This window comes from Lytechinus variegatus, chromosome 11 (genome assembly GCF_018143015.1).
Source record: "Lytechinus variegatus isolate NC3 chromosome 11, Lvar_3.0, whole genome shotgun sequence".
NCBI classification, from domain to species: Eukaryota; Metazoa; Echinodermata; class Echinoidea; order Temnopleuroida; family Toxopneustidae; genus Lytechinus; species Lytechinus variegatus.
This window is the reverse complement of record NC_054750.1, coordinates 11,526,101-11,587,048: the sequence shown is the minus strand read 5'-3', so window position 1 is coordinate 11,587,048 and position 60,948 is coordinate 11,526,101. Positions and strand designations below refer to the sequence as shown.

The window sequence follows — 60,948 nt, the reverse complement described above, 5'->3', positions numbered from 1 at the left end:
ATGTATCATGATATCATGGTTTACCGAAGACTTAAAAAGATCTAAATTAAGGTCATTTGTTCCGGCGACAATTGTTCCGCTACAAATTTCACACAATAATGGAGCGACCAACTCAACCCACCTAATCTAAACCCTATTCCCCCTATTCGGACCCTAGGCAACCCTAACCCTAAAATCTTGGACGAAATAAAGCTAGCCTCGGAGCAATTGTCGCAGGAGCAAATGTCGTGTCAATTAAAACTGCCCTGACTTTCAAGTACATGATGCTTTGACGATTTTGAAATTAATGGATCGCCTCCAGTTAAAACTCTTCTTGGAGTATTTCGGAGGAACGTCATACCAATTAATACCAAGTATACCCAAAGATACCGTACCCGTGGTAATTTTCGGAAGTTTCACCACTGATCTCTCCCTATTAGAGGAGAGATCAGTCCACTGATCTCTCCCTTAGTGGAGAGATCAGTGGATCAGTCTCACCTATCGCGGAATGTAATGTTTTAAACGAGAGATGGCGCCCTTCAACAAAACAAAGTGACGGAGCTACCGGTAGGAAAAAATTATTTCTTCCGAAGCAGGCAGGAGAAAAGGGTTTAATTTGATGAAAAATCATCATAATTAGGCCTAACGCCATGAGATACAGCGACCAAGAACTTCTTACTCTTGCTTGTTCACCACCAGACGTCGAAGGGAGGCTCTGGTACAGACAACAACGGCGTCGTCGAGAAAGTAAGTCGGTCCAGAAGAATTATCTCCCCCTTTTTGGCCTTTTTTGGCTTTGGTCCCACGTATCGGTATTCATGGTGTATTTTGTGTTATTTTTTTAACAAAAAAATATAGTCTTATTGATAATATTTCAGTGTAAGGGGGGGGGGGGCTTATTAATATTAAATAGAAGAAGAAGGAGAGAGTGAGAGAAGAGAAGGGTGGCAAGTCAAGGGCTAGACAGCTGGCAGCCGTCTGTTTCTAGGAGGTTTTTTTTTTACATTTTTTTTTATTTCTCCTTGACCTTGATTTTGAACACAAACTTAGCCTGGGGCGTTTTGGGGACTGAAAGTCATATACTGTACGTATGGTCACTCCCCACAAACGCCTGGATTTGCTTTACATGCCTTTCCGTGCCTTTCCGTAGCGGACAGGATTACCCGTGTTGAACCTAGACCTAAATCACCAATTTTAGTTTTAGTTTTTCGCCCAAATTTATGTACATGGGCAAGTTTTATGTTTACTCCCATTTTAAGAATTCTTTAGTATTTTTCATTAGCTAATAATTATAACAAGTGGAATGCCTCTGTCCCCAAAACGCCCCAGGCTACACAGACTCACAGACAGCTCGCGATTGTGCAGCCGCTATTAGGGGATTAACAATAAAAAAAAACAACCAACGGGGCCTTTTAATTTTTTGTCTTAATTTCATAAAAACACTTAAAAAAGAACTGGCCTTAAATTAAATTACTTTAATTATTGAATGCACCAAAATGGAAAAAAAAACTTAAAACATTTAATTGAAGAAAAAAAAAACGGTGACTTACTTCGGCTCTCTCCCAACTCCCACTTCCCTGGTTTATCCTATCTTAATACAGATACGTATGGCCATTGAGTCCCTGTACAGATCAAGTTGTGAGTGTGAGTGGAGCCAACTGAGTTCAGTGGAACAACCAATAAAGCAGAGACCGAAGCTGTTGGTCTAGACAAGGGCTAATACGACTGTAGACCTGCTCTTGAAGGCTAGACTGATATTGATAAATCTGCTGTTTCGGAGGAGTTTTTAAACATTTTCCTTTTTTTTTGTCTTCCTACAAAGGATGATGGCCTTCGCACTCGTAATGGTGGAGCTCCACCAGCACCTTAACTACAGCGTCTATGGAGAAAAGGTTGCGCTGGCCATGCTGCCTCATCCTTCTCAATTAAAATTTACTCCTAAATTTTGCGTTTTGAGGGGGGGGGGACTAAAAGGAAGAAACAATAACAATGAATTTATATTAAAATCATTCAGCTTACCACCTTTCCAAAAAATATGCTGGAAAATACTGATTTTTTATGACAAACAGATGAGAATCAACCATTTTCTTCTTCGCCGTCGGCTACAGCTGAGCATGCGGACACTCCAGCAGATTGGCTGGCACGTTCGTACGCTCAGCTGTAGCTGTGGTGACGGTAAAAGTAAGATTTCAATTATTTTGACAAAGCAAATTGGAATGGTCATATTACATTTTGACAAGGTTATAATTTACCATCCGCCAGCAGGAGAGTGTTTTTCCAGACATAGTTTACTGGAGGCAAAACACTTGAGCTGGACTCAAGAGAGATGGGTGACAATGTGGCCTTGAGGAGCAGGAGATTGTAACCTGTCACGTTTACAGCATGTAGATGCCAGAAGTGACTTAATCACTGAACAGATATATATGTGTATTAAATGCATTAATTTTATTTCTTAACTGATAATGTCCCTTGTATCTTTGTCAAATCCAGGTTACAGGGAAAGATTGTTCCGACTGAAGTCAAACTTCCTCTTCTACTTCAGAATTCATGAAACAAGCAGAACACTTGATGTAAGATTCTTGAACTTTATCACAGTTTGCCAAGGAATTAAAACAACAGAAAATGTGAAACACTATTCTCTCTGCATGAAAATTATGGAAGAAATGGTCAATAAAAATTCACAGAAATAATTTTTTTCTTATATAAATTCTACTTTGAATTGGTCAAGTTAGGTCATATTTCTTAAAAATGGTGGGAGATAATTCCATAGACAATGCTAATGCAGCCTTTTGAAAGCCCAATGTCCATTAGTCTTGTTAGAGAATTGAAATGGAATATTTCTTGATCTAGAACAATGATTTCACTTAGAATTTGGAAAAGTTTTTGAAGCACATTTCTACAAAGTTGCAATCCTCAAATCAGAAAGAGCACACATCGCTACTAGATCATATTCAGCATTCCCAAACTGTCCATGAGCATGCCTAAAGAAAACATTTGTATTTCATCTTGTTATATGGGGCATCTGTGCATGTAAAAAATTCAGAAAGGGGTTAAAAACTGATAGCCATGGGGAAAAAATCATGATTTTATCTTTATGTTCCTACCCAGTTATATATCTCTTCTGAGATCATTGTTCTAAACTTCCAGCTTTAGATAGAATGAATGTTTACAGTGATCGACAACACCAAAACTGAAATTGATGTATTTAAGTTTTAAAATGAAGATAGACTCGTCCCATTTTTGTGTTGCGAACATTGTGTCATTTTGAATGTGGAAATCCCCATTAAAAGCTCCATGAATTGTTGGCTTGCTGTTATGATTTAATGTCTTCTTCGAAATATATTCCAGCCACTTGGAGCTTTGCTGTTAGAACGATGTACTATAAGAGAGGAGCCTATGGACCATGGCCGCTATGTCTTCTCATTAGGTGAGTGAAGTTGCTGTACCTGTCCAATGCCACTCTATTTTGAATACAAGTCGCTCATAAAAACATGTTAATCAAAATTAATTTTTTTATGTTCTTTTTTATTATGTATGTCTTTTTTTCACTTTATATAATTCATTGTTTTTTTCAATAAAAACTGTTGTCAACACTTTTTCAGTCAAATAAATAACATGAAATCTATTGATTTTAATCAGTATAGATAAAAATGATACCTTTTTGAATTTTACAGAATATGTATTGGATTTGTACATGAAATCATGTTTTTGAACAATTCTGGATCTGACATGCCCTTACAAAATGTTACGAAACTTTATAACTGCGTAACCCAGTGTCGCAGATTGGGTCTTAAAAAAAATCTGCGAGACTTGAAGAAAAATTGTCATGAAACTTCGCAGCACGATCTTTTCGCATTTACATTTATCGTCAAAGATATCTATCATGTTGGGGCTGTTTTTGCCCACTGCCCCCCCCCTCGGGCTTGATTAATTACATGTATAAGTTACATGTAGCTTTCAATTCGTGTTCACTCATTTGCAGGATCAATTTGATTTTTTACACAGTAATTAGTCAATGAGTTTAGAAATACTCCTGTCAAATTATCATTTCAATAAAAAGTTGTGTTATTTTGAGTAAAGAGTGGGTCGGTCTGTATTTGTTTTGTTTATTATCACAAATAAGAACTACAAAACGAAACAAGCATTCCACCTCAAGCCCAGATTTATTTTCTAAGGTAATTTGAATGATAAAATTGTGAAAAATAATAAAAATAAAAATTCAATATAGAAACCAAAGGAACCGTTATTGTTATGATCATTGGAAAATTCTAATGTTTGAGAAGAGAATGAACCATGGGACTCTAAAACACTGTCTGTTTTGTGCGATGGTCATTCATGTGATGAATGCTAGATAGATTTTACTATTTTCATCTTTGACCTTCTTTGTTTTCAGTAACTGAATAGAAACCAGCAATTATTGAGGTATAGATTTAATATATTATTGTTATTTTCTTTTATGAAAACAGTTTATTTTTTTATAGAAATTATACTAAAATACCATAAGTATTAGAAAATTGTTCTGTTGGTACACGTATGATGTTATTGACATGATGTCTGAATTAGTGAGGTGGCAATGATTAGGTATTTATCCAGTGTTTGAGTGAATATCCTATCTCATTGCATTGCCAATTTGCAGAGTACCAGGAGGAGAGAGATCACAAACATTACTTCGCCGTTTCATCATCAGGCGAATACAGAAGATGGATCGATGCCATCAAAACATCAAGGTACATCCAAACAATGATTCCTAGTTATACATGGTCTATAGAATATTTTCAATGGATTGTAATTCATGCTACAGGTACCAGCATGACAATGTTGGTGGCTGTAGGATATTTATATCATATTGAATACCAGAAATATTCCAAGAGTTTGGGCCAATATTTTGGCCCTAATAGTGGAATATTTCTGGTATTCCATGAAATAAAGCAGTCAAATATATTATTATCATCTATCATAGCCACCCACCCCCTCCAAAAAAAAAGAGGGAGAAATTTGATAGGACGAGCCATGTCTTCACTTCCTACATACATGAATGGCATCATCACTTCAAAAGATCAAACTTGGTCATTGACATGCGACTTATATGTACTGTATGTCATTATTATGTCATTGAGTGTCATTGTGCTCTATGCTGCCTATCCCATTGCTTTCGTTGGTGTATTCGTTGTATATTTCACATATTCGCGCATGTGCAATAGACTGTTGAATACGCTCTCATATTCAACATCAAATTTTGTTCAGGAGCCTATGGAATAATCGATGGATTTAGGTCCTTGTAGGCTGCTTGTGGGGATATGCTCTGGTATTGAACGGGCAATCGATGAGGACCAAAATATTTTTTTTTAATGTATCGCAAAAGCACTCTACATAGATGATAATGTATGAAATCATCACTAGATTCAATGTGATAAGATGACATAGGCCTGTATTCGGAATTAGGGTTTGAATTAAATTCTGGTTTAAAGTTGTGGTCTAATTGCATGATGGATAGCCATTTATGGCACAAATCTTTATTAATACATGTTCAATTCATGAACGAATTTGACCTTTAAATCATTCCTAAGTGTCTAGGAATGATAATAAAGTTGTAAACATAAATATGGTATGTAATCATTTTTATTTTTTTGCTTCTCATAATTTTAGCACAGAGTTTAAGACTGTTGTACATGTATAAGTTAAACTTAACTTCAGAATTAGTGCCATAATGGTCATGAATCTGACAAACCTTGTAAGTATTCACTATAGATTTGAATCTTTTTCCAAGTCTATAAAGAAAACAAAATCTGCTTAGCATGAACAGAGCAACATCTTCATCAATCAGCACTACGAACAGAACAATGCAAAGGGACAGCTACATATGGAATCAAGAAAATTTCAAGAAAAATTTGCTAGATTTTTCAGGATTTTGCATGAATTATGCAAATTTGATTATCATTATGCATATTAGACAAGCTAAGTAGGAAGTGTACAACTGTTGATAAATAGAATGTAATTACATGTTATGAATTGTGATTATTAATGAGCTTTCATCTCCCCTTCCAGTTATGAGAGGCTGAAATCAACATTCTTGCTCCTTCAAAGAGAAATAGTTAGAGTAAAGGATGTGGTGAGTGAAAAAAGCTTAGTTCTAGTCTTTTCTGGGCCCCATCTTACAAAGAGTTATGATTGATCTGATCAAGAATATGGAAATTCATCAATGTCATAATTTTTTCGTCAGGAAATTTGCTCAATGTCCTTTGGAAACAAAGCGAAGCATACTGACTTGTCAAGAAAACAGTGTATGTATAAATATATATATCATATCTAGAATATATTTTGAACAAACATGTATTTAAGATTTTAACGTCGCTGGCTTTCCATAGTTGTGGTTGATTCGATCAATCGTAACTCTTTGAAAGACAGGGCCGTGAAATTGTATTTTACCAAGAAAATTATCAAATTGATTCTTATTCCTTGGCTGTGAAGGTATAAACCCTTGCTTTCAAACCCCTTCACTTGTTCACCAACACTGGAGTATGTCATGATTTCTTGCTAAAACATAAACAAGATATATCATTATCTTCTTGGCTTTATAAATTTCCCTCATAGACTGTTTTGAGAATCTAAAATTAAGGTTTGCTTCAACTAGTGGTGTATTCAAATGAATGAATGAAGGGCAATACGCAACAAAAATTGTTACCAGACTAACAAAACAAAAATAATGAATCAACTTAATTTTAGCCTGGATCATACTGAGGAGAGTATTATCAAAAATTGTATGAAAAAATAGGCCCAATTTAAAAAAAAACTTTGATATATAGAATAAGTGTTCATTGCTAATATTAGATGATTCTGACCATAAATTTAGTGTGGTTGGCACATATTTTTTTCATAAGAACATCCTTTTGCTATAAGTGATTTCCGTAGAATTATTCATATGCTTAAAGAGTCATAATCCGTGCCATTATAAACTTCATGTTTTTCATTTCACTCAAAGTGTATTGTCTGTTAAATGTTAAACAGTTCTTGTAGCAAACTACCTGTATTTATTTTTTATATCCATCTTAATGTTAACTCCAAACATAAGCATAAAATGTTATACATGTTTGAAAAAACTTATTGAAAGAACTTTCTTTTTATATTTTACACACTTTATCCTGAATAGATATTACATCACTAAAGAGAATTAAAGAAATTACACTTTCTTGAATGGGAGAATTGTTTTGGGTTCACATACCATTTTTACCCAAGTGTGCCCCCCCCCTTTTGAAAGTGAGGACCTTTTTTTTTTTGCTTGTCAAATTTTCATCAGGAAAATCCAAGCTGGATCCGCCACTGATTCAGGTCATTTCTTCATCCCAGAAGCTATCATGTTGTGCATTGTTATGCTGATTTCTCTCCGTTACCTACTCTTAAATAATCTATAGAGTCCTTTCTCCAAGCATTGCTACAATCACCAGACCTATTTTGTGGAAATTATGGAATAACCAAAATTTACTAGTTACTTTGCCTAAATGTTTTTTGCATTACCTCCCCCTTCCCCCCCCCACCCTAACAGAAAAAGCATAAGGATGCTTCTCCAAAGCCAGTCAGACGTGCCCCACCCCGACCATCCCATCCTCCTGCTGGTAGATCACATGTTAAACTAACCAAGGAAACAACAGGTAACTATTTCTCATAAGTAGGCCTCGGACTTTGATCATGGTGGTATGTCGGTGACATGACATTTGCTCCTGCGACATTTGCTCCTGCGACATTTGCTCTGGTCTTAAACTCCTAGAGGGTATACGATTGAATTAGGATTGTAATATAGTTTTTGGTTCAGAATAATGAAAAGATATGAATTCGCGTTTATTTAGTTTGGAGATTAGGGATTTTTGGTTGGTTTTACGTTCAGATTTTCCATTGGAGAAATTGTTGCCAGAGAAAGTCTTTGAACGGGTGTGTCGTAAATGCTGTTGGTGTTGCTCAGTACTAGTACTTGACATTTCATTTACTTAAACAAAAAGAATGAATACATGCATAATAGACAGAACTTTGCCATCCATTGGTAATTGCCATGGTAATGCTGATCAACAGCCAATCAAAATCAAGGATTCCATGCAAGTTACCATTTCATGGCAAAGTTCCCATAATGGGGGTGACTCGTATGCAACAGGGCCCTGTTCGGCTATTAAGGCGAAATACAACTTACGGATGTACGAGAATTTTTGTTCACACGTTGTGCATATTCTGGTCTGAAATAATGTGATGAATTTTGGCAGGTGTTCCATTGATGGAAGGTCTATTTATCAGGATGCTACCATAGATCACTATAAGAAAGTTATGCCATCCTAAAATTTCACTTATTTTCACAAAAAGTGTTATGCATATCTTGGCTTCTATGCAAATGAATGAGCCAGTTATGTCATGCACTTACTTTTTATTTCATATTTTATTGTACGTAATGTCAGATATATCAATTGTTATAACTTGGTGATTAAAATGCTCTTCATCACTGATTCCTGAATAATGATGACATAACGTTTACCAAGAAAAGTCAATTCAGGATGGTGTTTTGTAAAGCTGTTCACAAGTTAAGACTTTAAGAATGACCGGTGAACCTTTCTTACGTGCTAAACCATCGCCAATGAGCATTTTGGTGTATAATATTTACCAAAAGAAAGGTTCATCAGTCATTCTCAAGGCCGCTCTTAACTTTAGATCAGCTTTATTAAAAAATCACCAGGGTCCTGTAACACAAAGGTTAGCAATCAATTGTACGCTTGATTGTTACCGATGATTGTACATTGTAATCAATGCAATCAATTTTTAAAAAATGTTCTGCAATCACTGCTAAAGTTTGTGTTATTGGAGGAAAAGGTGATATATTTGAATTTTGGATAATAAAATACAAAAAAATACAGAGAATATAATGTTTTGAAATTGTCTTGATAAAGACATTCAATAATTCAATCTAATATCTTGTTTCTTTATCTAGAAATACCCCAAGTGAAGAAAGAAATGGAAGTTGGAGGGGCCCTAGTGGATATTACTTGACACAAAAAGAGGATTGGACCTCACTATGAATGACTACTATGAATATCATTATGTTAAACAAATATTGCCACAAGATATAGAATATTTAAAGGCCTACTATACTGTAATGTATTATGCATGATGGAAAATTCATGCAAGTTTTTTACCATCAGACTCGGAGTAAGATTCTGATATTTTCTTCCTTTTTTTTGTGCATGTTCTTGTCATAACTGAAAGAGGTTGGGCCGTGAAACTTGTGTATAAAGACCACATAAGGGTTACAAGAAAAGTGAGCTTTATGAGTAGATGATCTTTATTGACATACTTATTTGGCTGCCCTAGAATATTATTCCAGATTGAAATATGCAGAGTTTGACTCCAGTCGTGCGACTTGGACTCGGGTCACGGCTCACGTCGCTAATTTGCTAACTTGCGGCTTGACTTGCTAACTGCCCAAATAAATGACCTGGGACAAATTTTATTGTGGAATTCTATTCAAGGGGAACCAAACTAGTGTTTTTGTATACAGGTGTTTGATAAAAACAGGTTTCAACTCTCTGCTGACACCACACACCTTTTTATGCATGAGATTTATTATTTTAAGTTTACTTTAAGTTTAGATACATGCAAAAACATTTGTAATGTGATGATTTTTCAGACTGATGTCACAAGATAGAATGTGGGGAAAGGTGCTATACACTCACTACACGATCCAATACGTGCAGTTTGGGAAGAATTCGCATCCTTTATTAAATTTGTTGGAAGTTAATGATTTTATATGATGTTCGGAATAATGCCAGGAATACTGAAATTATAATTCTGCTCTGCTGCAAGCCTTGTGGTCGGAGTAAACTCCAAATCAGCTTCAAGTCACTGCCAATGATGACTTCATTACAATTTGGAAGAGAATTTGTTTCTATTCCTATAGGGAGGCTCGAAATGGACTGGAATTTCAATTTGAATACTAGTATTCTGAAGTGTAATCTTTTAAGATTTCATAAGTTGGCATGTTCACGTCAAGTGGGACATGTATTACAGTGTCTTTGAAAATTGCATTGCAACAGATCATGTAGTGTGCGCTGGGTTAAGATGCATTGTGCCTCTCAAATATTAATATGATGGTGCTATTTGTGTTTCAAAGTTTCAAATTATCCATTGTTTTGTATGTGATGAATAGAGGATTAGCAGTAAAAAGATGGATTCACGATTCCTGCGTAAGAAACACAGCTCTGATGTTATGTAAGGTGCCTGTATGTGTTTGTTCTAACTGACCTTCATGCCAATGGTTGACAGGACAAAAGGCGTCACCTCCAACTCAAAGCAGTAATTTTGTGGAAAAGTGATGACAATTTTCTACCGTGCAATATATATGTATTGCCTTGATACAATACCATTGCAAGACACATTTTGAGTAATGAATAGACTTGCTTGGTAGAAATACGTCAGGGTTGGCAATTTCCAGGTATTTTGGCCCAGGTGGGAAATGCTGGGAAAAACTCGTAAATGCATGAAATTGACAACAATAAACTCTTTATACCATCTCTCAAAACTCACATATTTCAGCAGATGTGTAATAATTAGCTTAATTGGGTGAGCCTGCACCTATGAATATTTCTAACAGAAATATGGCGCAATATAAATGCTTTGGATCATCAACACCATGCTGGGAAGCATGGGCAGACACAATATCAAATGTTTCCCTATTTGTGGTATTTTATGATGGAAAGAAATACGTCATTCAAAATAAAAATAAAACCTGTATTGACGAGATGACCTTACTTTTTGGGTGATTACTTTTTTTTTTGCTTGTCAAATTTTCCAGCCCATGGTTCCCCTACCTTTGGGGAGAGATTTCTGCCCTTGCTGGGAAGTATTTTAAGATGTACATGTACAGTGAGGTACAGGGAAATGTTAGAATATGCTTGAGAAACACCCACCTGGCAATACCTGAAAATGTTCAAGAAGTGGTACTTTACTGCATTTCCAAATATTTTTCATTCTCCTAAAAAGTTGTTGAGGTGATACTTATACACCAGTATTTCCCATACTGGCCACCCCTGAAATATATTGAATATCACTGTTTTACATAGCTAAGGCCTGGGGAGTGTTTCATAAAGCAAATAATAAGTGATTTACACTGAATAATTTGTTCTGAGCCAATCAGATGCAAGGATTTCAGTAGCTTATAACAGATTCAGTGAAAATCACAACTTTATTCAGTTTCATGAAGTGCTCCCACTGTCAACCTTTGAAGTGTATGATTTGAAAGAATGGGTCAGCTGGGAACGAGTGTTCTTAATTCAAATACAGGATCAAATTCAGATGCTAATGATGTCTCAATCCCACATGAGTTAGCAAACATATTTGCTAATCCCTTTTCAATGAAATTAACTTGAATTTTAATACTACAATGTGTTTAGTAAACAATTATGTGTAAATTACTGAAAATGTATTTTGATATAGATTTTAATGCAATCCTTGTAGGATTATAATATCATTGACATCTGGATTCATCCATTGTAGTCAATTATTTGGGAGGACATACTCTTTCAGGCCATTTATAATAATTATGTGTTCATGACATACTTTTTCTTAAAATCAGGGATTTGTGAGGTGTCCATTTTTTTTTACTCACAAGGTATAGGTACATTTATTACACCTGCAATACTGAAATTTCATCATGTGCCTTTATAGCTATGATTATTTTTTCATGATATGACAATATATTTCAACCAATATAGAGAATTACTTTTGTTTCTGGCATTCGTGAGACTGTGTTAGAAAGAATGAAGTTTAGAAGAGGAAAATACGAAAGAGATAGGAGGTTGAATGATGTACTAGTATATGATATTGAAAGGAAAGGTTGCTTGTACAGGTAAACTTGATTTGACATTCCAAACATTGATTATGCGCCCAAGTCGAAGCAATTTTTTTGGGTCAGATTATGCAAACGTGAGTTTCATAGCTATTCTAAGTCAAATTCTTCCCTAGTCAAACAGATTTTTAATGTAAAGAGGCAAAGTGGCCTATACAGTATGTGTAAATAACAATTTTTAAAAAAACATGGAAATATAATGGTCAAGTGGTAAATACTGCAAGAACACCTCCCAATTATTAGTTCAGAATTCATATAGTTCATTAATATTAATGAAACTATCAGTTATGACTTTCTAACTTTAAGTTTTGTATTTTAACCAGTCTTTTCAAATTTAAGTTTTGGAAAATTGGAGCATTTAAAGCCTTAAAGCTTTGTTGAAGGTCTGATGGTGCAAATTATACTGGAGTTTCATGTAGCATTTCAGATTTGTTTTCAATGTCGTTACCATTTCAGGTCCATTTGGAGGCGAAAATTTGAAATTTACATTGAGAAGGGAGAAATTCACCCTGATAAGATGGGTTTAATAATAACACCTGGTGGGTGTTTCATTAAAGGTCAAGTCCACCTCAGAAAAATGTTGATTTGAATCAATAGAGAAAAATCAGACAAGCACAATGCTGAAAATTTCATCAAAATCGGATGTAAAATAAGAAAGATATGACATTTCAAAGTTTCGCTTATTTTTAACAAAATAGTTATATGAACGAGCCAGTTACATCCAAATGAGAGAGTTTATGATGTCACTCACTATTTCTTTTGTTTTTTATTGTTTGAATTATACAATATTTCAATTTTTACGAATTTGACGATTAGGACCTCCTTGCCTGAAGCACAAAATGTTAAAATAATAGAATTCCACGTGTTCAGGGAGGAATGAAACTTCATTTCACATGCCAATGACGAGAAAATCAAAATATTTCATATTTCAAACAATAAAAAACGAAAGAAATAGTGAGTGAATGACATCATCGACTCTCTCATTTGGATGTAGCTGGCTCGTTCATATAACTGTTTTTGTGAAATGAAGCGAAATTTTGAAATGTCATAACTTTCTTATTTTACATCCGATTTTGATGAAATTTTCAGTGTTATGCTTGTTGAATTTTTCTCTTTTTATTCAAATCAAGTTTTTGTTGGGGTGGACTTGTCCTTTAAGCTGATCGTGAGTAAAGCGACTTTAAGAACGACTGGTGATCCCTTCTTGCGGTTAGTGGTATATTGAATCGGCCATGGTTTAGCATGTAAGAAAGGATCACCAGTCGTTCTTAAAGTTGCTCATAGCTTATGAACAGCTTTATGAAACAGCCCCCAGATGTATTATAGAAAAATATTGGCGAAAAGTTTTGATTAAAATCCATCAAAGACTTAGAGAGATATGACTGTTTTTAAAGTTTTTAATTTCTGATGCCATATGCGTGCAGCTCCCACATATAAAATCCATGAATATGATGAATGCAAATTTACATAACTAATAGAAGGGGTATGATGAAATGATGTGCGAGATGATATCCACCACACAAATTTACTTTTTAGAATATGGCACTTTGGGGAATTGACATACGGAGAAGCTGCTTATCTGTGACGTCACTTAACGCTTAAATTCATAATTCTAGTTTTCTCTTGATGGATTTTCATTAGAGTTTCTCCAATATTTTTCTATACTTTTTGTCTGGGTGAACTTCCCTTTTAATAAAGATTGTCATCATTGAAAACTTTCTGTTAGTTTTGATTTGCTGAGAAGTGAGAAACCCCATTACCCAAACTGCCAGTGAATGACAACTTTGGTAGCTTTAATGAAACTGCCCTAATCATAAAAAACAAAGAAATGAGATAAAGGCAAAGGATTAAAAGTAGAGGTAGAGATGGGAGAGGGAGAAACAGATGAATGGGGGGGGGGGGGCAAAGAATTAAGATAGAGTGTGAGAGGGAAAGAGAAAGACAGAACGATCTACAGAGGAAAGAATCAGTTATTTTTGCAATACCATCCTTGTCCACTCTTCTCACCATGCAATACTCGTCTCGTGGTCCCGTAAAATAAATCTTAGCAATCGATCATGCAGCCGATTTTATTGATACACAGTCAATGCAATCAGTGGATAGAAATCAACCCCAGGATCAAATGTTAAGCTTCATGTTGCAGATCAGGGCCCGTCTTACAAAGAGTTGCGGTTGTTCAATCAACCACAACTATGACATGTTTTAAGATGAGCGCTAGGGAAGTAATGTTATTGTTATTTATGAAAAGCCAGCCATGTCTACATCCAAATGCATGTTTGTTCAAGAATATTCATCTATCATTTTCTTGAAAATTTGGTGCGCTTCTCTTCGTTTACACAGGGCATTGTACAAATTTCCTGTAGAAAAAAACCATGACATTGGATTTCCATAGTCGAGAGGTGGATCTGATCAATCTCAACTCTTTGTAAGATGGGGCCCGGGTCTTCTCATCATTTTCCTTGCCTCCATGTAATTCTCTCGCCGTCTCGAGTCTTCATTTACTTCTTCACGATGCCCTTTCATGCGATCCCACCACCTCTTTCTTTGTCATCCTCTTCCCTTTTGTTCTGTGTATCAATCACTAACGGGGGCATTTCACAAATAGTCAAGTTTGACTGAAGCTCATTGCTAATTTGAAGATATATTCGTTTCATACAGACTTGTAATAAAAAAAATACACAATTTCTATAACAGTTTTATGAGATGGGCCCAAGATATCTCGCCCAATTGACAACAACGTGTTTGATTGGTAGAGTGCATTCCACTTATAAGCTTGATCCGACTAATCTATGTCTAGAACATAATGAAATTTAAGTGTGTTATCTAACACTTAAATCTTTGTGAAATACCCCCTTCATCATTCTCTCAACACTATTCCTTCTATTTTCTCACATTATTGATTTTATACTTTTTAAAGCAGTAGTCCATCCAAAGTACAGCTCAATTTCAATAATTTGAATAACAACCAACAACAAACAAATTCTGCCAAAATCAGCTGGAAAAAATCAATGGAAACAGTGTTTTGACCTGAAGTCTGGATAACTTTCAATAAGTTTAAATTAACGACCTTACTATTTTCTTTTTGACATATTGAGATTTCTAAAATATATTTGACTTATGATCACATCTTTCACACAATGAATGATATACACTTTATCTGACAATTCAAACAATCTATAGTTTTAAAGGGCTGTGTCTTACAAAAAGTTGCAATAGATCTGACAAATCACAACTATGGAAAGCAAGCAATGTCAACATTTTTTCAATTGAAAATGCTTTCTTCTAATGATTTTACATGCATTTTCTTTCACCGATTTCCAATGAAACATTGTGAACGTGTCCTGTTTCAAGATTTATGACACTGATGGATTTCCATGGATGGAGAATCATAACTTTTTGTAAGACAGGGCCTTAGATTTAACACGTGCTTTAAAACTTCTTACCATGAAAGAATACTCAAAAGAGACAAGTTATTCTGAACCAAAGACAAACAAACTTTATTCAAACAACATTTCAGCATGAACAGTGAAACCCTATAGTAGTTGTGTCCTTTTCCAGCGTGTGATGTTGTTAGGTGATGGTTAAACCCTCACATGTGAACCACTCATGTCAGGATGATAGACAGGAGATAAGGTGTTCTTGGTCTTGATGAAATGTATGAACTGCAAGATAAAAACACAGAGATAATGGAAAATCAAATCATCATCTCGAGGACAAAAATGTATTTAATGTTTTAACAATTTTTTTCTTTAATTAAAGGGGAATGAAACCTTTGGAACAAGTAGGCTTGTGTCAAAACAGAAAAATCAAAGAATTAGAACAAAGAAAGTTTGAGAGAAATCAGACAAATGAGAAAGTTATGAGCCTTGAGTATTACAATCACTAAATGCCATGGAGATCCTCTCATTGGCAATGCGACAATGATGTGTGATGTCACATGTGAACAACTTTCCCTTTGATGGACTATAAAACATCCCCCAAAATGTCTCTTTTTGCTTTTTCTTATGGTGATACAAACTCTTTATCCATGATGCATTCTTTAAAATTCTGTATTACATGCCCTCCTATAGAAAGAACACATGATCTACTGATGGATGTGATAAAAGAGGCAGTTTAAGTGAAATATATACTAAAGTAATGGGGAGAGTTGTTCACAAGTGACATCACACATCTTTGTTGCATGAGGAATGAGGATCTCCATAACATTAGTGATCGCAATATTCAAATGCTCATTACTTTCAGTGATCTGTTTCTTTGATTTTTCTGTTTTCATTCTCCATTAATGTTACACAAAGCTTTTAGAAAGGGATGGGGTTTTGCAGCTACTGATAAGTCCAGAATAATTCTTGAACAACTGTGTTTGCAGTATTATTTAATAAAATTGACTGAAATGACAAAGAATTATCCAAAATAAGAACATACTAATCCTTAACCGCTAAATAAACCCCATATCAAGCCAAAATACACCCTCTTTTTAAAAATAATTCATGTCTACCCATTATGCCAACAGACTTTCCATCCAACCACTAAACCAATATTTTATAAAAGAAAAAATTGCATATTCCGGTAATTGGTCAATACCAGCAATCCATCACAAGGTATTATTGCCCCTTTTGACTTTTTTTTAACTCAAATCAACTGGAGTTAGCTTCTTGTCACCTCACAAATATAGCTTATATATTTCTTCTGCAGAAGCCAACTCTTTCATGACCCTTTCCCTGCATCCTCATAAATTTAGGATAATAGGGATGAGGGCCACATAATCTGATAATATTCAAACTTTAATTAATAAAAGGGGAAGTTCACCCTGATTAAAAAGTTAATTGCAAACAAAGCAGAAAAAACAAAAATTTGTGAAGGTTTGAGGAAAAGTAAAGATTAAGTTTAAGCCTGAGTCATATCGATTATTTTGAAAACCGGTGTTCGACAGCTCTAATTCGATCGAACATCGATGCATCGAATATTGAAGGCGGGGAAAATTTAGTCTTTTGTTTTTGCGTCGATGCGATGCGCTTTGCATATGCACTATGCACTGGCGTTGGCCGGGTGAGCGTTGCATAAGCAGATGACAGAGCAAAGTTCGTTCGTATTTTCCATGATCATAAAACACACAAAAAAAGGCCGGGGACCAAAGCTGAATTCTTCCCAAAATATCTTCAACAATGATATTTGCAGATGACAACATATAAGTTTAAAATGAAACAATAATAAAGACATGAATCACGCAGAGTCGATCCGAATGATTTTCGGTCAACTAGCATTCGCAGTCCATTCACCAGCCCCGTCCGCAGCTCCGTACACTCACTCTCCCGAAACGACAGGCGTGCTTGACGTCAGCGCCAGCAAACAAGTGCAATCAACGGAGAGCGCTGTAACTTGCCTGAGATTGTGTAGTTGGATCCAAAATGAGCTCCAAATAAATTTATAGGAATAAATACGTGGTCGCATTTCATAAGTTGGGTATGCAAAAAGGGTGGCGTATGAACAATTTCCCACACGGTGCCATGGATAAATTGTTGCTACATCACAGCATCTTGACCAAATTTATTGAGTAATATCTCATTTTGAAGCTAGAACTATAGGCTAAATATATTACTATGAATTAGATCAATGCAATATCAGGAACAAAAACTATAGCACATTAAGTTTGAAGTAACAGGGGTGGCGGAGCCGGTGGATGCGGAGCCGGTGGATGCGGTAAATGATAAAATACTAATTAAACCTAATTAACAACTTACTATAATATGTAATATGACTGTTATCCTCATATTTCTGGGTGTTTTAAAGCAGGGAACAACTAAATGTCATAAAAATTTGACAATTTTAAAAATATGCAGCAATGGAATACATGTGTATGTCAGCTCTGATCTGCAACCTAATCAATTAGTAAACCGGAGAGATTTGGTTAATTATCTAATTTGTAATCTTAATTTTTAGTACAAATGTTGTGTATCATTGCAACAAACATTTCTACCCATGATGTTGTCATTTTGCCAAGTATATAAATACAGTAACAGGTATTTGGGGGCAAAAATGTGAAATTAAATACTGTTAATTAATTAGTATAATTAATACGCATACAATAATAGATAATTATTCGATTTTTGGTACAGATTTAATTATTGATGTTTCAAGATTATAACTGCAAAATACTAGGGTGATCCAATGTTGCATTAACTTTTGACACCATTTTATGTGCAGCAGGTCCAATTTGAGGAAAACACATTTCAAAATTCACATTTACATTGACGTCTATGTAATAATTAGCTGTTAATTAGTTATTTTAAGTAAAAATAAAGGTAATTGAGACTTAAAACTTTCTCATTATTTAGAGAATGGTAATAGCTATAACATATAAAAAAATAAAATTTTTGACCATTTTTACCCTGTTCGCAAAATTGGACCACCTTATGACATGCGACCACGTAATTTTCTCTGGATGGTCATTTGAACTGCTATTCAATGCTGATATAACGATTGTGAGGAAAGATTGTGGAATATGAGTTATGACGATGTTCGAAAATTAATCCTGATAATGACAATCCAATTTTTTTAGACGCAATTGAGCATGCGATCAAAATAAATACGAATGTTTCGAATCGAGCCCTAAATTCATCTAAATTATTACGATTCAACAAGATTTTATGGTCATACTAAGAATATTGACGATGTCAGCAAAGTATGTTATGTTCATATGGAAGAATTAATACTGGGATTATTTCTATTATTCCATCTCTGGACGTCTCCTCCAAGCTCCTAGAAAATAAGCACAATGCGCATGCGTGTTCGATGACGTATGACATATTTCCCCATTCATGAAATCAGAGCCCAAAGTTGGGCACAAACTAGATTCAAATTGATAGGAAAAGAAATCAAACGCAATTTTCTCTGTTTTGTCATGTAAAATGTTATTATATGGTGATATTACGAACTTGAACAGAGTTTTTGCATGTAGACAATGTTCGAGAATCAATCCTGACGTGATGAATATTTTATTTAGACAAGTGCACTAGCTCGACTCAAGAAGTCGATCATCATGAGATGTCCGCCATTGAAAATTGAAACGAAATACAAACGTTTCACATCAAGCTCTAAATTCATATTAATGATTACCATATGCAAATTATTGTTAAATATTACGATTAAATAATGTTATATGGTCATGATATTAACATTGTTCATGAAAGCAAGATTTATTTTACGTTGATCGCGTCAATTTCCGGCCATTTTCTGGTTTGATTAAAGAAGAGTACTGCGCATGCACGATCGATAGCCATGACTACCATTCATGAATTCATCGTGCATAAATTATCTCGGCACGAGCAGACGAGTAAGACTCGAACTATGATCGAAATAAACTTCAAATTAATGGTGAATAGCATCATAATTGCTCGATCGGTTTCATTTTGGGGGCAATAGAAATCAAGTAAGTAGTAGTAAAGTTGGACATTACTGATATTTTGATTATTGATTGTGTAAACCAAATGAATCGGCCGGCCAACGTATTTTTTTTTTTTGGTGCACCGATTTTGCAAAATCTGCACCGGTGTTCGATGACATCGATCGAACACCGATTTTAAAATCGATTCGACTCAGGCTTAATTAAGTTATTAGAATTCAAATTTGCGATTTGTGACGTCATAGACGAGAAGCTGCACAATATGTTATGTAATATAAAATGCATAGATTCAATTTCTTAATGGTTCATGACAAAGATAATTTCTTTTTTGGGAGCGGGTTTGAAAACTTCGAAAAGAAAAACTGTTGATATAGTAAAAGTATAATAAGACCCATTTGCAATTTTTTTTTAGAAAATTACAGTTCATTAATTTTTTTTTTAATTCATGATACATGTGAAGCTGCTCACATACGACACAAATACAAAAATTCAAATAACATTTAAAATCTTTGCTGGATTTCCCTCACACCTTTACCAATATATTTTTTTCTGCTATTTTTACAATTAACTTTTTGTCTTACAATTAACTTTTGTCAGGGTGAACCTCCCCTTTAACAAAGTTAAAGTTCATTATAATTGCTTCTCACAATGATGTGAATCAGTGGATAATTTGGGTTTGTGTTTCAGACAAGAAGCCTCCCCTGAAAGGCTATATAAACCCAACCATAATCCCCATTAACCTAATCCAACTTACCAGGTTCCATAGGGAAGGGAATCAAAATGCCAGCCCACCCGTAACTAATATTCTTTTCCCTCCATCTCCACATTTCCAGTCTTAGCAGAGAATAGTGGTTTGTGAGTTCACATTCCTTGTCATTGTCTGATACTATTATTTAAAGCTTGTGTATAGTTTTGGTAAATCCACCAAAATGCACCTATCACTATTCCAATTCATTGCTAGCTAATATGAATGGATATGCCCTATAACAGTTATGATGTGGAGGATATGAAATGAAAATGTGTTTTACAGGATAAATTTTGCGATTTACATGGAAATTTAACTTGATCGGGTCACCCGATCAAATTAAAATATCTGTGTGTTTTTGTCTTTCAATTAAATCCTATTCCAAATCATGGAATGGGCTGAAACTTTAAAGATATGTTCTTTGTCTGTAACTTTTGGATATCTAATCACTAACTTTATAAGATAAGTGCTTGAATGCCCATTTTTTAAATTTAAAACAAGCATCGCCGAGAGAGGGCGCTATATATCCAAGATTTGAATATTTTGAAATTTTCTCAGAGAAGTGCAGTTGGAAAAATATCTAACGGTCTCTACGCTTCAGTAAGACTGTCATATTAGATGATATTCGATTATCAATCACATTATTGACCCTTTACCAAAGCTATACACAGGCTTTAAGGACAATATTTCACGATGCAATGTTACTAGAGTTGCCTATTGATCAACAAATATTTCATTAGTTACCACAATGAATGTCATATTATCCAGCCCTACTGGGCACAATATCTATTTTTCTTGACCTTTGTTTTCATATGCTGAAAGCATCTTCAGGTAGGTTCTTGTCCCCCCCCCACACTTTTTGAAAAATCATGTGAGAAAATATACTAGTATCAGCATCAGTATTATCTACTTCAAGGGTTCCATAGGTGCTATGGAGCTGCAAATGCCTGACATACCTCCTAATAATAGCTTACCATTTGTATGCTCTCTGGCTCAGCACCTCCCATTCACCTCAGTCTTCTTGCTTCTCTCTCACTCTCCAACAGTGTGAGGATATCTCCCTCGCGGACCGGTCCCTTCACATTTCGGATGATGGATCGGTTTGAGTCGTCCAAGAACTCAACGCGGACCTGTGTACACTGCCCCTGGGATCCGGTGCGGCCCAGAATTTTTATGACCTAAGGTTGGGGGAACAAAATGATAATATTCATTCATATTCAATTCAGAAGAAATATAACACGTACATACATGTAAGGCAAATGTTTCATATCACTCTGTACGTGTAGGAGCTTCATTTCTCCCCACATCGTCACCTCATCAGATATTCAACATTAACAGTAAAAACACCTCCACAACTTTGCTAAATTTGGTGAAAATGACATGGGTTTTTAATAAAGTGCAGCATTTATTGTGCTTCTCAAGTTTGTTATTGAAATGTCACATTTTTTTAGATTGGGTTTTTGTTATCTTTCACACCATTCTTAAGAACTGACAGTGCCATTAGACTTAAAAACAAATAGCAATATAGATATATATCCTCCATACAATTGTTAACTATATAACAAAATTTGATGAAGTTTTGACTGAGTAATAGGTTTAAACTCGTGATCTCATAAGGTTTTAAAATGCCAAATTATTTTGAAATGAATGCGCAATTCTTAAGAACATCCATTTGGGTGAAATCTATTGAAAATGACATGGATTTCATTTCAACTGTGGAACGTCCTTAAGAGAGAAAAAGAAGCAAAACAGACTCTAAAATGAAGAAAGAAAGATGATCAGAAGAAAGTATTAAAGAAGAAAAGTGACTGAATGTAATGAACTTGACTGAAAATATAACTATTTTAAACAAGGTGGTTCCCAAACCAGGAGTCTCCTGATTTCACGATTAATAAAACATGCAATATGATCTTTTGACCCCTTGATGACTTTTGATGTAATCTTTTGAAGACATATATGTGACAAGATCATTGCATTTGTTCTAAAGTTTACACAGCCCCACATTTATATACATGTAGCCCTAAGTGAGAACATACTTAAAATAACCCGATTTTATAAAAGAAAACCTGTTAAAAAATCATAACATTCAAATAAAACAATCGTATAGGATAAAAACTGATGCTGAGAATTTAATTGTGGAAACACTGTTATAACTGCATTTACACCTCCATTGTTATTAACACTTGATTCAATTGGGGAATGGAAAATGTAAATTTGTGCCCCCTCTCCCCAACAAAAAATCCTCATGAATACACATGAGAAGCTGAAGCCAAAACCTAGGATCACTTGTTTGAAGTGTGATTGATCACAATTGATGCAGAAAAGAATGAGAGCAAGTTGAAAAAAAATTAAATTAATAACAAATTTAACTAGGGATAGACCTGGCCTCGCATTGAGACATGTTTGAATGAAATTTGACATTTAAAAAAAGCATGAATAGAATAGATTACCTACATACAGTGAGGCTATAGTCTATACTAGATTACCATACACAGTTTACACTTTTTACAGTCACTAGTCAGTACACAAATTGCACATGGCACTTGACGGAATTAAAGGGGAATCCAGCCTTGGCCATAAAATGTTGTGTTGGGAAGGAGAAAAATGAATTAAATAGAATGGTGAAAGTTTGAAAGAAAACGGACAAGCAATAAGAAAGTTATAGCTGCTTTAAAATTGAAATCACTAATACTATGAAGATTTCAAATTGGCAACTGGGTAAGTAAATCATGACAAATGGCAAGGACAACTTTCCCATAGGCCATGTACTTTATTATCAGGGATTTGTGGTTCTCTCCTAAGTATCCATTCCCCTGGGGCAGAAATCTAAATATAGCCCAGGTAGTATTTTTTATGTCCTCATGAAAGAAAAATATGATTTTGAATAAAACTTTTTGGGAAAATGACATTTTAGCCATAATATGTATTGGAGTATATGGAAGAGTAGTCCTTGCCTTACATCACTATGACATCCCATATGCTGCCAATTTGAAGTCTCCATGGGTATAGTGATTACCAATATTTACAACTTTTAAAAATTCATAACTTTCTTGTTGTTTGTCCAATATTGTTTGAACTTTCACCTATCAACTTGTCTGATTTTCCTTTTCCTTATAAAAACAAGTTTTTATTTGGGTTGGATTCCCCTTTAACAAACATGGCCATTAACAGCCATTTTCAAGTTGTTTCATTCATCATGGCGAGACTCAAAAAAGGCTAATCTTCGCATGATTCATGAACAGCGCCACCACGTGACACAGTCTCTATTTGATTTCCATTGACTGACAAACTTTGTACAAAAAATACAAATTTCATATTTCCATCCTGCTACAAATCCATTTAACATTATGCCATGCCATGCCAAGCCGCCCATGCGTGTGTGTACAGCCACAGACAGGAGAGCCGTACACGCTCCCGAATCCCGATCCCACACCCGTCGTTCCGTGTACATGTAATGGTGTACCAGATTGGCGTCGATTTTTTTTGTACCAAGCACAGGCATCGAAAAAAATCTATAAATTTCATAAATCTCTGTATCCAAAATAGAATTTATCGATTTATGATATTGATAGCTTAAATTCGTTGTACATTTTTATGAAAATCACTAACAAATAAACGTGAATTAACCTTTGCAAGTTTGACTGGTTTGTCCATGTTGTCGACGGGAAACTCGTGTCCGCTGAAAAGAAAGAGTATTGGACCCAACTCGTCCAGTAAAAGACATCGAATTGTGCCCATACAAAGTTCGGCCTCCATTTTGAGATAGCTCAACATTTCATTATATCGGACAGACATGGGGCTGATATAGATGGGGGGCTTTCCGGCAGGTAATTCATTGAAATCAAACAATAAAGAATTTCTTCATAATAGGATGTACAATTAATATTTATGAAATATTATAATTTCGCTTAATTCCCTCTTTTAATGTTGCGTAGTTGTAATTTTAGGGCAAGACGATATACTCTTTCCAACTTTAGTACTTGGAAGTCAGATAGCGAAATGATACAGCGTCCCCCTAAAAGCTATACACTTTTGAAATGGCTGCCAAATACCACTTTTGGGGAAAACACTTACATAATTATGGAAGTTAATAAAGTCAGCTTTAAAATGACACCAAAAAGTTGGAAAACTGTTCATGCTCGAGCGAGCACTGCAAACTTAAACAAAGGGTATAAAAGTTAGGCTGCATGGTCTGGAATACAGCAATCTTTTTTAGGGTGAAGTTCCCCTTTAAGAGGCCTGGATTTAGCTTCTTTTAATGGAGAAGGTTTGAAAAAAAAAATTGACAAGCCAAAAAAAAAATTATAATGATAAATTTTAAAAAAAATCAAATATTTCACTCGCAAAATTAATGAGGGTCATTTTGGTACCGATAAATTACAATTTACAAGCCCCCAAAAGGTTTACTATATAAGAGGAAGGTATTTTGGATTTGGCTATGTAAGTAATTACTTTTGTTTAAACTTAAAAGCGCAAGGGGTGTTTAAACCCCTATAACCCCATGCACCCCGAAGACCCACCACTGCCTTTGACGACAATTTTTTTTTGCCTATCCCATGTCAAAATGAAACCATGCAGTGATTGAACTGCCCTTTCGTCATGTCGGCCTAATGATATTATCATTACAGCTACTGGTTAGTAATTGGCTCAACTTCATAGCATACCCACAGGCTCATTTCTTCGAGAGGGAAGACATGCACGGCGCCTAGCTCCCCCACCCCCTGGGCCCCTGCGGATCGATGCACCCATGTATAGGCTTATCGTTTTTTTTTTTTCAAAATTTTTTTCAGCTAATGGAAACAACAAAGCATTTGCTAAATTTTTGATGATTTTTTTTGAGGGGGGGGGGTGATAGGACCAGGCGTGGTTTTATAGGGGGGCTTTGAGGAGTGAAACCCCCCAAAATCGCCCCCCCCCCAAAAAAAAAAAGAAATAATAAAATCGACCACAAAAAATAGATGTATATGTGCGTATTAATGTGCATTGATTATAATGCAATATTCCATTCATGTTGTCAAGTGCTCTAAAATCAAAGTTTTTACTACTCAAATTCGAAAATTTTCTTGCTCGGTCGCTAAGCGCTCCCTCGCAAAATAGTAATATTACAAAATAGCACCTAAATGTAGAATACATTAATGCTCTCTTAAAGTGCGAGTAGACTTCCTTGCACGAATAATATTATAAAATCAAAGTTTGAACTCTAAACATATGGCACTCCATTTTTTGTCATTCTTCAGGATAAATAAATAAACCAACGTCAAAAAATTATCAAGCCCCCCCCCAAAAAAAAAAAGAAACCCAACTTATATAGTCTGCTGGAAGCGCGCCTGGATAGGGCTACATTAATTCATGGCCGATTTATAATCTTAGTGCGAGGTTAATCATATTTGATTGGATTGATTGATTGATTTATTTATTTATTTATTCATTCATTCATTTATTTATTTATTTATTATTTACTTATCTATTTATTTATTTATTCATTCATTCATTCATCTATTAATTTATTTATTTATTGCTTTTTTGATCAACCGTCTACATGATTTTTAAAGTAATGATTAAGGAGACGAATTAGAAAAAGGAGAGAGAAAAGGAAAACAGTGAATTATGCAGCCAGCTGCCAGCAGCGCCAAAGAAAAAAATTCTGGTGATTTAAGATGGCGACTGCCTCAAGATTTATTCAACGACTGCGGAATTTCTTCGCAGGTGTGAGTATTATTCAGTTTGAAACTGTTGAAAACCTCCATAAATAACTAATTTAAACTTATGATAAGTCTTATATTTAAATTGAGAGGGTTAACAATATCGATTTATTAGGAAATAAGTGTCCTTAAATTTGTAGCTAGACCTTGGCAAGTTCAGTCCCACGTATCCATATCGATGTTTTGTATAACGGTGTACCTGGCCGGGGGGCGCGTTTCCGTTTTACACCCTGGCGAAGGCATTTTCCGGAAAAGTAGCCAAAAAGCGACTAGTGAAGAGTCTACGTCTACGTTTGTTTACATTATCAGCTGGGCGCGCGATCCAAAGTCCGCACCGAAGTTATCCGCAGAACATACCGTAAATGCAGCTGAGCTTATACTTTCCAGGTTCAATACGAATGTTTGCCTTGATCATTTGCCTTGCCGATTTGCTGATGTCTGTCTTTCTCTCTATCTGTCTATATATCTATCTCTCAAATTCTATCTCTATCTATCTATGTAACTGCAGTATCTATCTATCTAATAATCTTCTCTGTCTCTCTCATTCTTTATCTAACATCTCAAATTCTCTCACTCTCTCTATCCATCCATCTGTCTGTCTTTCTCTATTTCTCTCTATCTATTTATCTATCTATTTTTTAACTATCTATCTGTTAATTTGTTAATATTCTTTGTCTCTCTCCCTCTTTATCTATCTAACATCTATCTATCTGAGGCTCATCTATCTATCTCTCAAATCCTCTATCCATCTGTCTGTCTTTCTCTATTTCTCTCTATGTATATATCTATCTATGTATCTATCTGTTAATTTGTCTATCTTCTCTGTCTCTCTCATTCTTTATCTTTCTATCTATCTAACTATCTGTCTCTCAAATTCTCTATCTCTCTCCTTCTCTAGCATCTGTCTGTCTTTTTTCTCTCTTTCTCTTTGTCCGTCCATATTTCTATCTATAACATCTCTCTCCCCCCCCTAACTATATCGACCTCTCTGTCTCTCCCCCTCTCTCTATTTATCTATCTATTCATCCATCTCTTTTCTCTCTCTTTCTATCTATCTATCCACCTCTCTCCCTCTCTCTATTTCTATCTATCTATCTATCTGTCTGTCTATCTTGTCTCTATCTATTTATCAGTCTTCTATATCTATCTTTCGGCAGCTTCTGAGTGTATCAATCCATCAAACTTCAATTTGTCTTTCCATTATAAGTATCTGTTTATTTTGATTTTGTCTGTCATTCTATTCATTTAGTTAATAATTTATTTAAAAAAAAAAACTATCATAAACAACGCGACTGCAAAAGCATGTTCGGATTTCACTGGATTTCACTTCTGACTGCCGCTCTCTCTGTACATGAAGTGCCGAGGAACTCTCTGCTCTGATCAGTAACTGTGCAAATTGCATGCGGTGGTGGACTCGCCTGTGTCGCACCAAGGAGATATCATATGTCCTTGGTCGCACGCTGCATGCAACCAGCGACGTGTGTAGACTCTTCACTAGTCGCTTTTTGGCTACTTTTCCGGAAAATGCCTTCGCCAGGGTGTAAAACGGAAACGCGCGCCCCGGGGACCCCGACACTGTCGGGGGTCGGGTCCGGGTGTATGATGGGGGGACCTAAAGCTACGCACTTTGTTTACAAACGATAGAAACTATGCCAATTTTAATATTTGAACAAATTATATGTCGCTAACTTGTGGCAAATATTCTAAAGATCATTAAGCAAGAACAAAATATCACAAAACTCACTAATACGAAAATCCCGCCGTGTTTTCCGAACACCTCTTGAATTCGCCGCCCGATGTTAGAAGGGGTCTTAAAGCTACGCACTCGATTTATCATGCAGAAAAATAGAATTTCCTGTGCCTCTATTTCTAAAATATGTTCATACTATTATAGGATAATATGAAATTAAAGAGAATATAGCTCAAAAATTCAAAACAGTTGTGGGTGTTCTCTGCAATTAGAGATTTACTGCAGCCTCTGTAGAAAAAATTGAATAGGAATCGTTCGTGACTCTGTAGTCACAATTCCACACAAAGTGCGCATTTGCCATTAAAAACTGCATGCGCGATGAGTGGTGCGTAGCTTTAGGACCCGCGCAGCTTTAGGACCCCCTACCATACAGACACTTTCAATTATTGAAGCCTTCTTTTTTGTCTTTGGATTACGCTAAATATATGAATACGGTATTTATAATCAGGTCGATGACTATTTTGTTCTCTAAACATAAATGTTCTGTAAATGTTGCCTAACAAAGTAACATTTTGTATTTGAAAGTGATGAAAGTTGAAACTTCAATTCAAACTGCATAATTTTTCAAAATTATTTTATCGTGTACACCACTGATCCAGTTGTTGTGTCTGATCAATCGATTTTCAACAGCTTTTTTTTCAAAAATCTATTGTCCAGACACTAAAAAAGTTGTTAAAACATGTAATTGTCCAATGTCCAGACACAACTGGGTGTACACAATACACAAAATATATTTTGTGCCACTCAAAATGAATTTCTAGTTCAAGGCGGACCGTGACCCGGAGGAGAGAAAGAATTGTACACAATACAGTACACCTCCAATTTCGGGTCATGGTCTGCCACTGTTCAAGACTAAATGTAATTGCTTCCACAAAATTTATTTCGTTCATTTCGTACCATAGTTATCAGTGTACAAAACAGATTTTGCTCAAACAAATTGTAATTTTAGTATATGAAATGGTGAGCCAAGTGTCCGATTGAAAATTCTGTCCAATCCCACTCATTTAATGAACAAGGTTATGATATAACCTTGTTCTCACTTATATCTCCATGTGTGGCAAAATAAGGGTGGCAATGTTTGGCTTACTGTATTTTCTCTTTTTCTTTGGGGCAAATGCTTAATTTTTTTACACTGAAAGTTTCCATTACACCTATTATTCATACAACTTGACTCTTATTTAAATTTGATTCTTTAAATTATTTTTTTCTTAATTAAAAATAGAGATCGAAAAATGAAAATTTTTTTGCCATATTACTCTCCACCAATAGAGGGTGACAAAAAATATGCCCAAAATTCAAGTTTTTGATTGATATGGCAAGGCTCCACATTAACTTTTTTTGGTGGTGGCCCGTTTGGGCCACCAAAACCTTCAAATAATTTTTTTTGGTGGCCCATTAGTAAAGTTTGGTGGCCCGAAAAATATAAAGAAAAACATTAATTAAAAATGAATAAAACAAACTGAAATATTCTGCAGTCACTACCACGTACCACTATTCTTTGTACATCTTGTATGTAAATCGTGCTTGCTGTTATTTTACTTTGCTTATTTTGTGGTAATATATAAATTGTTCTATCATTGTGAATATGAAATGATTGAAAGAGAATAAAAGAATTGTATTGTTCCCAGGTTGTGTGGACTTCTAATCTCCGTATAGACACACACTCATAATGGTAAAGTAAATAAATAGTGCATATAGCAAACTCAGATTGATTTACGAAACAATGATTTTTCCTTTCTTTTTAATCGTAAAATCTAGATTATGCAGGCCCCAAATCCAGTTTATTTTCTCTTTTCCAGCATATTATAGCAGGAGAAAATCACAGAAAGTATGCTGCAGAATGAGAACAATGTATAAAAGGGAGATAAACAAAAATAATTTTTAGAATAGTATATTGAAAAAAAAATTGTAAAAATGAATAAGTGAAATAAGACAAATAAAAAAATGAAGTAAGAAAAAACAAAGAACAGGAAAAAAAAAATGAATAAGACAAAATTACAGAAAAAAAGGGGAAAATTATTATTATTATTCAGTAGAAACATGTTCTTTAATCAGGCATATTCAATGGGAAGGGGTATAAATGGTTTAATCACTGTAAAAAAAATTACAGAAAAAAAATAAGAAAACGGCAAGTTATCGATCTGGAAAAAACAGTGAGAAAATTCCTTCCCTATATTTGACAAAATGATGGAAAAATTCACATTTCATATCAATAAAATGCCTTCCCAAAGTATTTACTTCCTTAAGAGTGGTTTAAGAAATCATTTATAAACAATAAAGAAGCTGTCTATTCAAGACAGCTTCGAAAATTTATAAACCAAATATCAACATACATACAAATGCACATGTGGGACTGTGATGCACTCACCTATGTGTTTTATGTGTATTAATGCATTTGGAAATCGGTCTTTTTGAGTCAAAAGAGAGGTCATAATTCCTCCTTTTAATGCTTGCAGATTATCAGGTTTCAGTAATATGGACTGTAGAAGGGCATTTCATTGGTGTAAAATGTGACTTTGACATAGATTTTCAAAGTTCTGGGGAAGATTTCTTTAATAGCAGTGACATCTCGCATCGCAGCTCCCTGAGTCTGAATAGTCTGCTAGCGCACAGCCAGCTGCAGTGATTTCACGCATGCAAAGCTCAGCAAGACAGCCGGCACGGCCGGCTGAATAATAGTTACTGTATGCTAGCGGTAGGCCTACATACTGTCATGACTGTGCAATCTTTGTGTGTGTGTATTTGTGTGTAGATTAACAAAAAAGGCGCATGACGAATTGACTTGCAATTTGAACTGTAGAAAGTTGATAAATGCATGCAAAATAGGGAGAAAAATTGCGCTACTTTGAAAATTATTGGTTGCCCGATTCGGGCCACCAAAACTTAACATTTTTTCAATAATGGTTGCCCGAAATGAATTTTTGGTGGCCCCGGGCCACCGGGCCACTGCTAATGTTGAGCTTTGGCTATGGTGAAAAAATAAATTGCAACTGTATGGAAATTAGTAATTTTGGTCACAAAAGTGATATTTTAATGATTTTTCTAAGTGTGTGCTCTGTACAACATTGGCATACCATAGTCCTACCAGTAGATTCCTCACAGGCAGGGTGGTAGCAGTGAACAAGTGTCCAATCCATTCCAATTGTACACAAAATTTGTTTCTACCCGTAATTACACAAAATTTATTTTGTACCATGAGAAATGAATTTTTTTCGAGATGTAACTCATTTAGTACCATTCAAAATGAATTTTGCATTCATGAAATGTAATTTCGTGCACATAATTATATATGAAAACGATTGCGCGAACAAAATTGACCTCCTGTGGTGCGAAAGTAATTGCGAACACAGAATAGTCTTTCGTTGCGATGCGAAGCTCTATTCCGTGTATGAAATTACTTTTCTTTCCTGAGAGCCTGAAAATCCTGTCTTGGATGCATGATTTAAATTTTCAAGATTCAAATTTGTACAGTACATAATATCTATAGACATCTGACTAGCCTATTGTAATTATTTTGCACAAACAACTTTTATTGAAAGATAAGATGGGGAGGGGGTACTTTTTATTGTGTTTACTTAGTCATTTGAATTTGATTTGTTACAGATATATTCTCAGAACAATATTCTTTCCTTTTTGTTTTTCATGATCATTAGAGGGATCTTCAAGCTCATCTGAACAACCGTTATGCTTATGGACAATCTCCCAGGTAAATATGCACATTCAAGTACAGTCAATCTCTAGTATACATGTACACTTGGTTTAAAAGCAGACAATCTCATTTTTAGATTGTCTTACACTATCATGACTAAACTATCAATTATTAGCGTCACTTAGTCTAATTCCCAGGCGGTCTTATTGCCACTTTGCTTACTTACTAGGATTCAAAAGAAAATTTGGTTTCATAATAATTGATATACATGTACAGTATAGCACTTGTGAGGCACCACCAATCATCTACATGTAGTTGCCTATTGAATGGTGCACTTGCCTGACTCTAGCTCCATCTGCTAAAGGCGCTTAGTTTATTCTTGGAATTAATCCTGCCGGGTACCTGGGTTGAGTGCAGCACAATGTGGGTGAATTTCTTGCTGAAGGAAAACATGCCATGGTTGGGATCCGAACCCACGCTCCTCTGATTGAAAGATGAGATTCGTAACCACTACATCTGAATGCCCCCACCCCCCAAAAAATAATCGGATCATATGTATTGAATAGTTTTTAAACCAAGTGGATATTAGACTAAAAGGGTATAGCCTATATGACTTTATGACTTTTGGGAAGGAGTCTACTAAAATCAGTCCAACGTGGCGTCCTTGACCTTGGTCCTTGTCCCTTAAATGCAAACTCCATTATGAATTTTTGGTTCTTCCATTTTTGTTATTCTACTCTTGGAGAATATGCAATGGCAAGCATGCTCTGGTAAACATGATGATACAAGTACTAAATCTTGCTATAGGATTCGTCAAAAGTAAATCGTTTGATAAAATGTAGTCTTCTCATCAAGAATCACTCGCGGTGATGGAACTTTTGCATTTCTATGATCACTTCAGCCCATAGGGTCATAACTCTATTATTTTTTTTAGTATGCAATAATTAAAAGAGGTCATGGCCTGTGGATTGTTTGGTTGTGACGATAAAATTCCTCCGTTAGGTCACAATTATCTTGCTCAAGCCAGATCATTGAGCCTTATACATATCAGTTTCTCTGTTTAAAGGTTCCAGATGTGGAATATAAAGCAAATAATTACCTTTTTATTTCAGGTGATGAGGTAAACTGTCACCTTTTCGGCAAGCTCGATGTACTCGCTATTTTTCCTTTGCTTCGCTGTGGCAAGATAGCCACATGATTGAAGCTTGCCTCGTAAGGGATGTTTTCCCATCACCTCCACCAGCGTCGATTATTTACGTAATATCTTGGTGTTTAAAACTTTATTTTACTGCAGGACTCAACCAGATCCTGTGCTCCCTGAAGGCCCTTCTCATCGTCTGTCGGCAAACTACTACTGCTCAAGGGATGGAAGGAGAGAATCACAAAGACCAGTCCATGTCTTCTCTGCCACTCAAAGACTTCCTGCTCCTCAGTCACAAGAAGAAGGGTGAGTGCCACTGCAGACCTCTCAGCTATTCTGAATTTGGAAGAAATTTTGAGCTCTTGTTCATGATTTTCTTATTTTGATTGATAACTTTACTTCACTGTCCCATTGGAAATAATGTTTCTTCATATTTTTAAACAAAATCATCTCTTGAGCTGAGGTCGAGTTCTGGTATAGAGGTCTAATTTAGATAGGAAATGGTTAGAAGCAATCGTAAAGTCATATGCTCTGATGCATATTTAGGACAACAGAGTTTAATCAAATAATAATTAAGGCTTGCTTGAAGTTAGTTATTATCACATGCATTTCCTGGGCCCTGTTTTACAAAGAGTAATGATTGATTCAATCAACCTCAACTATGTGGAATTGGAAATCCATCAATGTCATAATTTTTCTCAGAAAATTTGCACAATGACATGTGTTAACAAAGAGGATCACACTGAATTTTCAAGAAAAGTATGAATGTATGACTTTACATCATATCTAGAAAACATGTGGAACTAACAAACTTTTTAGATTATGATGGTGCTTGCTTTCCATAGTTGTGGTTGATCGGATCAATCGCAAAGGTATCGAATTCCATCCATTCCATAATTTTTTTTCTACAAGAAATTTGCACAATCTCCCTAATAAACAAAGAGAATCACACTGAATCTTCAAGAGAATGATGAATGTATGAATATACATCATATCTAGAAAATATTTTGAACAAATTTACATTTAGATGCTGCGGTTGCTGGCCTTCAATAGTTGTGATTGATCCGATCAGTCGCAACTCTTTGTAAGACGGGGCCCTGGTGTGGCTACCACAGGAAACAAAATGGGGGGGCACTCTATTAAATGGATGGGCATTTTCAGTGACTTTGTGATGTTCTTACTCTGTAATTGTACGTTTTCCAGAAAAATTGTTTGGCAGATATCATTTATTTACAGATTTTCTCTGTGTTAGTTTTGTTCAATTATGTGAATATTTTATCTTGTGTTCCCATTACCATCTTTTTATATTATGGCGAAAATGAAATTGCCATTTTAACCTGTGTGTTCTTATTTCTGTGAAATTTTTTTGTGGTATTGATGAAGGAAATCTAGGGTCGGCAGGTACGCACTTGTCTTTTTTTTGTCCCTGGATTGCTTAGATTGGATTGTATGTGTGATTGCTCATATCTTGGTGTAATAGATCTTGGCCCCGTCTTACAAAGAGTTGCAATTGATCCAATCAATCGCAACTATGATAAGCCAGCAATGTAAACATCTAAAAGTACATGTTTGTTAAAAATATTTTCTAGAAATTATGTTTATTCATACATTACTGTTTTCTTGACAATTCAGTATGCTTCTCATTGTTTTCATGAGGACAATTGAGCAACTTTCCTAAAGAAAAATCATGACATTGATGGATGTCCATATTCTTAAGAGTGATTTGATCAATCATAACTCTTTGTAAGATGGTGCCTTTATCTTACAGTGTGATTGATTTTATCTTTGTATTGTTTCTACAGAGAGAACGCTGTTGGACCTGCACTGAAGAAACCTGTGATACCTGGCCCTCCTCCTCCTGCTATGAAATTATCAACGGATGAACCTTATCTATGATATACTTCCTGTATATGAAAGGGATGAAGGAATGGGACTCTCCTGCAAACTATGAGAAAAGAATGTTTTAAATGGCAAAGATATCCTGGCCTGGTGCAGGGCTAATGCTAGTGTTTTGTAAAATTTCAGACATCATTTGTTTAGGAACTGACTTTCACAAGGCTGTCAAGCCTCCCTGATTTGTCCAGGAGACTCTGTGAAATTTAACAGATTTTTTAGTGAAAAACTGCAGATTTTTAACCCTGACCCTGATTCATACATTGATTTCTTTCATTGGATTGGAAAGTGAGAGGGATCTACTTCCTTGTTTAGTGAATTATCCCTGCAAGGTTGGCACCTCTGCTTTCAAAAGATTATTCAAATATCAGTATTAGGCTATATCCATTCTCCTAGAACAGGCTAAGAACGGCAGCATATTAGGAATATGTGATACCCTGATTCTGCTGTATTTGAGAAACAATGTTTTTGCAGACACACTTTTTTACTCTATACATGAAGTCTTAGGAGTTTTGATGCTTAATATAAAGGAGCTGTAGCTGTGAATTTCCTATCATTTATCCCTTCGGCTTGATATTCATTTCTTGAATCATTTGTTGCCCAGGCTTACATTGTAAATATATCAATAAAAAATATAAACTATTCTATACCTAAAATTCAAGTAGTATTTGGATCGTTTTTAGATGCACATGTGTATAGGGTTTATTTTCAATTCATCATATGCCAATCCGTCCAATTGCCAAATCGTCTACTATAATTTGGTCTACCATCAGTTCGTCTACAATCCACAAGGTCTAATTGCCATTTCGTCCAATCACCATTTTGTCTGATAACCAGTTGGTCCAATAGCCATTGAGGCCATATGCCATTTGGTCCAATTGAACTAAGTGTTAATTGTGCAAAATGTATTAAAATGAAATAATAATAATAATGGTAATATGACCCAAGGTAGCAACTGGACTTTTAAATACTGTTCTCCCAGTGGCCCCGCTAATATTATTAACCCAGCTAAGCTACCAATGGATATCAGACCAACTGGTTATGAGACGAACTGGTCATAGACGAAATGGTGATTAGACGAAGTGATGATTGAACCAAATAGTTAGACGAAGTGTTGATGGACGGAATGGCATTAGACTAAATGAAAGTAGACTATTAGGTGAGTGGAAGAGTTGGCAGTAGACCAATTGGCAATTTACCATGTATAGGTGGGTGATAGATACCTTGCCCATTGGTTAAAACCCACTTTGTCTACTTTCCATTTGGTCTAATCTCATTGGCAAAGGCGGTTTTGAGGAGGAAAGATGACAAACTCGTGAAAAGAGCATGGATTTGAGAGTGGATGGCCTAAGAAGAAAGAGTTCAAAGATTACAGATAAGATATGGAGTGAAATGAATGCAGTGACGATGGCCTGAGTAAGGAGGATGCTCCAGACAGAAGCCGGGACAGAAGTGGAAGGAGAGAGTGTCTTCATGTTGTGAGAGTTACACTTTGTAAGAATGATGCGGACTGAAATAAATGACGATGATAAACCTAGGTTTTCCGGACTTAGCAAGAAATCCATTCACACTTCTATTGAATGTTAGGGTTCATCAGGTCTCTTCAATAATAATAATTATGACATGTAACAAGTAATTCATCAAAATAAACCATATACTGTACAAATCATTTTGCATTTCTTGATGAACGTTAATTTGTTGACACTTTCTCATGTAATTGGCGAATGAGTTGCTACTCAATACAAGTGTGGTCTAAGTCAAATATACAGCTTTGAGGAAACCAACCAATGAATATTTCCATGATAGTGCCAAAGATACATGCAGGTGAGACTGCACACAACAGTTAACCTTCCAAAGATTAAACAAATGGCTCAATCCAAGCAATTTTTAGTCCAAGGCATGACTGTGTTATCTACCCACTGTTTGAAAATTTTCCCTATCAGTCAAATTTCTGTGGTCCCACAGAGAAAGAGAGAGGGTGGGAGGGGCAGAAAGGAGGGAAAGAAAAACAGATTTGGGAGACAAAATGGAAAGGGAAGAAAAGGGTGAGGGCTTTTGACAAGCATTTTAGGGGGCTGTAATATGGGAGGGGGGGGGGCTTCAGCCCCGGTTGAGCCCCCACCCCCCACTCAGAGTATACAAAAATGGAAACATGACCATCTGATTGTGGGTGTTTTTTTTGCATGGCTAGCATCACCCATCCTCCTGCCTCTGATTTAATTGTTCCTCATTTCCACAATCTATTGAGCTTTTTAAATTCCGAAATTGTCTGGAATTCTGTGGGATTTTAACAGCGCAGCTGGTATGTTATAAAATGTTTACTAGACAAATTTCAGGAAATGATAGTTCACGTGTAAAAAATATTCAATCTATGAATAAACCACGATAAGGCACATCTCATGAAAATACACCAAAAAAAAAAAACACTGACATCACGGTGACATCATCGGCAAATGACACTCAAAGTGTCCTTTTTTTGTCAAGCGACTGTATATCATTCAACACAGGAGGGCAATATTACGATTGTAAAGTCGACACCGTGGACATCGTCTTCTATGCTGCAGCAGCATAATGATCATGATGATCATGATAAGGAAACAATTAGATATTGAGCACACAGGTGTGTGTGCTCAATATCTAAATTTAGTCTAATCGTGATCATTCTCCTCACATGATTTATCATAATCATACAATGGTTGTAAATTATGGGGGGGGGATGATAATAAACTGTCAGGCCATGTGTTTTGAATTTTGCCCATGCAGGTATAGGTGACAGTGAATGTCTTTCAAAAATATAATAATGAATAAATAAAATAAATAAAAATGTTCTTGGTGTGATGATGCTTTCTCCAGAGAATGAAAAATGTACCAATGGCCAATGGCGTTCAGACGGTCATTGGTTTAATCTATAAAGACATGAATTGTATGTCTATGTGTGATGCCCTTTCGTAAGATAAAAATCTCCTACATTTTGTTTATAATGCTGGTATGAGGTCGTAAAACGTAAAAATCAAATAATTCATTCTATTTTGTTGATAACTCAGCATGTTTTAACATTTTTTTCCATTTGACTATGCTGGCAGAGACTAACATTTTTTAAGCATAATTCTTCTTTGTATAATATTGATGCCATTTGACGGGACCTGTGGTGACTTTTTACCTAATGTACAATTAAATAAACTTTTTATTGCGGTTCTTTGAAAAAAACAAATCTCAAGTGCAATCATATAGAAATACACATTCTGAGCATCTTTCCCGTGAATATGGTAATACTTAAAAACAATGATCAACAGAAAATTGTTTTTTTTTCTGCAGTAACAAAAAATGATGTTGCCCTTTTCAAATCAAAACCAATTGAATAAGAATATGTATCTCAAATATTTGGGAGTAGCTATACATGTACACATCAAATCATCGTTGTTAAAAGCTACCGAAAAGATGTGCCGTTTCTCTCACTTCTGGTTTCTCACGAGAAAGAGTATATACATATATATCCTAGGTATATATATGTATATAGTCATGAAGTCAGTGGTAAGAAGTCAAGGATGTGCTTTCTTCATCAGCGTGACCATGGGTGATAGTAACAATAACCAGTATCAATGAGTGACGTGTTTCATTGTTATTAATATTTATGGGTTTGGTGATTTTTTTAAAGTGCCAAGCATCTTTCATAACGTGTCAGTTTATGGTTTGTTATAAGCTATGGTTGAGGACGTGTGAGAGGCAGTCATAATATTCAGCGAAATTTTTTTTTTTACTCTGATTAATAAGAAAAACTGATTATTTTTTTTTTTTTGGGGGGGGCAAAATAAAATATGATTAAGTATCATCATTACTGAAAAACATGTACAATCATCCGTTAAAAAATATGATAAGAGTGTTCTATTTTGTAAGAAGTTATTATGTTTAATCTCTTAGAAGTTGTTACTGGTGCTTTTCCCACATTTAGAATATCAATTGGACTGGGTTTCCAATTTTAAATCTGGAATACATCTTGAATTTTGAAACAAACATAATTATACAAACAAAACTCCCACACACATACGTCCACGTAATATTTTCAATAAACTATTCTTTAATGAATCTATTATGAATTTTGTATTCACTTATTTCTTCATTCATTCATTCATTCATTCATTTTGACAAGCAATGCTTTCCAAGAGGTTCCCATTTCATTTCATTATATTATTTTATATATAATTTCACCTTACTTTTTTGTAATTCATTCATTGGTAAACAAATATAAGTGAAATAAATTCTTCACTAACCAATCAATTATTTATCAATATAATCTGTATTCTTTCATTATTATAGTTCTGGTTCTCTCTCTCTACGAGCATAACTATATTGAGAGTCGCGTAACAATTAAATATGGGCGTCGATAGAATGTTTACATTAGTCAAGTAGTATTGTCTGTGTGCGTGTGTTGTTCTTTTTTGTGGTGAGCCCTATACCCAACCTTCTATTATTACCATTGATATAATAAATATGGAAGGCACACTCCCGAGCCATTCTCACTCTGCAGGCCAACCCTCAAAGACTGAGTCCTTCTTGGATCCCGATTGCAATCGTTTTCATCTTGTTCATTCTCGTGTCATCAACCAGCAAATCACAACGTAAGTTAACTCTGCAATTATATATACTTCTTTCAATACTTAATGATCAGAAAAAAACGACATTCTTTATTTGATAATCCACACACTCATGCATTTTTTATATGTCCTGCTCCTTCTTTATCATCTTCCCTCTTAGAACTGTTTTATGTAATATTTCCTCTTCTTTGCATCTCTCCCTTATTCTTTGTTGATTTTCTCATTGTTACCATGTACTTATTATCGTCCAAATCGATATTATTGTTATGAATTTTCCACTCTTTTAAATATTTGTATTTTTTCATGTGTATATACATCACTTTTCGTATTGTCAATAGTCTAACTGTCATGGTTGCAATCGATAAATGAATGAATGAATAAATAAATAAATGAATGAATAATGGAATATATTATTGTTTGTTTTCTTCAGTTGTAGCATTGTTCCTAGTCATACTGTTCTCATCGAATGTAGAAACGTGCACGTATAAAGTAAAGTTTAGGTTCGGGAGGTTGTAATTACTAAGATGTAATTATAATAATAATAATAATAATAGTCAGTTCTTATATAGCACCTGACACATTATGAATAACGCTTCTATGCGCTTCCAAAGGACTTGTCACTTTGTTTTTGTTTATAATTTAGACTCGGTTATAGGAATTTTCTTTTTTTATTGAAGACAAATATTTACAACATTGTTGTCGGACTAATTACCTATTCCTTCATCAACCAATTGTTGGTTTTTTTTTTATATAGATGAGCTATAACAAGAAACCAAGCTCCATTGACAAAAAGTCAGAACAGATTGTCAAAAACGTGGATATGGATAAAGACGAAGAGGAAGATGCACTGGAGATAGCCGCAACCGCCTTCGAAAAATTCCAAGTCGAGAAGGACATCGCAGCCCACATCAAGAAAGAATTCGATGTCAAGTATGATACAACTTGGCACTGCGTCGTCGGCCGCAACTTCGGGAGCTACGTCACCCACGAGAGCAAGCACTTCATCTATTTTAATCACGGTCAGAAATCGGTCCTACTCTTCAAGTCGGGTTAGGTTGCTGGTCTATAGCTGGAACTCGTGAATATAACAGGACAGAAGTTTACTTAGAATATAGGCTAGATCTAGAGAAGGAAAGTTGTTTCGTCACGATGATCCTCCTAAATTGATCTTCATGAGAGGATAGTTCTTAGGATGATATAGATCAGAGAATAATTCAATTACTACCTCTGTTACAAATGTCAAAGGGAAGAGACCACAGAGTTATCAAAATTCCTTTGATAATTTGATACCATTTTCAGAAACTAAGACATTGATGCCCTGCATGGGATAACACCTCATCGAGTTCCTCTTGATGCATCTACACTGCAACATCACCGTGGTTGTCAGCAAATTGGACACAATATGTCATGGTCATCATTTTCCATGCTATTAGTCTAAGCATCTTGAATGATACAATTTAATTTAATTCAATTTAATTTAATTTAATAAAAAACTAAATAGGCCATAACATTCCGTCACACTCCATCAACAATGGCAGGTTGCAGAAAATCAAATTACATAAATCATCTTCTTGGTGCTCATTTCCTGATTATTATTATATTTTATTCAATTTTAATTCGATGTTTACGTAATTTAATCAGGGAGTACTTCAATGATCACATGACCCTTCTTGTAAATCAGTTTCGTAATTGAAGGGGATATACATTGGTAAAAGAAAAATGCAACAAATAAATGAATAAATAAATAAATAAATAGATAAATAAATAAATAAGTCTAATCTTAATGAAATAATCAATACGTCTATAAAGAAATAGTAGTAATTTCTTATGCAATTGAAATATGTATGGTTCCTCAAAAGTAATTCATAACATCTTTACCAAATTCCAATTTGACTGAAATCTTTTGGAGAATGTTTTAATGCCCGCTGGGAGAACAGTTTCCGGAACTGAAGTGGCTACCCTGGCGAAAATATGACGTTATTATCATTATTATTATTGTTATTGTTGTTATTATTATCATTAATATCATTATTATTACTGCTATTATTATTATTTCATATGATTTCCATTTCATTTCATTTAATTGATTTCCTCGAAATGAAAGTAATATATTGTTGTTCTGTTATCCATTCAATGAAGTATTTGCAGCTGTCATGAAAGGACGATAAGACTCAATTTTAAGATAAGATAATACAAGATAAAGATGAAATAAGGTAAACTTCAGATGAACCACGCGGCTTATTCAATTACAACAATCAGACAATTAATATGATAATATTTTTCTCCTCTTTTAAACGAAATATTGGATATGTTTCAGCATCGAGAAGTTCTGACATTGGCGGCGGAAGCCAAATTATTTAGGGGGGGGTCCACTTGAAATTTTGTGATGGACACACGTAAAAAATTTGACAAGCAAAAAAAAAAAGTTTATCAGCTAAAAATTTAGAGGGGGACCGCCCCCACCTTAAAATTGGGGGGGGGGAGACCTGTCCCCCCCCCCCCGCTTCCGCCGGCCATGGGTTCTGACCTTGGAGATGTAGTCAAAGATGGAAATATTTTGGACAAACATAAACAGTAAAATGCATCAGCGCGATTGCGACACGCATGTGAATACAATCATGTACACTTCTCATAGCGCTTATTCTCATTGACTGTTATATAAACCTTCATTGATAACACTGTAAATTGTATGTTTTGTCGATTGTGGGTATGTTTATGATGACATAATAGCTATGCATACAGTTTAATCATTGGTGCGATTTTGAATCTGAAAGACTTTCCGTATTCTTATTGATTTATCTATGGTAGGCCTATGTTTAACGGATATACTGATTGATTGATTGACATATTGCTTGATTTGCCTATTGATTGATTTATAAATTGTATATTGAGTGGATGAATATCACTGAATATGATATCAAGTCTTTGATTTTTGGTTGATTTTTTTTGTTCGAATATTAGAGGATTAATATTTATTAATTTATTTGTTTATTTATTTATTTATTTATTCATTTGTCGATTGATTGATTGGTTGATTGAATGTTTTATTAAATGATTCATTAAATGATTGTTTTGGGTAAATGATTGGTTGATTAATTAATAGGCTGATTGATTGACTGTTTTCTGTTGGTCGGTTGATTATTGTTTGGTGGGTTGATTGAATATTGTTTTCTTGATTTGTTGACTGAATGATTGGTTTTGTTGATTGGCTGATTAATTGTTTGTCGGTAGATTCATTAGTTGCTTAATTGATTGATTCGTAATTTGATTGCTTGATTAATAAATCGGTAAATTGATTGATTGATTGGTTGGTTGATGGGTTGGTTGATTGGTTGGTTGGTTGATTGATTGGTTGGTTGATTGGTTGATTGATTGGTTGATTGATTGGTTGATTGGTTGGTTGATTTATTGATTGGTTGGCTGATTGGTTGATTGATTGATTGATTGGTTGGTTGATTGGTTGATTGATTGGTTGATTGATTGATTGGTTGGTTGGTTGGTTGATTGGTTGATTGATTGGTTGATTGGTTGATTGGTTGATTGGTTAGTTGATTGATTGATTGGTTGATTGATTGATTGGTTGGTTGATTGATTGATTGATTGATTGATTGGTTGATTGGTTGGTTGATTGGTTGATTGATTGGTTGATTGGTTGATTGGTTAGTTGATTGATTGATTGGTTGATTGATTGGTTGGTTGGTTGATTGATTGGTTGATTGGTTGGTTGATTTATTGATTGGTTGGCTGATTGGTTGATTGATTGATTGGTTGATTGGTTGATTGATTGGTTGATTGATTGATTGGTTGGTTGGTTGATTGGTTGATTGATTGGTTGATTGGTTAGTTGATTGATTGATTGGTTGATTGATTGATTGGTTGATTGATTGATTGACTGGTTGATTGGTTGGTTGATTTATTGATTGGTTGATTGGTTAGTTGATTGATTGATTGGTTGATTGATTGATTGGTTGGTTGATTGATTGGCTGATTGATTGATTGGCTGAATGATTGATTGGCTGATTGATTGATTGGTTGGTTGATTGAGTGGTTGATTGATTGATTGGCTGATTGATTGATTGGTTGGTTGATTGGTTGATTGATTGGTTGGTTAATTGATTGATTGATTGATCATTGTTTGATTGATTCATTGAATGATCGATCGATTGATTGATTGACGCTTTCAACATCTCACAAGGATCATTATTAGTATTATTTTTATTTTTATTACCAGCAGAAGCTGTTATTAAAAATGACATCCCCTCCAATATAAATCCTATTATCTAGAGGTTGCTCGCACGCTTCCAACACACTTGATCCCCTGCATCTTTAATTAAACCATTTGCTTATAGGCAGCAATTGCTCAGATAAAATCGAAATTAGCCTATGCTTGATCAGGGCGCCTATATTCTTAATGAAATACATGCTTTGGCCCCAACACACGCATGTATCATCGATCGTTATTACTATCATTGCATAATATCGTGTAATCTTGTAATGACAACATCGTTTTTGTTACCAAAATGAATTATTTTCATTTTCGGAAATACGAACCTTATTTAATTTTCGGATTAACGAACCTTATTTCGTTTTCGGATTAACGAACCTTCGGAATTACGAACCTTATTTCGTTTTCGGATTAACGAACCTTCGGAATTACGAACCTTATTTTGTTTTCGGATTAACGAACCTTATTTCGTTTTCGGATTAACGAACCTTCGGAATTACGAACCTTATTTCGTTTTCGGATTAACGAACCTTCGGAATTACGAACCTTATTTTGTTTTCGGATTAACGAACCTTCGGAATTACGAACCTTATTTCGTTTTCGGATTAACGAACCTTCGGAATTACGAACCTTATTTCGTTTTCGGATTGACGAACCTTCGGAATTACGAACCTTCGGAAATACGAACCTTCGGAATAACCGAACCTTCGGAATTACGAAGCTTCGGAATTACGAATGTATCCGAAAACAACAACCTATGATGACTGCGTACCCAATATATATGTCATATAGTTACTCTTTAGTTAATCAAGAAATCAATCAGTCAATCTTCTTGGTCTTCTCCTTTCTCTTTCTCTTCCTCTTTTTTTTCTTCTTCTTCTTCTCCTTCTTCTTCCTCTACTTCTTCTCCTTCTTCTCCTCCTTCTTCTTCTTCTTGTTCTTTTGTTCTTGTTTTCTTCTTCTTCTTCGTCTTCTCCTTCTATTTCTTTTTCTTCTTCTTCTTCGTCTTCTTCCTCTTCTTTTAAGGAAAGTTTGCCGCGTACAGAAATAAGCAATGAAATGCTATTCATAAAATACAAATATAAGAGAAAATGTGGTCAATTGCAAAACCAACGATTCCTTATAATTATAATTTTAATTATGTTAATTCATTACGCAATTAATTTCACCTCCCATGCAGACTCGTCATCAATTTTCTTGTCACTTGAAATGATTAAGTGTGTGGGAGATTTCGTATCATTGGCGTTATTTACTTACAAAATACCATATTGTCCCGTGTGAGGAATAATTCACACCTTTTGCGATGGTTGCATTTTGTTAAAAGCTACGAGGCAAGGGTATAGCCTGAGGAACAACACACCATTTACAATATATTTTGTGAAATATACTCATGAAGGTCAGCAGCATCACAGGGGTTAAAAGAAACACTTTGAAAATAGTGATATTTTGTTACAAGCCACGGAGAAAAGGACAATTTCATGGACAGTATTCCCAATGTGATCCCAAGCCAACACCTTTTCAAAATATATCGTTGAAATATGTTCGTGAAATAAAAACAATGTTTTTAAATATTCAAGTGCTCGTTTAAAATTTTCCAAAATGATGGATGCGATTATTTTTTTAATGAGTAGTTTTTATTGACAACTTCAATTCATATACAAAATAAAATATATATAACAAATAGAACTTTAATGTCTTTACAAATACCTAGACAACTCATAAATTTAACATCATTTCTTTCATGAATGTTACAATAAAACACAATGTCAGACATCTTCCAATACACAATTATAAATAACATTGATGATAATTATATGCATCAAGAAGAAACTTTTACAGTAAATTCAACATTATGCAAACTGTATATCGATGCAAACTGATTATACAAACTGTTTATCGATGTACCTCTCTCCCAGTTTGTCCCTTATAATTAGAAATACGGGGAAAGATATGCGTGCCTAAATTCAGAATCTACATTTTATTGTAATTAAATGAACCATTTTAACATTTTACTGCGTGGGTTATAATCCTTTAAGCAACCTAAATGTAAAACAATATAACGTAGATATCTCTTGGGTTCTCATTCTATAGAAAATATGGGATTAGATTAAGTTTGATTATTCAGAAATAAACTGTTTAGGGGCACTGGATCCCCTCCGTCCCAAATATTTCAAAAAAAATATCAATTTCGCCAAAGTAATCTTTTCTTTTACTCCCCACCTCCAAAAGTTCCACGATCAAGGTGAAAAGAAAGAAGAAGCAGAATGTCGATATCTATAACTTAGATTTTCATTTCCAGAACGTCAGAAATTCGCTCACTTGCTTACTCGCTCCCGTTTTTTAAAAAGAAATATTACCCTGTCTACCATGTTGTGCCCCTCAAACCTTTTGGCTCATATACGCCCCCCTCGTGTGTTTTGAGATGCGATTGGTTGTAAGTACGGAGCAAGTCAAACACTATCACGAAGGGTGTCAATGAATTGTTTTCTTTCCTAAACGTCATTTTTCTAGGCGGGGACAGCTCGTTGAAAAAGGTTAGTCTTAGCAAATTGACAGTTTGTAATTATTGAGACGGAGAGTTGCAGCAGAGGTCCATTTTGAGATTTACAATCGTCAGGACAGCATCTCTGAAGAATATTCCGCAACTTGTTTATTTTAGTTCACCGATCTTAATCACCCAAGACTTAATCGTAAGTAAAGAAGTGAATTATTTCATTTTTGTGTGTGGAGGGCATCTTGATATTTTGAAAGTTGTGAAGATCCTACAACCATATATTTTCAATATATCTATTTTTATCCTTCCTTTTCTTTCTCCCTCGTTTCTCTCTTTATACTTTTTTCATTTTTGTCATTTTGTCTGAGGAGGAATAAAGAACTTAATTAATTCCATCTCAGTGAAAACGGCACCTTCCAAAGATTTCAGGATTTGCCTGTTTAAAAGCATGCTGTATAGCCAAAGTAATTTGAGAACAAGAAACTATTTTACTTTTTTCATTTGGTAGAAATCTTAATTGTGGCATTTTTCAAGTTGACGACACCCCTTTCGATAATTCAATTTTAATGATATAGTGATGATAGTATATGCTTTATAGATCTCATGTTATATTTCCGTTTTCTTCAGTGATTCAGTTCGGTTTTTTATAATCATGACATATATATTATAATCTTATAGTCTGTTTGATTTATTGGGAGCCAGTGGATATCAAATGATTTCAATGGCCAATACATGTCATTTATGTTTGGCTATTGATGGACAGTATTTCTGTTATTACCTAAGTATCCCAAAATGTGACAAAGTTCGCTCTCAGACTCGTCAAAAATTTATGAAAGTTTTCTTTAAATTGGCCACCGATGATAGTAAAATTATAGTGCTATATGAACGATTTTCAGGCCCACACACCAAAGGGAAAATTACCCGACTTATAAAAAAGTGGACAATTACGTAATTACTTGCAAACTGAATTATGGATCATTATTCTACCATCTTCCCCTGATTCTGTGGAATCATACACACTTAAAATGTCGAGCAACATACTTTCCACTGTGTTGGGTAATGTATGTTGGTAAAAAAATATATATATATTTGGCAATTATCATCCAATTGAGCAAATTTATTACCCAATTATTCGTTTTTATTACCCAATGTGGACAGATTACCAATAGTTGTGTGGACGGTATGTTGCCCAGTGATGGCTAGAAATTATGCATGCCCTTTCTGTGCAACCTTTTTAAGAGTGTATAGATCACTACTACAATTTGAAGATGATGATTTCATATTAATAACGATTTTATTTTCTTTTATCTCTCATTCCTAACTCTATAGATGAACCGAGGAGGATCAAGCTATTCCGGAAAGCCCGACAAGGAGTTTGAAATCAAGAATTCCGACATGAGCAAAGAGATGGAAGATGATGCCGTCGAACTCGCGCTGTCAATGCTCCGTGATAAACAGAACAAACCACTCGAGAAGGACGTCGCTGCCGAACTCAAGAAGGAATTCGACACAAAGCACGAGCCAACCTGGCATTGCATTGTGGGTCGTAACTACGGTAGCCACGTGACACATGAGAAGAATCATTTTATCTACTTCTACGTCGGGCGGACGGCTATTCTTCTCTTCAAATCTGGCTAGAAGCTTGGCTACGACTAGAATCCCTAAACAACAATTAAGACAGAAGTTACAAATATTGGATACCCGGCATCAAGGAAGACATCATAACCATATACTTCTGATAAAACTTAAGAACATCGTATATCCGGCATCAGCAAGACATCATAAAATTCGACACGTGTGACAATGATTAGACCGAAGTAACCGCACATAGGAATTAACATCAATTATCCGACATCATGAAAAACGTCAAATCGAAGCTCTTTTACCTTAAATCACTAACCTTAGATTAAAAATCTATTTCATTCGACATAGACATAAACAGACCCATTTTAGGCAATGAATGGACTGAACTCAGAATACCCAAAAGTAAAAAAGTAACTAAACACTAGTTAAATATGACTTTCGGTCCATAAAATAGAATCATAATTATTAGTATTATTGCTCCCGGCTAAGAATTATATCATCATAATTCTTACGCCGGACATCGATGACCATGACGATAACGATGGTGACGGTGTATTAGTCTATAATAATTATTATCATAGTAGATAAAAATAATCATGTTTTTGCGAATATCGCTTTTTATTCAATGAACATGAAAGATAGAGATGTTTATGGTAAATATTAGAGATTGAATTTAAGGTGATTGAGTTCAGCCGACATATTTATGAATGCTACTTTTTCAAGCTTTAAAGTGTATCAACGTACCATGATTTTGTTTGTAAAAAGTGATAAAAATCTTATAATTTAAGCCTATCTGTTTAAATTTTGATAGTATGTTATAGAATAATCAGAACTTTCATGTTAATGATGACATATTGCGTCCGATTGAAGGGATTTTTCGAAACTAGTTTCTGTGAAACCGTTATGGTTGCAAAGATCAATAGCATATCAGAAAAATCATCCATTTCTTTATTTGCAACATCGGATTCATTGCTTTAACATTACTAATTTATCTTTTATTGGTATCTATTGTATATTAAACATGAATTCAAAGAAATAATTTCCCGTTGTTATTTTGAGTGTATGAAAATTGATATGACTGTCTTCAACTCTTCATTGATATTAGAATGATTAATTGATTTATTGTTTGATTGACTTGATTGATTGATTAATTAGCTAATAGATTGGTTGATTGATTGTTTGATTGACTCATTGTTTGATCGTTTGTTTGATTTATTTATTGGCCGATAGATTGGATGATTGATTGTTAATAGGTTGACTGATTGATTGAATGATTGTTTGCTTGTTTGTTTGTTTTACAATTTTTTATTACAATATATTTATAATTAAACAAATTATAGATGTATCACAAAACATTACAAGACGACAAGACAAAATTGAAAATAATCATTAAAGGTAACATTTGATCACACTTACTGAAAATGACATAACAATATAAGACTAGTATTATAAAACATTGTTTAATATATACTTTCGTTGGTTGGTTGATTTATTGATTGACCGATTGATTTGAGTAATTGTTTGATTTCTTGATTGGTTGGTTGATTCATTGATTGACTGATAGATAGATTGGTTGGTTTGGTTGATTGACTGATTGATTGGTTGATTGATTGATTGATCGAATGACTGGTTGATTGATTGATTGATTGATTGACTGATTGATTGGTTGATTGATTAATTGATTTATTAGCTGAAAGATTGGTTGATCATTGTTTGATTGATTCATTGAATGATCGATCGATCGATTGATTGATTGGCTGATCGATGGTTGATTGAATGCAGCTATAGCAATTACATGTATGCTATGAAAACATTTATCATTGTTTTCTGTGGAAATTAACAAATATGAATCTTGAATATAACATTGTGTTCACATTGTAATTGCTTTCATGAAGGGCTCAGCCAACGAACGTAGAGGACAGCAACATCGTCAGTGTTGACGCCCTCTATGTCCATTGGGCTTAGCCCTCAATAATTTTGCTCTCTTCTCGATCACCACATGACTCTTTAAAAACTCCGACTCCTCCACGGACTGCCTCACTGAAAAATACAGGACTAAATAATAGCCTAATTCAAGATGAACATTCAGGAACTTATGTATGATTTACTTCTATTTCGTGATTGAAAGATGGTTCTAAAGAGGACGCTGACAATTTATATATATCAACAATCTTTCAAGGAGATCATGATTTTGAGCCATCAGCAAAGACTCCAATGTTACAGTCAGACCAATGAAACTGATTCCAAACCGACCAATCATATTCTAGCTTTGATCTTTCAGGAGTCGGATTCGTTGATGTCATTGAGGCATAACTAACAAACATGCAAATCAATTATTCACAAAGAAACCATCCAGTCGTTCGATCAGTCAATCAATAAATAAATGAATAAATAAATAAATAAATTAATTAATTGATTAATTAATCAATTAATCAATCAATCAATCAAAGTCTGAGTCGAGAATCGAACCCACGACCTCCCGAGGTCGGCACTCTACCGCTAAGCCAACATACTCAGTTTGAGAGAAAGAGAAAAAAAATTGTCATATTGTCAGTCCCGTGAGAATTTTTGTCATTCTAGGTTACTAAATATTCTAGGTGAAATTTTGTTAAAAGCTATTGAGTGAGTGGTATATTTCATATTTATTGGCGATGTTACAAGATACCCCATTTGACGGTGCAAGGTCTACTTTTCACCAAAGACAATTCAAGACCTTAGAAGTACGAAAGAATTGAAGCAGACAGAGACTAAAATATTCCCACGGATTCCTCTTAACGCTGAAACGAAGTGGAGGTTAAAAACACAAGGGTTACAAGAAACACTCCTAAAGTGGTTATAGGTTCCCTATTCTGTTAAAAGCCACGGGCAAAGGTAAATTCCTGAACAATATCCAAGCAATATAGAAAAATGATTCGAAACACTGAAAGCTTTCGAGGAGTGGTCCCATGCCAACAATTTGATTGTGTCGTCTTTTATAATACTTAAAAAGCTTTATCAAAATACTTACTGATAATCAAAGTAAATAACTTGTTAGTAAAAAAAAAAAGGGGGTGTACACATTGGTATAAATGTAGCATTTTCATTTATTTGATGCAACATAATATCAATATAGAATTTTCATTTATTATTTTGATGAAAGCTAAAGAACCAAATGTAAGAATGTTTCGGTCAGGGGCCGTTCCGGGGATGGCACCCCGGACTTTCATAGTGTACTGTAGACCACTCGGCCACGGCACCTTAGTAAAGAAACGATTCAAATAATGTGAACGATGTAAAAAAAAAAAACTAACTTATACTACAGTCATAACAATAAGGCCGACTCCACACTGACTAATTGTACAACCTTTACAAATACCGTATATACTTTCGTGTGTCTTACCCGATTTCGTCGTTATGACTGTGACATTTGAACAAACCAAAGCCCAATTTACTTGGTATAGAAGTATTCCTAGACGAAATGAATTTACAAAACTAAGAGGGGTAAACTTAATTAAATAGCTGTGGCGTAACAGTAAGAAATTAATCCACATCAATTCAATTCAATTCAATTTATTATTTTTCATTTTCAACAGAAGAACAAAGTAATGTGATCAAAATAGTTACAATGAACTTATACAGATAAAATAAATTCAGGCATGTACAGTATTTGATATTTATCTATAAAACGAAGTAAAGCAAAACAGAATATATATAAGCAAATATCATAACCATTATCAAATATCATAACCATTTTAAAATTGTGCTTTACTCAACCCAGGGGGCCGTTTCATAAAGCTGTTCGTAAGTTAAGAGTGACTTTAGAAACGACTGGTGATCCTTTCTCGTGGATGATGATATTCACCATTAAATGTTTCATTGGTGATTATTTAGTGCACAAGAAAGGTTCACCAGTCGTTCTTAAAGTCACTCTTAACTTACGAACAGCTTTATGAAACGCCCCCTGGCATGCCGGTACATCAAGGAAGGCGCCGGGTGGCCGGTATGTAACACGGATATCGATGACCCCCGGATTGACAGTCCGGGATGATCCCTGTTTTATCCATGAAGGTGTAAAAGGGGCTTTACATACTAAGAATATTTTTAACCTTAAATGAACATTAATTTTGTACAAATCCTTTTGGGTGTAATCTTACACCTTAAGTGGAAAAAGGTGCAAATATGCACCTTTTTATTTTTATTTGCACCAAGAAATGCTCGTTTGCTCCCTAAAAGTTGCAAATTTGAACCTTTTGAGGGTGCCGAATTGATGTTCGACATAGGGGGCGGGGGGCTAAATCGATGTTCAACATAGGGGCAACGAATCGATTTTCGACATAGGGGCGCCAACTTGATGTTTGTCATGGGGCGCCAAATTCAGGTTTAACCTAGGAGGGGGGGGGGCAAATTCATATTTGACTTTTGTGGCACCAATTTGTCCAGGGGCGCCAAATTCATGTTCGACCTAGGGGGTGGGGCATTAAAGTCATATTCAACCTTTGGGATGCCAATTCGTTGTTTGACGGGGGCGCCAAATTCATGCTTGGTCAGAAGCCCGTCCTGTTCATGGTCACAAAAAGTGTTTAGAATTTTTAGGTTCGGGTTGGAATATCAGACAGAAGTTTTCAGTTCGCGCTTCGTGCTCGCATCAATTAATTAGATGCCTATCCTGTTCATGATTACAGAAAATGCTTATAATGTCCATATTTTAAGGTAGAATGTAAACAACTTTCAGCTTGTGCTTCACGCTCGCACAAGATAGATTCCCACCCTTTTCATGGTTACAAAATGTGCTTAGAATGTCCAGTTTGGGGTCGGAACATCAAAAATTTTAAGCTAGCGCTTTGCGCTCGCATAAAATAATTTGTTGGATACCTATCCATTTCATGATCACCAATACTGCTTAGAATGTCCAAATTTTGGGTCAGAATATCAAAATTATTCAGCTCGCATCAATAGTTTATATAGATACCCATCCTATTTATGGTCACAAAATGTGCATAGAATGTCCAGTTTGTGGTCGGAATATCTCAAATTTTCAGCTGGCGCTTTGCGCTCGTATAAAATGGTTTGTTAGATACTCATCCTCTTCATGATTACCAAACACGCTTACCCGAATCTCCAAATTTTAGGTCAGAATATCAAATTATTCAGCTTGCGCTTTTGGTCGGATAAAATGATTTGTTAGATATCCATCCTGTTCATGATTCCCAACAGTGCTTTAAATGTCCGATCGGGAAACATATATATGTAGATAACAATATACCCTCCCCCCTATTGGTTAAAGTTGGGTCCGCTCCTAGGAAAGAAATTACAGTTTCCACACACGTAGTTTTAGGAGGGCCTACCACCCAGATGAAAACTAAACTGAATTCCCAAAGTGCTTACAATTCTATGCTTTTTGGTTGCTTTTATTATTTAAAAAAAGTGGTATTAAAACACATTCGTGGATATTTTTGCAGGAAGGAGGGCACCAGCCTCCACCAGGATCTAGGAATGAATCTAGGAATTCCGGTGGGTGATACAAAACTGTTCCTTGTTGAAATTATGTACTCGGTTGTATTTGTTAAGATCTCTTTTTATTTGTTTATATTTGTTGTTTGTATAACGAAAGGAACTGTTGCTGTGCTAGCGACATGAGCGTCTCTGGACGGTATGTGCGCTCAACAAGATATCACAATTATTATTAATTCTTCGAGTACCCTTTTTTCAGTTATAAATTAAGATAATTCAACATGCATTTAAGGCCCCTATGATTGCCTGTCGGGTGGAGTGGGGCATTTTCGAAAAGTTCACAGGGGCGTCAAAATCATGTCGGGCCCCCAGAGTGCAAAATCCTGGATACGCGCCTTTAGGATGGCAGTGCTTAGTATAGCTATTTGCATCCTTAAAGGTGCACCAATGAGCAAAATTGCACTAATTAGCATCCTTTGGTGGTGCTGCTATTGTACCAACCCTTAGGGTTAAAATTTGAACACCTATTTCTTAGTGCGTACTAATTCGAGTCAGCTTCCATCAATATCTATACTATTCATTAAAGTCAGACAGTTTTCTTGTGTGTTTTGACTTTTAAGACCAAATTGGGTTTGTTGGTATTCTCTTTTGTACTCTTTTGCACTAATTGTTTTCATTTCTCAACTACACTGTCAGGTATGTCGGTATTCGTCTGTCGATTCGGAGGGGGGGGGGGGGGCGTGCGGCTCGTGTGATAATAACGAGTTTCACGTATAAACTACAAGAGACATATGTGTTTCAAAAGCTTATTCTGCATTTCAATCTCGTCAAAGGAACGTCTCTTCAGAATATTTCGATTTAATTGTCTTATTTTTAGACCCGTCAACAATTTTCTACAAATTCAATCGTAAGTCAAAATCTTTTCTTAAATTCGTAATACATTTTATGAAAAATAAAGCTGTCAGTATCTTTTCAGTGTCATCAGCTCCAAATGCTTAGTTATCCATCAGTATATGGTTTGCAAGTGAGTGTTGATATGTTTGACTAAAGAAAACGAATGTTAATATCTAATGCCGATTTACAAATATGCATGTAGGCCTTTTTAAAAACATGCTTTTACGGTTACCATATAAGGTAAATCTTGTTCTAAAGTTTGATATTCCGACCATTTGCGACCCGGCAATACAACATTCCCGTAAAATACACGATTCCCAGTAGAACTTCGCAAACTTTAATCGTCAAGTTTATATCTTAGATGTGAAGTCTTTTAATTTTTTTTTTTTTTGAAGTGATATTGTTTGGCAAATTCTGGTAATGAATTTTATATTTGTTACACCCAGGAATAGCAACTTTAACTGTTAATTGTCTTATCTTCGTAATTTAGAGGAACTTGTGATAAACATCAATTTAGCCATGTGTACCCACTTTCAGTAGTACTTATCAAAACAAATGTACAAATGTGCTGTTAATGATTTAGAAATCTGTCTTTCTAATTATCATTTCAATGCTAGATGAATCGTGGGTACTCAGGAATGTCCAATGAGAAGGACAAAGCCGTTGTCAAAAGCGCCGACATGGGCGAGGAAATGCAGGAAGAAGCCATCAAGTTAGCCACGGATATGCTCGTTGACAAACAGAACAAACCAGTTGAAAAGGACGTCGCCGCTTACATCAAGAAGGAGTTCGACAACAAGTACGACTCAACATGGCATTGCGTCGTCGGGCGGAACTTCGGCAGCTATGTGACTCACGAGAAAGAGAATTTCACCTACTTCTACATCGGACAGACGGCTATTCTTCTCTTCAAGTCTGGCTAGATGTTTGACATAAAAGATTTAAATCCTTAGACACTAGAATGTTTTCGCAACTGTAACGGGATGGACTCAAGAGCGCAAAAAATGCATTGGAAAAACCTGTCAAATGACACAAATCAGCTGAGAGGTCTTTGTCGAAAATTGGTGAACCAGGACAGCAGTTTCGTCCTAAGTTTCGGAGCTGACGAAAAATGGCAAATACACCGTTTGTCCAGATACTATACACATCAAAAACCGTGGTGTTAACTGGTGTACATAGAGGACCACACCAATTATTTTACACCGGTGTTAAATTGGTGAAGTTATTTTTGCACCTATATGTGTTATTACAACACCTATGGTTGTTACATTTACACTCTTTGGTGTTATGTTCAATCTCTAGGGTGTTATTTTAACACCTCAGGGTGTGGTTCTCTATTAACACCAATTAGTGTCAGTTTTAACACCACAGTTTTTACAGTGTAGATTCTAGGACGAAACTTGCTGCTCAGATTCACCAACCCTCGACAAAGACTGTTTTGTCATGAGAGGTACTTGACAATACATTCTCTATGTTCCCGAATCTGTCGTGCGTCGTGAAATTGAAAACGCCTAGATCCAACCTAAAACGGTAGAAAGGAATAAATGAATGTTTGCCGTGGTCGTTATCGTCATAATCATTTACTGCACGCTTAAAGTTTAGTTCTGGGACCCGTTTTATAAAGATTAATAACTAGTGTAACTGTGCCATGGCAGTTACCATGGTAACATGGCTCAGCAGCCAATCAAAATCAAGGTAACCATGGTAGCTGCCATCGTGGCAAAGTTACAACAGTCTTTATGAAACGGGCCCCAGGGCTGTGATATTCAACACTAAGGTCTGTATAATCATCCGTTAAATGGTATACAGCCAATCCTGATCATTAATTATTGGTGCATTTTGATCGATCAAGCGCCAGTCAGTGTTTTTCGTTCGTATTGCTATCTTAGTCAAACTTTTATTATTATGGGTATCTACTATATGTTAAATTAAAGTCATGATCTTTGAAGCTTTGACGCCCACACCATCCTCTCTTTAGCTTAACTATCCCGGAGGAGGAGGGGGGGGGGGGGAATCTCAAACGTTGACAGCGATAAACGTACCATAAGTGGCCGGATAATGTGTTATAAAAGTAAAACAGTGGTCTTCATGCACATGATGCATGAAACATATTCATAGACATGCAAATAATGTTTATATCAATCAATTGCCAAAATGTATTACTCCACTTATTATTTGCACAAAAAAAGCAAATTGTTGTTCTTAGATATGTTTACTTCATCTGTTTTAGATTGTTGTATTTCGTAGACAGCATATTGCCTGATAAAAACCCAATCAATGCCGTTTTCTTGTAATTTTATTCTTTTAGATTTAATTGGACAAATCAATGGAATACATAGAATAGAAACCTGTGAATTATAATTGGAAATTGATTGAATAAACTTTAAGAATATTATATATCATGCTTTGAAAAATTATCAAAATATTAATTTTATTTTCATTGATTGATCTGTTAGTTGACATGTTGATTGATTGGTTGGTTGGTTGATTGTTGATTGATTGGTTGGTTGGTTGATTGATTGATTGATTGGTTGGTTGATTGATTGATTGGTTGGTTGGTTGATTGGTTGGTTGATTGATTGATTGATTGGTTGGTTGGTTGGTTGGTTGATTGATTGGTTGGTTGATTGATTGGTTGGTTGGTTGATTGATTGATTTATTTATTTGATTGATTGTTTGATTGATTGATTGGTTGGTTGACTGATTGATTGGTTGGTAGATTGCGTGGTTGATTGATTGATTGATTGATCGGTTGGTTGGTTGATTGATTGGTTGGTTGATTGGTTGGTTGGTTGGTTGATTGATTGGTTGGTTGGTTGATTGATTGATTGGTTGGTTGATTGGTTGGTTGGTTGGTTGGTTGATTGATTTATTTATTTGATTGATTGTTTGATTGATTGATTGATTGGTTGGTTGGTTGACTGATTGATTGGTTGGTAGATTGCTTGGTTGATTGATTGATTGATTGATTGATCGGTTGGTTGGTTGATTGATTGGTTGGTTGATTGGTTGGTTGGTTGATTGATTGGTTGGTTGGTTGATTGATTGATTGATTGGTTGGTTGATTGGTTGGTTGGTTGATTGATTGATTTATTTATTTGATTGATTGTTTGATTGATTGGTTGGTTGATTGATTGGTTGGTTGGTTGATTGCTTGATTTATTTATTTGATTGATTGTTTGATTGATTGATTGATTGGTTGGTTGGTTGACTGATTGATTGGTTGGTAGATTGCTTGGTTGATTGATTTATTTGATTGATTGGTTGATTGATTGATTGGTTGGTTGGTTGACTGATTGATTGGTTGGTTGGTTGGTTGGTTGGTTGATTGGTTGGTTGATTGATTGATTGGTTGGTTGGTTGGTTGATTGGTTGGTTGGTTGGTTGGTTGGTTGATTTATTTGATTGGTTGTTTGATTGATTGATTGATCGATTTATTGATTGAACGAATTCTGATCTTACCACTAAGATATTGCACACTGAATAGTCGATTAAGGGAGTTCCAGTATAAACTCTTGCATAATATTATATACACTAACCACCACCTTTTCCGTTTTGGTCTTGTTTCGACCAATTTATGCTCATTTTGTGAAAATGAAGAAGAAACGTATGAAAATCTATTTTATACTTGTGAATTTTCAAAATCACTTTGGGATCTGTGTGCAAGAAGTTTAAATTTTGAAATAAATAAATTTAGTTGGCAGGAAATTCTTTTCGGGAAGCAGGAGAAAAGTAAAGGTAAATATCAATTATATAATCATGTCTTGATTTTAGTTAAATATCTTATTTACAAAAACCGAGAATTTAAAAAAAAAATCCTTCATTGGTTAAAACAAAAAGTAGTATTAGGGAGATCAAAGAGAAGAAAAGAAATTAGCAATAAAGAGGGGGACTCTTACAATCCATTTCTCTAAATGGGAAAACTTAAATATTAGACCATTTATTGGAGCCCAGAGCCAGTTCTCCACCGAATAGGGGATGGGGTGTCTAAGGGAGGGGGGAGGGTAGGGATCACGGCTGAGTTTGTTGTTGAGTTTGAATTTATTTGAGTGAAGAGGTCGAGGTGATGGGTTTTAAAAATATATATGTATATATATATATATATATTTTCGGCATAACCAATTTTTCCAAAGGGTAGATAGCTCTGGGGAACCTTGATTTAAGCTACGTCTACCATTGTTCTCTTCATCCATTTCTTTACAATATTTAAATAAAAGAGTTGCCAAAGCTGTTGTACATGAATAGCTTCACACACACACAGATATATATATATATATATATATATAAAACACAATGTCAGAGACATATTCCAATATATAATTATAAATAACATTGATAATAATTATATGCATCAAGAAGAAACTTCTACAGTAAATTCTACATATTGATTTTTTTAGTGTCAAATAAAAACATAAGAGAGAGATTTTCCAAATACAAAAAATAAAAATAAATCATTAATAAAACCTAAACGAATTGAAGCCATCAGCATATATATATATATATACATATGCTGATGGCTTCAATTCGTTTAGGTTTTATTAATGATTTATTTTTATTTTTTGTATTTGGAAAATTTGTTATGTTTTTATTTGACACTAAAAAATCAATATGTTGAATTTACTGTAAAAGTTTCTTCTTGATGCATATAATTATTATCAATGTTATTTATAATTATATTTTGGAAGATGTCTCTGACATTGTGTTTAATTGCAACATTCATGAAAAAAATGATGTTTAATTTATGAGTTGTCAAGGTATTTGTAAAGACATCAAAGTTCTATTTATATATATTTTATTTTGTATATGAATTGAAGTTGTCAATAGAAACTACTCAATACAAAAACAATGATTGACTGATTGATCGATTGGTTGGTTCATTGATTGACTGCATTGATTCGGTAATTGATCGATTGGTTGATTGACAGGTTGAATTATTTGTTGATTGATTTCTCGATTCATTGATGATTGATTGATTGAATGAGTGATTGTCAGATTTATTGATTTTGATTAGTGGACTGATCGGTAATTAACATGTTTTGATCACTAGCCTCATTCATCTTTATGGCCATCATCATCATCATCATCACCATCACCTCCATTACCATCACCACCACCATCGCTGCCATCATCATCAACACCACCACCACCATCACCACCGTCATCGCTGCCATCATCATCATCACCACCACCACCACCATCGCTGCCATCATCATCACCATCACCACCACCATCGCTGCCATCATCATCATCATCATTATCATTATCATCATCATCATCATCATCACCACCACCACCACGACCATCACCACCACCATCGCTGCCATCATCATCATTATCATTATCATCATCATCATCACCATCACCACCACCACCAAGACCATCACCACCACCATCGCTGCCATCATCATCATCATCATCATCATCATCATCATCACCACCACCACCTGTACCACCACAAACATCACCACCACAAACAGTAACATGAACAATGGTCATTACATCCTTCAATCAATATGTACAGTCATACCAACTCCTTGAGCATCCCGAAAAATTCTTATATATTAACAATACAAGACCAGAAAACGAAAATTCTTTCTTAACTTGTAGCTTTTTCAAATATTATTAGTGGACAGACAACACGTGTTTAACATTATACAGACAATAAATGGGATCCATGCAGTGCTCTCGAAATAGTGTTAACAGGTCCTGGGTAAATGAGAAGTAACTGTAACATGAATCTAAATTCATTGAGAAATATACATAGTACTTTCATGGACATTCACAAATTATGTAGAAATGTATCAAATACTTACAGTATAAATAAAAAATCTAAACATTTGTATTTATCGACAGTTTATTGACCAATAAGCGTGTGCCATGCATGTTCCCTTTCTACCAAATATTAGGTAAACATTTTCTCATTGTTTTTAGAATGTAAAATGATATATCACCCGTTTTCCCCCACGAATATACAGTATTATTTGGATGTGACATGGTTTAGACACGCCCTAAAAATATACACAGACAGGAGACCGAGCGTTGAAGAAGAAAAAAAAGGGGCGGCGTAATGTACATAAAACATCATTGATTATTCGTTCACCATATATTATCATGATTATGAATGAAATGATACAAACAGATAGCTACATAATGACAATCACGAACCCTTTTTTAGGGGGGGGGGGGTAAATTGAAATACAAAGAATAATAATTGATCAATAATGGACGCTAATTGGATAAGATTCTTTGAATAAAAATAAGAAAATCAAATAAGGTAGGATTGCTCAAAAGAATCAAGGGTGTAGATTATTAACACACCAAGAAAAAAAATGAAAAAGATGTGGAATTGGAATTTTACAACAAAAGTAAGGGGAGAAAGTCGAGTGTAAATATATAAATAAACAAAATAATGGTAAGCATGAGGAACATGTACAAGTATTAATAATAACTTCAATAATCAATCAACTAAGTAGTTCGACTCAATAACTGATCACATACAAATGAAAAATAAATTGAAAACTGACATGAAAATGAAGGACTCAATAAAAAGTAGTAAACATGAATATGTTTTTTTATAGTTGATTTAGAAATGACTAATAAAATCACACTAATGAAGAATTAAAGAAAAAAAAGGAAATCAAAGCAATGAATAAAGCCAGATTGATTGGTTAATAAATAATAAATGTATGAATTGATACATTTTCTAATTTCATCGATCATGTAAAATGAATAGATAACATAATCATGATGATAAATGAAAGAAAACTAATAATGAATAAATCAAGTAAATAAAAAGCAAATAAACCATGAACCAGGCAATTTTTTTTTAAATTAATGATTGAATAAATATTGAAATAAACCATTAAATGAATAAACAAATAAACACAAATAAATGAATGAATAAAAAAAGAAATAAATAGATAAATAAATAAATACAGTTTGAAAGAGAAGAAGACTGTAATATTTTAATCTTAGTTGAGATGAAGAAATCATAGAAAACAATGGTGTACAATGTGGAAAAAGATGCAATTTTGCACCCTTCAAAAACAACGTTGACATTATTTTGGTGAAAATTTGAACCCGAGAAACCCTTTTCATCTTTAAGGGTGCAATTAGCTATATTTTGCTCCCTTAAGCGTTATTCAGAGGTGTGCCGTGAAAGGGGTTGCAAATTTGAATGCAAAAAAAAAAAATAATAATTAACCACCTATGGTTCAAAGTTACGCCATACTATTTGATAGACGATATCTAATATCATACCGAATATGCATGCATCACACTCGTTATTTCGACAGAAAAGGTCTGAATTTCATACTTGACTATGATCGATATACTGCGCATGATAACATTTTTCAGCAAAAACATGAAGTATAATCTAATATGATGAATAGATAGAGGCTATTACTATAGGCTTATATTTGGGTCGACATGTACATAAGAGTTCAATGTTGGAATAGATGAGGATAATTGTACTATATTATTTAACCCGACTTCCAAAGCAAAAAAGCCATAGGACCGATGTAGAAGTAGATGAAACACTTTGCTTCGTGCGTGACGAAACTTGCGAAATGCTTGCCGACGATGACGTGCCACGTG

At 34.9% G+C, this 60,948-nt stretch overlaps 4 protein-coding genes and 1 long non-coding RNA gene across 5 annotated transcripts in view; 3 read left to right on the top strand and 2 right to left on the bottom strand.

The window, feature by feature from the left end:
- The first annotated feature begins 545 nt into the window (after positions 1-545).
- LOC121424369 (pleckstrin homology domain-containing family J member 1-like) lies at positions 546-9,002 on the top strand. The gene is made up of 7 exons (XM_041620030.1): positions 546-726; positions 2,470-2,549; positions 3,328-3,406; positions 4,616-4,706; positions 6,025-6,088; positions 7,520-7,625; positions 8,942-9,002. Exons 1-7 carry the CDS (start codon positions 630-632, stop codon positions 8,998-9,000), a joined length of 576 nt encoding a protein of 191 aa, XP_041475964.1. The 5' UTR covers positions 546-629; the 3' UTR covers positions 9,001-9,002.
- Positions 9,003-15,419: 6,417 nt separating this feature from the next.
- LOC121424577 lies at positions 15,420-23,732 on the bottom strand. Its single transcript, XR_005971403.1, has 3 exons — positions 23,626-23,732; positions 20,973-21,176; positions 15,420-15,516 (listed from the first exon to the last, which is right to left on the bottom strand). It is a non-coding gene; the product is annotated as an uncharacterized LOC121424577 (long non-coding RNA).
- Positions 23,733-25,618: 1,886 nt separating this feature from the next.
- On the top strand, positions 25,619-34,783 carry LOC121424004 (NADH dehydrogenase [ubiquinone] 1 alpha subcomplex subunit 7-like). The gene is made up of 4 exons (XM_041619570.1): positions 25,619-25,706; positions 31,104-31,156; positions 32,394-32,546; positions 34,043-34,783. The coding sequence occupies exons 1-4, from the start codon at positions 25,656-25,658 to the stop codon at positions 34,134-34,136; spliced, it is 351 nt and encodes a 116-aa protein (XP_041475504.1). The 5' UTR covers positions 25,619-25,655; the 3' UTR covers positions 34,137-34,783.
- A 19,199-nt stretch (positions 34,784-53,982) lies between these two features.
- Positions 53,983-54,364, top strand: LOC121424005 (dynein light chain 1, cytoplasmic-like). The gene has a single exon (XM_041619571.1). The coding sequence runs from the start codon at positions 53,991-53,993 to the stop codon at positions 54,273-54,275; it is 285 nt and encodes a 94-aa protein (XP_041475505.1). The 5' UTR covers positions 53,983-53,990; the 3' UTR covers positions 54,276-54,364.
- Positions 54,365-60,833: 6,469 nt separating this feature from the next.
- LOC121424206 (dynein light chain 1, cytoplasmic-like) overlaps positions 60,834-60,948 on the bottom strand; it is a 1,752-nt gene continuing 1,637 nt past the window's right edge. The window contains exon 2 of the mRNA XM_041619814.1: positions 60,834-60,948. This exon is cut by the window's right edge and continues 206 nt beyond it. Within this exon, the coding sequence (XP_041475748.1) occupies positions 60,834-60,948 (115 nt within the window).

Bases quoted from the DNA above. Each gene is read 5' to 3' on its own strand.
- LOC121424369 (XM_041620030.1), top strand. From the start codon at position 630: ATGAGATACAGCGACCAAGAACTTCTTACTCTTGCTTGTTCACCACCA. The intron at 727-2,469 runs GTAAGTCGGTCC...TGTCAAATCCAG, and splicing joins ACAACGGCGTCGTCGAGAAA to GTTACAGGGAAAGATTGTTC. The intron at 3,407-4,615 runs GTGAGTGAAGTT...GCCAATTTGCAG, and splicing joins CCGCTATGTCTTCTCATTAG to AGTACCAGGAGGAGAGAGAT.
- LOC121424004 (XM_041619570.1), top strand. From the start codon at position 25,656: ATGGCGACTGCCTCAAGATTTATTCAACGACTGCGGAATTTCTTCGCA. The intron at 31,157-32,393 runs GTAAATATGCAC...ATTTTACTGCAG, and splicing joins GCTTATGGACAATCTCCCAG to GACTCAACCAGATCCTGTGC. The intron at 32,547-34,042 runs GTGAGTGCCACT...TTGTTTCTACAG, and splicing joins CCTCAGTCACAAGAAGAAGG to AGAGAACGCTGTTGGACCTG.
- LOC121424005 (XM_041619571.1), top strand. From the start codon at position 53,991: ATGTCCAATGAGAAGGACAAAGCCGTTGTCAAAAGCGCCGACATGGGC.